The following is a 72,089-nucleotide window of genomic DNA, read 5'->3' on the forward strand; positions in this document are numbered from 1 at the left end:
CTTAAGGTGCGCACTCCTGAGGTGGTCGCCTACCACGACAGCGATACACAGCTGTACTTAGCCCCAAACCTGCACATGTGTACCCTGACTAAAGACATTCACTACCTCTGCCCTAGCAAGCCCTTCCTCAGAGACAACACAGAGGGAATCTGCGGACTGCAACCGATGATCAGAAACACCCGCTGCCCTACCGATGCCACGCCTCGTACCCAAGTCACCGAGACGCAGGCAGAGATCGTAGGTGACAGGTGGCTCGCCAACACTCCGCTATGGCTGATCTACGACCAGCATGACACCGCCACCCGTATCAACTTGCTTGACCAGAGCATGTGGATCCAAGTACCGCGAGGGGCCATCCTCCACCTGGACGATTTGGCTTTGTACCATCTTCCAAGTGAAGAGTATCAGTCAGAGCTAGAAATCCCAGCCTTTTTCAAGGACCACAACTTCACCCTAGCTCCAGAACTAGAACGGTGGATTGAAAAAGGGGGGCCTCAGCTCATTGACATTGCTCCCCTCGACACAGCCCTCCAAGCATTGTCCCGATTGCCTATTCTGAATACCTCACCTGTTGTCCAAACCTGGACCGCAGCTGACACTGCGCTATGTATCTCCATGATCATCGGCAATACCCTAACCCTGGGCATAGCCTTTCTCCTGTACAGGAAGTTCAACAAGATGAGAACCTCTACAGCCAAACTCACGACAGCTGTGTCTGGAGGTCTCCGACGGAAACACCTGCTAGCCAACCGCCCCGATTCACCTGGCATCCGACCATTGTCATCCGACAAAAGGGGGGAAACTGTAGCAACAATGCTCTGATTCAATCAGACATCTGGCCGGATGAAGCAAGGATGGAAATACACACACACACACACACGCACACACACGCACGCACACGCACGCACACACACACACGCACACGCACACACACGCACGCACACGCACACACACGCACGCACACGCACACACACGCACGCACACGCGCGCACACACACGCACACACACGCGCGTTATTTGAACCATGTGGACCAAAAACTGTCTCAATAAAGTTCAAATATATATATTTTGTTGATTTAGTGTCTGTATACGATGTATTAGAATAACTAGGATGTTTACTGTATGTAAATCAAACCCTTTATGCTAGTAACTGTGATAATCCTGTATATCTGTACGCTCACGTCGCAGAATGACAGTTCTTGGGATCTCTGTTATCGCAGAGACCAGACTGTACCGAATCTCGTTCACAAATTACAACAAGATGCAATATTACAGAAGTACCAGCTTTCTAAGAAATAGAGGCTTAAAATTACCACCCTATTGATTAACCGAGAGGAGGGGTATCCAAAACAATGGAACACTCGCGCCTTCTGTCTCCACGGATGTGATTGGATACCTCTAACTCTCTGGGCGTCGGCTATTCCATCTATAAGAACAGGAGCTGATCATTAACTCTTTGCACTCCGCCACGACGAGGAAGACCACCCCGGCCTCCGCCACCCTGAGAGAAGGATCCCTTTTGCATCCCTGCTACGGAGATAGAAACCGGCAGACTTCTGGAGCGACTTTCCTAAACTTCAAAGAAATTCTCCCGGGACCCGGGACCCGCAACTCCTTAGCGAACTTCCCCGACGATTCGAACTCAGACACTTACACGAGAAAGCCATAATGCAAGTATTCTATTTCACAATCAAACTGCTTGTAAAAGGTTGTCTGAATTAATCCTGATTCACGGAATTGTGAATTTCTTGAGGGCTCTGGTGAAATTGCGGTGAAGCTGTCTCTCTCTCTCTCTCTCTCTCTCCCTCGTAAATTCTCTCTTTCCATCATTCTTTTCCCTTTGATTTTATTCGTTAAGTTTGATTTTTCCTTGTTTGTACCATATCGTTTGTTTTCTCCTACATATATATGCATATTTACCCCCGTGTGGCTCGTAGCTTTGTATTCTGTAATTGTTTTATTAAAACCCAATAATTGCATTAAATTGAATCCGTATTGTTTTGCTCACAAATATCGAAGTCAATGAGACCTGTGAGTAAGATTTTAGCTACCCATTTAAGCTTGATTTTCCTGTATTACTACTTCAGTAATACAAATTGTACAAAGATAAGAAATATTATTTGTCCTGATCAAACAGATCAATGTTTCTTAAGGTTTGTAAGATTGATAATTGATGAAGAAATCAATTTGGATAAAGGTTACTTTTAAATGATTAAAGGTTCCGTTATACGTAATATTGTCTGTACAACAAGCAAATCAAATTCATAGACTCATGAATATTTATACCATTTGAATTAATTATTCCCCGAAACTCATTGTTGTTACAGAGGTATGTATTGAACCGTGGACTAACTGTATTGTTGCATCCCTACTTCGTACACTGAGAAAAGTCTCAATTTGCATGACTTCATTACTGTACAGACAGAGTACATGCATGGCACATTTTAATTAAATGCTTCATGACTGTTCTTGAGTTTTTCAAAGAGCCAGTTATTCGTTCTCATTAAAAAATTGTTCTGAGGACAATTTGGTCTGTTTTCATTTATATCTTAGTATTTCTGACATTTTGCTTCATTTTGTAGATCAGAATTTTGAACTAATACAATATGGCATGGTATTGCGATACTATTTGGTATAGTTCGTGATACTTCAGCTGGTATAGTATCGGAACATTTGTTTATGGTATCGTGACAACCCTACATTTCACACAGCAGGAATTTAAACAGGTCCAGATATTTAGCATGCCAAATAGCTCACGGGCGTCAGCGACTCATCTGCGATTCTCTCGAATCGCGTGTTTGACCATTCACACTGCGTGATTGTCACTCACGTGCACAAGCACGAAGTGTTCACGGGTTATTCTTTGCAAAACGACAATCGCCAACTACTGGCCTGACATGACATAATACAGACTTTTTTGTAATTTTCGCAGATCTGTGTGAACAGGGATCATTTTGACAATGTTGTCATCTGATTTTAGTACATCATTGTCATGTAAACATACAGGACATGACAGTTGCTACATGAGCAACTGAAGAAAGAAAAAAAGAGAAGTCCTGATAGTACATATACACATACACATATATATATATATATATATATATATATATATATATATATATATATATATATAAAAGATTGTTTTAAATTGTTAGTTAGAATAAATGTAAAACACAGTAAGACTTAAAAAAATTAAGTTTATTTTTTTTGTACTTTTTGCTTTCATAAAAATGTATTTTTCTATGAAGAAATATGCACACACAGGACCACTGCACGGGGTTTTTAATTTCACCAACATGGTACTTCTTTGCAGCGAACAGTTGCTAAAGGGATTTGGTCTCTATTTGCCATACAACTGAACCGGCAATATGCAGAATACGGATACTATCTGTTGTTGTCCCCTGGGTACTGGCTGTCATTGAGTGCAAGAATATTGTTCCCTGTCTGTCTATCCAAATGCAGGATGCCTGTTGGTACAAGTCGGCAGTTAAGGCATGTGCACCATGCAGGCTCTCCTCGGTTTTGTACATGCGCTCCTGTTGTCGCTCACCGGTAATCCTTAATGACCAGAAAAACTCCTGGCAGACGTGTGACTACCAATTTCAGGACTTCGTCCCGCTCCTCCGCTGACAGCTGTGGCAATTCTCTGTAGAAATTGAGCAAGAACATATTTAGAATGGCTAGATTCACATTTCGATCCCACTGTCTTGACACCTTGCTCTCACACTCCACCTGCACCTCTGCCTGGACCCCTTCCTGTATCATTACTGTCACTGCTCTCATCTCATTAAAAAAAGCAATGACATATTATGAAACTGATATTTTTATTTTTGCAACTTTCATATTTGAAATATGCTGTTTCACAGTAACAATGTTAATTTGTAATGATTCCGCCAGATACATTTCCATTGACTAATGAAATTAAATGCTCATAAAATGTTCAGAATAATGCCAAAAGACCCATTTTGTACTGTCGAGTTACATGACTTAAAAAATATATTATATTCCATTATTATAAAACCACTGATTTATCAAAATGAGAGCTGTGATGGAATCACATAAATACTGAAGTGTGACGATGGCGAAGCTAGGGCCCACCCACTTTGAATTGTGGCCCACCCAAAACATAGTTGGTAATTTTCCTAAAAGATATGTGAAATAATTTAATAAACAATAATAATTATGATAAACGTCTTATCACACTAACATTTTATTCATTCAGTTTAAAGAATGTTTAAATACAGTTTTCAATAGTCAATCGTAGTGGGTTTCATAGTTTCCCCGTCTCCCTTTAGGTGCATTTCACACGCTTGTCAAAATGAAAATTTTAATTTGTCAGTTTCTGTTAGTCCCACCCAGGATGTAATGGTAAGATTTGAGCGTTTGTGGAATGTGGAGTTGAATTTGAAAATTGTGAAGCAAATCACTCGATACTTTAAAAGCCTAATTTAGATTTGGATATGTACTGTTGCAAGAAACCAACCAATGAAACCACACAATTCCCACAACACAATAACAGAGACAATTGATTATGAGATCATCCCAGTGTTTAACCAGAAGCCCTGTCTTCTCAGAATAATACTGTATTGCAGAAGAACATGCAGAGGTAAGCACTAAGATGTATAGTGTATAGTTAGTTAATTGAGTCATAGCCAATACTCTCCTAAATAGCCTGTATGTAGCACTTCATCTTTAATAATATGAGATTTTGGCCAAATGTCGGGGGAAAAAAACTGTTGCATAGCTACAGTAAACTTTATAACCTGTAATGAAAACGAAATGCACATACTGCCTCGGATGCGGGAGGCTGTTAATGACGGACAGCGCATGCATCTCTTATATTAATTCTCCAAAATTCGCTGTTCAAAAACCTAAAAACTATAAAGCCATATATACATTAAAGGGGTCATGAATTGAGAAATCAACTTTTCATTCAGCCTTTGATATATAAAAGTTCATCGTGATATAAGAATATCCTGTAAGTTTCGGAGCTGAAAACTTCCTTGATAGTCAAAGAAAACTTTTATTGACACCTGCCCAGCAAACGCTCGATCTCAGAATATGCCAACCCATGACGTCATAGTGTGGTGAAACACCACCTCAACATAAGAATAGTACGCCTGATTCTGTAGTGCCGCTAACTGACTTGAGGAGCTAAACGGATCGCGCTACAGAGCAATAAACATGCCGAAGATAGCAAGATATTGCGCTGTGCCTGGTTGTGGAAGAACACAGTCGCTGCATAAGCTTCCCTCGGATTCTAAAATTAGGAATGTGTGGTTGAACTTTATTTTTAATGAATATCCAGCTCACGTGGGTTAAACATTGCGCGTTTGTTCCTTCATTTCACAGCGGAATCGTTTGTAAACAAGAGACTGGATTTGCAGACAGGATGAGATTATGTGTATGAATGAAGCAACACACTAATGTGAGTAAAAAAAAATTGTTTATGTGTGACAGTATTGCATTGTTACAGATCGTTTGATATCTATTGATTACATGTATATGTCTAACTGAACATAACTTGTTGTCACGCTGTCACACATCCTATAAGACTGGGCCAGGGCCAGGGGAGCTGGAGCTCATTATAATATGCAAATCTTATCCAATCATAGCAGTCGGCGTTTACTTCCAAGTCTTCAGTGCGGCACACCTATAAAAACCGAGCGTTCCAAAAGAGAGGCTCAAAACCAGGGAAGAAAAAAAGCCTATTACTTATTCATTATGATGTTTTTGAATGTAAAAACCACACAAACATCATAAGCTGACCTCAGACATAAAATAATTACAAAAGCTAGTTCATGACCCCTTTAATTAATTAATTCATTCATTCATTCATGTAGGCTATTTCTTATTTGCTCTTTTGTAACTTTGAACTTGAAACTGTGATGCGTTTATATCTGATAATTTGGCATGCCGTTTTCATACTCGATACGATTTACCCACCCTATTTTAAGAAGGCCCACAGTACACTTAACTAAATCCACATCATTTCTTATACCGCTTTGGGGCAGCCTTTGAGGCTAAGCATATCCCATCATTCATCATGTTCAGGAACATGTGTGCGGTGTGCCCCAATTTCGCCTTATGTCTAGAAGAACCTTGCAGTGCAAGTTAAAGGTGCTGTATGTCGGAATATTGTTTGCTGCTCCCCCTCCTCCACAGACTAGACGCTCATGCCGGTTGCCAGTTTGAGGACACGCAACAGGAACGAGCGCAACTGAAAATGGAAGGCAAAGAGACTCACACACTAAGTTTCCAAGTCACGATTCCAAAGCCCTGCAAAGAGTGGTGCGCTTATCCGAGCGCATCTCAGGCTCAGCTCTCCCGTCTCTGCAGGACATCTACACCAAACGCTGCAGAGGTAGAGCTACTAAAATCATCAGAGACATTAATCACCCAGCAAACTCTCACTTCACCCTGCTGCCATCTTGTAAGCGCTTCCGTAGCCTGATGGCAAAGACTGAAAGACTCAGGAGGAGTTTCTTCCCCCAGGCCATCAGACTCCTGAACTCAGTCACGTGACTTCACTTCACCCCCGCACACACATAAACATCCAGTTTAAACATTAACATCCACATACTGCCATTGCACTGCACTTTACTTTCCTATTGTTACTGCGTAACAACCTGTAATAAACCTTGCACATTATACTTCTTTATATATACATATATATATATTTATGTTAACCACTTATTTCTAAGTCTACAGTTTATCTCACTTATCATATCCACTTATTTTTTTTATATTTTTATATTTTAATTTTTATATTTTTATTTTTATCTTATTTCCTATTTTTATCTTTTACTTGATTTATTTATAATTCTACTTATGTTAATACTTTTTATTCTAATTTTATTCTATTTCTATTTTAATTTCTTGTAACTGTTATTTGCACTGTCCATGGAGCGGACCTGTTTACATTTCACTGCCAGTTGTATATTGTGTATATAACTGTGTATGTGACAAATAAAACTCTTGAATCTTGAATCTAAGTTGATGGGTTTATTTATACGCAGGTTTTTAATATGCTCTCGTTCTTAGAGGTTTTAAGATGGATGTGGAGGATTTTTAGAATCTGCGATCTCTGACCCAGTTTGTTTGCTGGCTTCCATGGAGAAATGCGATTGGTAAACTGGCAACGTGCGTTATCGCACAGAACAAAACAAAAACAGACATTCCGGAACAAACATTTCAAAGTAAAATAACTGGCTGTAGAATTGTTTTTCTGAGAAACGAGTATGTGAACTCAGCGTGTTTCCTAAATATCTGCAAACATATGATATTTTTATGCTTTAATACAGTCAAAAACGTACATTAAGCACCTTTAAATTAATAAGTTGTTACATATAATTTGTCAAACTAAATGTGTTACACATAACTGGTGCAGAGACTGCAGAGATTATATGTAGCTTGTAAAATAAAGCACCACAATCACGCAGGACTTCTCGAAAAGTGACTTCACGTCACTGTTTTGCCTGAAGCTTGCTTGCGTCACTATGGAGTGTGTGCATGAGCAATACGTTGCTGGCTGCAGTTCACTAAATGGCCACCTGTCGCTGATAACAAGGTTTTTTATTCTACATATAGTCCCTTTCTTCCTACAATTTATATGCTGATGACACAGCTTAACTTTTCATTTTAACCAGATGATCCCACGGTAACTGCACAGATCTCTTGACTGCTTGGCAGACATGAAAGAACATCACTTTCAACTATAAAATCTAGCGAAACAGAGCTTCCAGTCACTATAGCACAGTTTCACCATCCAGCTTTATCAACAATAATCCCATTGAGATCTGACAGATATCTTGGGGTAATCTTTGATGAACAGCTGTAATTTCAAGAAATCTTGTATTGTAGTGTGATAATGTAAGCATCTGTAAACATGACATGACTGCTGCATAATCTTACAGATGGGCCTAACAAACTAATCTATTTATTTTACATGTTATTTTGTAGCCTACATCTGTTCTCTGATAGCGGACAACATTTGCATAGTCATGATTGATTCATATATTGTTTTAAAAAACAAACATCTAATATTGTATAAGCAACACTGGACAATTGGATAGATTAATGTTAATTCTCACTATACATGAACATGACTGAAATTAAATATATCTCTTTTCTCAGGTATCTCTGTGGTTTGTGAAACATTTCTGTGTACGTTTCTGTGATAGTGATGGGCCGCCCATTTATTGCGTTGGTCATAATTTATCTTTGACTGCGTTATAATGACTTCCTAATTCGGAATATGATCAAAGTGGATTTTAACACCCTAAAATTAACAAAATGACTAAGAAAAGTATTTCATTTTGCTGAACGAAATTCTGTCATCAAATCAAGTCAGTAAAATTATCTGATATATTACTGTTGCTTATGGGTAAAGTTACACACAACACAACTTGTATAAAGAGAGCTTACTTTATGTACAATCAAGTATTTTTTTATTTTTTTTACCTGTGTTTTTACTTTTTATCGGTGTGAGGTTTGTAATCTTTTTGCGGCTGAAGATCCGGCGCTTCGCTGGGCTTGGTCCCTCCTGGAAAGAACGAGAAAGGCAAAGAGTCAGCGAACACACCCACTCATCACAAACAGTTAAACCAAGCAATGAGAAGATGGACTTACCAAAGCGGACTCCCTCGACTGCAGGCCTTCTTTCGTCTGTGGTGGGGTTGCAGAGGGTGATGGGCTGGCGGAGGTTGACGGGCTGGCTGCCCGCTTACAGGGCTTGTTGCCCCCCTTTGGCCCGGAGACGGTGGGGTGCCAAGTCTCCACTTTTTTTAATGCTTTGGTTTCCTCACCCTCCACAGCTGACTCAAACAGGCGGCGGTGTTCTGCTGCCTGCTTTGCATTTAAGTTCAACACATAAAATCGGTCAGCGGTGGTGGTATCTTGGCACATGAATTGTGCCAATTTATACCAGTCTCCGGGGCTGTGGGTGTTCTTCGCCTGTATGGAGAGAAGAAAGCATAAGGCAAAGAGGCAAACACACACTTCAGAAACTCACACAGCAGAAACTCACACAGCAGAAACATGCACAGGAATTCTTACATGGGTGGCAATGGAGGTCCTGACATCAGTGAACGTGGGCGTCCCAAGCAAGCCCATGCCAGCCCATGCCTCTTGGAAATATTGGTTCAAATTTTTGCTGGAGCTGGGCTTGGATGTAAAAAAAAAGTAGTAGGCATCCTTCCCACCCATCAAGGTGGACCTCATGGATAAAAAATCCTGCAGCCACTCATACTCCTCAGCATCCAAGGCCAGCTGGGCTGCCCCGAATGCCTGGTTGGTCATGTGAGATGATATCTGCAGAAAAAGTGACAAACAGCATAAGCATTTGGGGAGAGTTCTATGTGAGAACTGTGTAGAAAGAGGGAGAGGAATAAAATCACTCACGTTGATAACATAGCTGACCTCCGTGGTGGTCTGCTGGGCTTCCTCCACCTCCTTTATGGTCAAGTTCTGGAACACCCCGCCGCGATGACCATAGATGCAGGCCAGGTATGCGGTGAGGTGTCCGTAAAATGACCACTGGTCTTTCTTGTCCCCCGAATTCCTGAGGCGAGCTACACAAAGAAAGGGCGAAACATTAGGGGGCGCTTTGGAAAGACACAGTTTGAAAGGTGAGGTGGAGTGAAAACTTACCCAGAATCTCTGGAATCCTCTGCTTGGCGGAGGAGCGGCAATCTGTTAACACTGCCTTCGGAATGAGGCTGCCTTCCTTGGCTGGGTTGAAGGCCACCTTTTGCACCACTACCTTCCTCTGAAGTAATTTTACCATCGTCCTGGCCTGCCTCCTGATGCCCACCAGAACCACTTTTGAGAGGTGACAAGTGGTGGGTGGGGTCTCGGCCAGGTAATCAAGGAACTGGATGATGTTTTTCAGGTAGTGGTGGATGGTTGGCTTGCTGATTTTAGCCTGTGTCAGCGAGTTCAGCCAGGACCGCATCCGGATGGTTTGGTTGAGGAAGGTCAGACTGGCCAGGTCTGACCTCCCTGCCGCCATGTACGCAATGAAATGGCGGATACGGAAAACCTTCAAGGCAATGTTGTTTTTGAGCTTTGGAGTGGGGTTGGCGCCCTCCTGTTGGCCCCTGTACTCCTCCAGGAGAACATCTGAGAAACGAAAACAAACAATTGGGTCAATCAGGGTGAGGGCACAGAGTAATAAGTGACAGAGCGTGGTACTTACTTAAAGCCGCCACGTGGTCCGGGAAAGGGTGTTCCTCCAGCTGCTGCGAGGACTGCTGGGGGGTGGGGGGCTGGTCCAGGGGGCCCTGGCTGGCCAGTTCCGCTGCAGGCCTGACATGGAGCTCGCCTTCCTCCTCTTCCAGTTCCTTCACTGGGGAGGGAAGAGCCATTTGAAGTTTGCTTGTGACCTGGGCAACCTGAGTGGAGGGGGTGGACCGTGATCTCCTCCGCAACAGTCGGTAGCGGCGGGTCACATGTCTGAGGGCACGGCTCAGCATGTCCACCTGCCTGTTGAGGTCCACCACCTGATCCTGGAGCTGTTTGCGGGCCTGCTGGCAGCAGGGGTTATCATCAGAGGTCCCACCCTCCTCCTCCTCCAGAGGTGGAGGGGCATCTATCAGATCTTGAGCCTCCTCCAGATCCAGGGTCGAGGCCATAGGCACGGCCGGGTTGCTTGCACGCAGCTCTGCAAGGTTATCAATAATCTTCTTTCTCTTCAATGCCTGCATGGTCTCTCGCTGGGCTGCCCTCGTTAACTCGGTATGGTCCTTTAGGTGGCGGTCCATACGGGAGGAGGACTTGCCGCAGGCAGGCACGGGGCAGGTGCTCTTGCGGACGTCGACCCTCCCCGAGGAAATGGCAAGCAGCAGCTTGCGCTCCTGGCTGTTGATGACCCTGTGGGTCAACCTCAAATGCTGGCTGAGCTGATGGTAGCCACGAAGGCACAGCGGGCAGTCTTCAAGACCCATGCCAACAAAATAGAGGAATGTTACAATTTTTTTTTAAATGACAAAGACAAAATGTGTGTCAGGGGGTCATTTATGCCCTTTACAGGACCAATTTGCATTCTATTTGACCCAGAAGTATAATAGATCAAAAAGTGGACCACCTTTTGTCCAGTCTTTTCAAATTTTGAGTCTCTACCCTAAATCTCTCCCTCAGGCCTCTTTGACTGTTATACTTTCAGAACCTTTTGAGTGATTTTTTTTCAGGAAGGGCCTAGAGTTCCACGCTCTGGAGTGGTGCGTTGGGGGCCCCTAGAGAGTCAGAATCTGAAATATCAAGGTCCCACAAACTTCCGTCTCCGTATGGGGGCCATTCCATGAGCCATTTAATGGCATAGCAGTTTCGGGGACACACTTTTTTCTACATTTTGACCCATGAACGAGGTAGCAGGGCCACCAAACTTTCCTGCCTGCTCCAGGGTTCCCTGACGAGACACCAATTGTGCCCTCAATGAGCTGAAACAAAGCTCCTGTATTACCCCTTTTCCACCAAGGCAGTGCTGGTGCTAGTTCGGAGCCAGAGCCTAGTTTCAAATCAGTTCTTAAGTAGCACCAAAACATTGCTGGGCTAGAAGTAAGAACCGATTACGTCAGGCGCTGGGGGTGGGGTTACTATGACCACCATTTTTTAAATAGCAGCTAATGGAGCTAACACCTGCTGCTGGTTTGTAATCTCCGTCTATACAAATTACGGCGAGCTGCACGAATGTATTGGATTCGCTGTGTTTTGATGCCGATGTAGGATCGTAAAGCCATGTGCATCAATAGTAACACAACATTTTTCATTGTTGATGGAAGGCTTGTTCGAGATGCATCGGCGCTGTGCAGACCGATCGCTGTGTGACAACGAGTCCAGCGAGAGAATATGACTCCTTGTGCTTTTGATTCACTCATGCAGTGTTTTGATATCATCGGTTTGCGCAGCGCCGATGCATCTCGAACAAGCCTGGTGTGTTTGCGTTTCCCGCTGCCTCGCTAGCGTTGCTGAGAAAGATGAGACTTATACAGTGACGTAAGACTTGGCTCTATTGCGGCTCTTAGCATGTGGAAAAACAAATGGTTCTTAGAAGGCTCCTCAGTCGAACCAACTATGAACTGGGACTAGCACTGGCTCTGAACTAGCACCCGGTTCATTCGGGTGGAAAAGGGGTATAATCGATCTGACCTTTTGACCCCATTTTTCTAGACATCCAACTTTCCCTTTAAATAATGTGTCCGTGTACGGTCCCATTTTGGATTCTAGGGGGCTTTTGACCTAGGGGCCTCGAATGCTTGTTCGTGGGGCCCTCAGAAACAACATATTAAAGAGACAAATTCCTCAGTGTTTGGGAAGGGCTTTAAAAACAATCTGAAAAAATATTCAGTGAAAAATACAAACATGTGCTTGTCCCTTTTTTGACACCTGAACAAGGTCATAGGGCCTAGTATCTGATCACTATCATTCATTCTATTCTATTCTAAATGCTATGAAACCATTCAAGCATGATAATATGCAACAAAAAAAATCTATATTTCTGTATTTTATTTATTCTGTTTAATGTTGATTATCACGTTGTTTTACATATGCATTTGCTTACATATGATAGTTTGTTTCTGCTAGTGCTGGGCGGTATGACCAAAAATGTATATCACTGTATTTTTCTAAATTATATCGGTTTCACGGTATATGACGGTATTTTTTCCCCTATGCATGACCGGGTGTTAATCACACTTTCTACTGATTAAGAGAGGAAATACTGCAGGAGATTCACTAGAATGCCCTGTTTTACTGTCATGATGAGTGACTATTGTAGAAAAATTCCACACTAGAGTTAATAGGCCTGGTTTACAAAGCCTCACAAAATGATGCTGTGGAGAGACAGCAACCAATAAAACACAGACCTGCAACACACTCAGAGTCATACTTACAGACACCTGAATATTAAAAGTTGAGTTGAGGGCACCTTAAGCATTTTAAAAATCTAACCCTATATAACAACAAACTGCCAAAACGAAGAGAAACGCGGATATTTGCAATACATTTAAGAGCACTCTATGAACGAATGACACGTCAGTTTAACACAGAAAGAATAAAGCAGTTACTTTTTTGCCCATTCTTCTTTGAATTGTCAGTTTATTTATTAATTTACATCATTGTCTTTTGTGTAGCAAAATAATCCATCGTGTCAGCGCGTTCGTGATCAGACATACGGTTGTATCAGTGTAATCAGTGCATACTGCATACATTTCATTTTAATAAGACGTGATGAAATATGTGCGCATACACGCTTCTGGTTCATGTCTAGAGCACTAGAGTTTATGAAATATGTCCATAAAAATGTAAACGCGCTCGCTCCGGTCTATATCAGTGCTATATGATCCATGTGGTGAGCGTTGTTAATCCCATAGCGGCGCTCCGCGCAGAAACCGCTCTCTCTCGCGCGCCGCATGTAGTTCGAATTCTCCAGAATCTCCACTATAATCAAGGGCTGAATCCGAAATAGCCCCCCATAACCTCAAATATAGCATTATTTGGAGGGGACGGACAGCACTTTTTAGTGGTGTCCGAAACCCTAGTGGACGTTATTGAGTGCACTCATTCTATCCCGTTGCACCGCAATAACGAGTGTACAGCCGATGTACACACATTGCCTGTCCGATTTCACGCACATTTTCATTCACTCCTTCAAATAAAGTGATAACATAGGGAATAATGAATGAGAGTATAGGATTCAGCCATAGGCTATGCTGTTAATGCGATCTCAACTGTGCTCTGACTGCTCCTTACTACAGTGCATCAAAGAAATGGGTCCCCTCTCAAACAATGACGCGCTGCGCCACATTCCGAACGTTGTTTAAGCGACATATACCGGTATAGCGGTATCATCAAAATTCATATCATAAAATAAATAAATACCGGTATTCGGTATGAACCGGTATACCGCCCAGCACTAGTTGCTGCTACTTTTTTTCCTGTGTTTTGATCAGAAGATTTGGTACTCTTTCAAAAAATGTGTAATCAGCTTTGAAAATGAAACCAACCTGTTTGTGTCCCAGTATCATCTTGTTTCACTCTGGATTTTTCTTCAGTCCTCATGTTTTCAGTCCTTTCTTTAATAAACGCCTTCTTCGTTTGTGTCTCAATATTTTCTTGCATCACACTGATTGTTTCTTCAATCCTCACGTCTTCACTCTCTTTATTAAACACCATCTTTGTTTGTTCCTCAGTTTCTTCTTGTTTCACACTGAATGTTTCTTCAATCCTCACGTCTTCACTCTCTTTAAGAAACGCCATCTTTGTTTGTTCCTCAGTATCTTCTTGTTTCACACTGAATATTTGTTCAATCCTCACGCCTTCACTCTCTTTAAGAAACGCCATCTTTGTTTGTTCCTCAGTATCTTCTTGTCTCACACTGAATGTTTCTTCAATCTTCACATCTTCACTCTCTTTAATAAACACCATCTTTGTTTGTTCCTCAATTTCTTCTTGTTTCACACTGAATGTTTCTTCAATCCTCGTGTCTTGACTCTCCTCTTTAATAAACACCATCTTTGTTTGTTCATTAGTATCTTCTTGTTTCACACTGAATGTTTCTTCAATCCTTGTGTCTTCACTCTCCTCTTTAATAAACACCATCTTTGTTTGTTCCTCAGTATCTTCTTGATTCACACTGAATGTTTCTTCAATCTTCATGTCTTCATTCTCCTCTTTAATACATGCCATCTTTATAATAGTGTCACGTTGATCTGAGTTGCTTCACCAAGAGTTTTTCTGTGTGGGTTGAAAAGTTTGACATGTTTAAGATGAGAATAACTAACAGGAAGAAAAATAAACCCAGACTAAGTCTCTGTGTGCGTCTCAATCAGCTCTAGTTCAGTATCAGCACACTGGTAAGAGAGTCAACTGTCAGAGTGAGAATTAATGGACTTAAATGACCTTATTAGCCAAAAACACGCGAAACTAGCACTACAAAAAGAACAAACTATACAGAGATTTCAAATGTAGTTATTTGTAGATCACACTGTTTGAGCAGCACATGCACTGAATCGAGTGCTTCGAATTACCAAATAATTTTTTTAGAAACAACTGGTTTAATAATTAACACAATCGCCATCACTACTCGCCAGTGACCGAAATCAGGTTCACTAAACTGATTCACGTTATAGGGAGCGAAATGAGACACACCTTTTCTGTTACTCATGTGTGAATGCGCTTTAAATCACACATAATAAAGTTATTAATGTTAGATAAAGTATTACATAGTGATGGTAATTTTAAAACAGTGCTTCATGAAGCTTCGAAGCTCTACAAATCTTCTGTTTCGAATCAATTGGTTCAGCGCGTGTATGAAACTACCAATGTCACGTGATTTCAGTAAACGAGGCTTCGTTACATCACTGTATCGAAATGTCAATGGTTCACCGCTAGGGGCAATGATCCATGGAACAAACAAAACAAGCCCTGACAACTGATAAAAGAACATAGGCCTATAGACAATTAGGCCTACTATTTATTTTTATTATATGATTAGTTAATTGTATTTGAAAGATTTTACTTTCAATAAAACATTTGCAATAGATTTATAAATGGTCTTTTTATGCATGTTTGGCATGCAGGGTTGCCATATTGGGCGGTTTCGCAATCTATTTTGCGGGCAAAAATCTCTCTCTCTCTCTCTCTCTCTCTCTCTCTCTCGGCTGATGTGCCCTGACGTAGCTCATGTCGGTTCGTGGAATATAGGCTATAGCTTTATGGTATTAGGCCTAATTGTTCAAAATCACAGGTGTTCAAGTTTGCTATTATATTTAGCATATGAAAATATTTTTTTGTGTAGAGATGGCCCGCCATGCATTAACGTTCTGCTTCTGCAAAGAGCGCACTGAAATACGTTCAACGCGATTTTCATGTAGGCCTAATGTTATTCTTGAATATGCATGTTGCATGTGGCTATTTGAAATAATTGAAATGTTAAAGTGGGTTATTTTGTATGTCCATATATCCACTCAATGTCTTTTATTGACAATAAACAGACTCATTGATCGCCTAAGTTGATCGCATTATTTTCCGTAACATAAGCTTATAGTTTAATAGTATAATAGTCAGATTGAGGACTCTTTTGCATCCATTGCGTTTTCCTTTTTTAAACCAGAAATTAAATATGGAAACGCAGTTTCTTCTTTTTTTATTTTAACATACATTTTATCTTAATTAGCAGATACAAGGTAATTTTTCTAATACCTTATTATTATTTTATTAAAAATAATATAAATGATCTATAACTTTTTTTTTATGTGTAAATATGCTCAATTTAATTTCTGGGGTTTTTGCGTCAATACACAGATTCTACAAGTGCCCATAGCAGTGCCTTTTCTTCTGGAATCAATAGAATGACTACGGAAAGAGGCATAGAAGGTCCGTGTACTTTTTTCTTCATTCATTATTCTATTTCGGAATGAAAGATGAAATTTAAAAAAGGGTGCAGCTTGGTTTTTTTTTTTTTTCAAGAAAAAAAAAGCAGAAATGGCTGTATTTTGTTTTCCAAATGTATTGTTGTCATCAAATAATAGTATTAGAAAATTGGATGACATTTCCGATCGTTTTTTAATTTGTAATCATTATTTGTAAATGTATTGCATTTCATTTGACTGATCCTATCTTTACCTGGAAATAATTTTACAAAAGAACATTTGTAAATTGACATTTTTTTTTTTTTTATATGAATTTGTTCGTTTTTAGTTTATGCAAAACGTAATTAAAAAAATCCAAAAATAAGTTATTTGATTTTGTGTGCATGGAATTTGTGTATAGCCTACGTTTTGATTTAAATTTTGTTATTCAACATAATATTTAAAAATACAACAACCATTCCATTTTTGTTTTTGTTTCCATGGTTAAAAATTAAAAAGGATGGATGCAAAAGTACACGGACCGTCACGTTCATTTCATTGAATGTTGTTTCTGAAATCGGATAGGCTAGTCGATAAATGGGTCATTTTAAAGCTTGTTAATGATTTCAATGTATTTAAACGAGAAACAAGCCAAAAAAAGTTTTGGGCTGGAAAACCCTGCTGGCATCTGGCAACCCTGTTGGCATGGGTTTTTTGGTGTATTTACACTGTTCTGACCAGCATGGGTCGCCGTGGAGAGGGGTGTCCGATTGTTTCGAAGCTTCGACACAACACGGTACATTTTCTTCAACTGTTTCAATGTTTCATGAAGCCTCGGTCGGCCCATCACTAGTATTACAATGTTAAATTCAATAATAATTAAGCCAAGGCTTGAAATTGCGACCAGTGTGGTCGCATGTGCACCCAACATTTAATTTGTGCAATCTCAAAATATTTGGGAGCATTTGTGTCCAAAAAACTGTTGAGGTGCGACCATGTGAGCGGATACAGTGACCGGTCCACTGTTCTATAAATAACAAGTTAATAAATAATAGTGGTGTCAACAATAATCGATTTGGCGATGCATCGCAATGCGGGGCATGCACGATTCAGCATCGATGCGGCAAAGTGCCATAATCGATTATGTCACCATTTATTTTCTGGCCTTGAGTTGGACAATAAAGTTGTGAAGTTTCAATTACTTCCAGGGTCATAACAACAACAACAATCAAGATGGCTGAGGCGGAGGGAGATGACTGCAATAGACGGGTAATTAAAAACGCCCCCAAAGCTTGGAAGGCGGACATCTGGGCACATTTCGGATTCCGACTTCACACCGCACGCGTTGGCAGTGCGTTGGCAGGGCAGAAGCGGTGCGTACGGAGAGCGGGAGCCGCGCACCTCCGTTGTGGATTCACACTGGCAGCGTTTATCTCGCGCAGCTGAACCGCGGCTCGTATATTGCAAATACAGACGAATATTGTCCATTATGTCACATTTTCCGGTCTTCTCCTCCGAACCCCATCTGTGTCGTGCTTTGATTTATGATGGGCAGCATAGGCTGCAAATGCGACCGTGTTCCCCTTTGTCTCATACACACATGCATATAACTTGTTGTATATAAGTAGTTCACATGATAAATGTAACATTAAAGTGAATATATGCTTTAGTTTTAATCATTTAAACAGGCTTTTGAAGTTTGGGCAAAAACTTCTGGCAGTGTTGTGTTTATTTTATTTTTTTACTGCTGGAAAAAGTTGGCTGTTATTATTGCTTTATTTAATTTCAAATGGTTCTAAAGCAGAGAAAAGAGAAACATTTTTCATTCAAAGCACTGAAAGCAGTGATTTATGTTTTCTTTTTCAGGTTTGAAAATGCCCTATCCAATACCTTGTACCATTCAATTTTATTTTATTTAAATGACATTTATGTCAAAGATACAGGAGAGTGATAATACACACATAGCAGCCAATAAAATCTGTTGTTCAATATCTGACTGCTTGTATTGCCTCATGACTGATTTGTACGGTGGCCCAGTAGTGCACAACACAACGAAATTTAAAAAGCATACATAAGTTCACAACACAACGAAATAAATCCACAACACAACGAAAAATCCACAACACAACGAAAAGTCCACAACACAACGAAAAGTCCACAACACAACGAAAAGTCCACAACACAACGAAAAATCCACAACACAACGGAAATGCTCCCGACCACTCGGAGCGCTGTAAAGTTGCCACTGTTCTATAGAGTCGGCAATCTTACAAATAAATCAATACCACAATTAGTTGTAACAGTATGTAGGCTAACCATTGTTTATCTATATGAAATATTAATTTAAAATCACCTACATGCATTATAGCTGCATATTTATGCTCGAGAATGCTTTGACCCGATACCACGGCGCTAAGGGAACGTCTACCAATTCTACCAATTGGTTGAAACGTATAATTTGTATGAATTAAAATTACTTTAACATTTAAAAACAGACATGTTAAAATTCCACAGCTTGATTGTATTGGTAAAATTGACTTAATAATGCACAACACAACATTGGAATTTGAAAATTAAAAAAAAAAGTACATTTAATTCATACAAATTATGTTTCAACTTCGTGGAATTGGCAGACGCTCCCTTAGCGCCGAGGCAGCGGGTCAAAGCGTTCTCGAGTATAAATATGCAGCTATTATGCACGTAAGTGATTTTTAATTGATATTTCATGTCGATATACAACTGCACACTTAAAACTGATCGTAGAGTTTAAATATTTGTAAGATTGGCGAATCTATATAGAACAAGGCAAGGAAAACTAACTTTACCGCACTCCGAGAGTCCCCTAGTGGTCGGGAGCATTTCCGTTGTGTTGTGTATTTTTCTTTGTGTTGTGGCTTGATTTCGTTGTGTTGTGGATTTTTCTTTGTGTTGTGGATTTTTCTTTGTGTTGTGTCTTGATTTCGTTGTGTTGTGGTTTCATTCCGTTGTGTTGTGGATTTATTTCGTTGTGTTGTGAACTTATATATGCTTTTTAAATTTCGTTGTGTTGTGCACTACTGGGCCACCGTAGATTTGCCTTGTGTGCAGTAGAATTTTGATGCATCGCAATGCATCGTAGAATCGAATTGAATCGAATCATTACCTGGTGAATCGTAATCGAATTGAATTGTGAGGGCAGTGCCAATGCACACCCCTAATAAATAACTCCATCTTTATGCTCTTAACTTTAAAAGCAGACTTTAGGTCAAATCACTTCCTTTTCACTGCGCTCCGTTGTCACGTGACAGGGAGCTAACTAAAGCGCAACATGTAAAGAGCTGAAGAGAGGAGGATTTTTGAAGGGGCAAGAGTGTAAGAATTTTACTTGACCGACCGGACAAGTAGCCTGATTAAAACGTCAATAACAAAAAATAACTAGGGAATCAGCAAAACGCGAGAATGATTCTCTGATTTTATTTCATTTAGTGTAAATGGCGATTGATGGTGGAATCAACTGTGTTTCATTACTGAATAATTAAACATTTTGAACGAATCGTTTGAGTCAAAGATTTAATAACCCATTCATAAATAACCTAAACATAAACATTCTTGAATGAATCATCCGTTTGAACGAAACGTTTGAATGAACGACTCATGTTTAAAAGTATCATTATTTGCAAAATGTTTTATTCTTTATGTGTATATTCAAAATATATTCAAAACAATATGATAACATTATTCAATTGAAAATCAGTGAAAATTTCTGTGAAAATTATTTAATTTGATTTGCAACAGTGTCTTATTATTCTAATTACATTTATTCATCAAATTTAAGAATTTAAAATGAAAGATGAAGCATATCTTTAATAAGATTAGGGGAAAATGCCCCTTTTAAAAGGGGAATAAATGCCCTCACTTGTGAGAATGTTGCTTTAGAATAAATTACATACACATATACACACATATATATATATATACATATATAAAATATAACACAAAAATCCTATGTTTCCAGACAAGCAGCTTTTTATTCTGACAACTGAATGACCGATTTAGCCTCCTTGCACACGCACACAAACTTAAACATTATATATAATATATAAACATTTTAGTTGTGGTGCTCCTAGATTTTTGCTGGTTATGGTTAGTGCTACCAAGTAAAAAGGTAAATTTCGAGCCATTTTACATCCTGTGTAAAAACTATTAATCATTAATCGTTTAAAAAATAATAATAATAATAAGAAAACATAATGTACATTAAGAGCACAACTAACCATACATGTCAGGGATACATACAGAACAAATTAAGAGAAAGGCATTTTACATAAAAACTATACCTCTTAAACAGCTGTAGAGTTTCCCAGTCTTCAGCCGAATCATAACAGACACATTTTCTCTTAGTTAATGGCGGATTGCAAACAACTTCAAGCATAGACCATAAAAAACAACATACACGTGAGCGCGGCGCAGCCTTATGACGTCACGCCCAGACCAAAAATAAAAGTCCATTTCACACACTGCCGTCTAAAATCTTTCTTAACTTTTGTGATTTTAGACAGCAGTGTGTGAACAGAACTTTTATTTTGGTATGTTGCTGTAACGTCGTAAGGCTGCGCCGTGCCTCCTGAGTCTGTTGTGATTCGGCTGAAGAAAGGTTTGTGTTTATGCATTTAAAGTGTTTCAATCAATGCAACCCGTTCAGGCAATTCTATAGTTTTTACACACGATGTAAAATGGCTTATTATTATTTAATTTAACATTGTAATACTTTATCTAACATTAATAACTTCATTTTGTGGGAGTATATCATATCCACACATGAGTAACAGAAAGGGTGCGTCTAATTTAGCTCACTGTAACGCGAATCAGTTTATAGTAAACATGATCTCGGTCACTGGCGGGTAGTACATAAGTTGTTTCTGAAAACGCTCGATTCAAAACAATCACAAATCATCTTTGTAATCTACAAATCATTCAAATGTCTAAATATTAAGGGGCTGTAGGCTATAATGTTTTTTATTATTATTAATTCGAGAGTTTAAGTGTTTGGCTAATTTGGTCATTTAAGTCCATTAACTCTCACTCTGACTCTTACCAGTGACTGATACTGAACTAGAGCTGATTGAGACACGCAGAGATTTCTGGTTTTATTTTTCTTTCTGTTAATTATTCTCCTTTTAAACATGACAGATAGTCCAAAAACACTTGGTGAAGCAACTGAGATCCACGTGACACACTATTATAAAGATGGCGTTTATTAAAGAGGAGAGTGAAGACATGAAGATTGAAGAAACATTCAGAGTTAAACAAGAAGATACTGAGGAACAAACAGGTTAGTGTCATTCTCAAAGATGAACTCAAGTCATTTGTCATCACTGTATATGTATACATTTTTTATCGTATTGGCGTTTCGTCCACACAAATCCGGCGTTTTTGGAGACTGAAACCGCTATTTTTTTAAACCGGGTCCTAAAGTGGATAAATCTGAAAACGATACCCTTGCGGTTTCGTGTATACAGCCAATCCGTATATATTTTGTGAAACGGTGATGTCATTACACCACGTCCTGCCCGCGGGGAAGACTAGAAGGGATACAACTACAGGCACTGGGCATGCGCACATCAATACTGCGTTGTTTAATTACTGTATTTGCATTATTGTAAGGGTATGTTTAGGGTTGGGGTAGGTGTATGCGTTAATAAAACACATCTGGTAAGTAGCAAATTTATTTATTGTTATTTTATTGTGAGATTTTACCTCACCTCCGACTGTTGCCGTACCCCTTCTAGCCACAACTCTTCTTCTCCGTTTTTAGTGTATTTCTGTGGCAGAATTACAGTGCCACATACTGGCCTGGCATGTATACTACATCGTTTTGAGCCGTTTTCATGCTCTCGTGTGTACGCAGATATTTCTTGAAACGAGGAAAAAAAAATGATCGGATAGGGAATGCACCGGCTTCGTGTGGACGTGGCCTAAGACTACAGGAGCTAGTTCTGCATGTTTTCAAACTAAATAATTTCACATTTCTACGACATAAATGACACAGTTTAAATACACATTCATCTTCCCAGCGCTGAAGTGCCCCTTTAAAATAGTCCATGTGACTCCAGTGGTTCAACCTAATTTTATGAAGCGACGAGAATACTTTTTGTGCCGTCAGCTTTAAACAGGCATACACCTGCAGTGTCTGGATCTCTGGGACTGACCAAGTGACCAAAATACAAAGACCATGGTGGCGTGTTGTGGGTGTTTCCAAATCCACAAATAACTAATTTAATTTAATTAATGACAGAATTTTAATTTTTGGGTGAACTAACCCTTTTAATTATGGCCATCTCTACAGAAATTAATTATATTTTTGGAAGAGGTTAAGAAAGACATGTTGAGATTGCATGACCAGATAAACACTAACATTGCTTCTAGTGCACCTGAGAAGCTGCTCCTTCAAAGTTATTAAAGGTCCCATGGCATGAAATTTTCATTTTATGAGGTTTTTCAACATTAATATGAGTTCCCCTAGCCTGAATATTGTCCCCAAGTGGATAGAAATGTTGATCGGTGTAAACTGAGTTCTGTCTGTCTTTCTCTGCCCTTGAGAAAATGACAGGCCAGACTAGCCAATCCTGAAGTCTCCTGTTATGAAGTCATAACAGGAGCGGTTACCTCCCTTTCCTCCGCCCAGAGAATTTGGCACACCCATGCAAGCGCCATATTTGTTTGTCCTCGAGAGATCATGGCTTTTAAACGAGCAAGGCATGCCAGTTTCTCAGTGTTTGGATGTACAAATGAAAACAGAAGTCTTTTTTCAGTTCCTTCTGATCTGTGATCAGTGATTTCTGATGTGTAGCTAATTATTTATTATTCGTGCACACGCTGCGGCTTCTCTCTCTCCCGACAGAACGGTGTTTTCTATCTTGTGAGTTAGTGTTTTTGTACGTCCTCGTCGCGTCTATCGGTTCTAAAATGTGCATACAGTCGTTTCTGCTCAACATTACTCTTTGGGCATCTGGCCCACAGCGGAGGCACCAAACGCGGCGCGAGATTAAGCATGAGCATATCCGGGCTAGCCAGCCTAGCCCCACAATAAACTGGATTACATTCGATTACTGCTGTTGTATCTTTGTTTGCGCTGTGTACTCAATGCGCGTCACTGACGCTTTTCATATGATAGGAACGTATCTAAAAATAATGCTATAATCAACACTTACTCGTAACTCGTTCATCTCGACAGCTGTAATGGTTCATTGCGTGTGTTACAAAGTTGGTAATAAGGATGAAGACGGACTCGTGTGACTGGGACTCGTGTTTATTCAGAACTCTCAGATACAAACACAATAAACTTGCGCTTACAGCGCTCTCATAACTCAGTAGTTACTATAAATAACTTTGTTAGCAATCGCTCCGTCTCTGGTACATTAGTGATGTCCGGTTCGCGAACTAATCATTCTTTTGAACTGGTTCTTTTTAGTGAACCGAATCAGTTCACCAAATCGGACTGAATCGTTCTAAATGGTTTGCGTCTCCAGTCAGCGCTGATTTACTAAAGTTACTAACTTTCTGACATGAGTGACAGCCCCTCCGACTAGAAATAGACTAATAACCTGAAGTTATTTTTATTTCTAAATTATGACATTTTATGATGTCAAAATCATACTAACAATATAAGTACACCTCAGGAAACATTATAAAATAATAGAAAAATGCCATGCCATGGGACCTTTTAAGACAAGCCACACATTCAAGTCTGGAAAATATGGTTGCAGCCTAAACAAAATGATTATTTGTGTAACATTAGACAACTACTTTTGTATTAAATGTAATGAAAACATTATTTTCTCTCAGTTAATTATGCAAAAGTATTTAACAACAACATTTTTCACAAACCATAATATGTGAGTGATTAACTATAGATTTGCTGTCTATAAGTCATAGCTGTACACTTAAATTAAATTTTTTTTTTAGCATTAATGTGCCACAATAAAACATGAGCTCCCATTTATTTATTCTTGCCTACATAATTCATCAATTAGGACTTTACCTTATGATAAATCACATTTAAATATGGTTAGTTTATTTGACGGGCTGCAAAAACAAACAAACAGCTGTTTCACATTGTAAACTTAAATACACAAAAACACTATGTTCAGTCTCTGAAGTGTAGTCCACAGTCACACATAGGGCTGTCACAATAATTACTTTTTGTACGATTATATTGTCCTAAAATGAATTGCTATAAACCTTATTACTGTCATTTTGCGACCATTTTATGCCTTATAATGGGAATATGACAGTATAATAGCATACACACTTACACACTTTCAAAGAACGTTTAATTCTTAGGAATATTTAGACATTGGAATCGGAATGTCAAATATATCCTAAATAAATAAAACAAATATACCTTTGTTAACAAAAAAAAGTGGAGAGTTCAAGAAATAGAACAAAACAAAGACAAAACGGATACATTTTTAATTGTCTAGCAGATTCCGAGAAAGGAACACCAACATGCTTACCTTGTGGGGCTTAAAGGTCCCATGGCATGGCATTTTTCTATTATTTTATAATGTTTCCTGAGGTGTACTTATATTGTTAGTATGATTTTTACATCATAAAATGTCATAATTTAGAAATAAAAGGCATTTTTTCAATACTGATGTTTGCTCTGTGGCTGAATGCCCTGTTTCAAGAGGCGTGTCTGCTGTGAGACTTCAGTAAAACCGCCCACTGTTGTGATTGGCTGACATCTTTGCATTTGAAATGAGGGGAGGGGGCGTGGTTTAACGAGGTCTACGATGCACAAGCTGCTGCCAGAGAGACGGATGGACCGGAGTTCACTTCACATCAGTTCTGTCAGTCTCAGTTCAGTGAACTGTTGTAGTTACAGCATATACTTCAGGTTATTAGTCTATTTCTAGTCGGAGGGACTGTCACTCATGTCAGAAAGTTAGTAACTTTAGTAAATTATGGATCAGCGTTTAGAACGATTCAGTCCGATTTGGTGAACTGATTCGGTTCACTAAAAAGAACCGATTCAAAAGAATGATTCGTTCGCGAACCGGACATCACGGAGAGAGCGATGGCTAACAAAGTTATTTATAGTAACTACTGAGTTATGAGAGCGCTGTCAGTCAGCGGGCGCGAGTTTATTGTGTTTGTATCTGAGAGTTCTGAATAAACACGAGTCCCAGTCACGCCGAGTCCCTCTTCATCATTATTACCAACTTTGTAACACATGCAAAGTACCATTACAGCTGTCGAGATGAACGAGTTACGAGTAAGTGTTGATAATAGCATTTTTTTAGTTATGTTCCTATCATATGAAAAGCGTCAGTGACGCGCATTGAGTACACAGCGCAAACAAAGACACAACAGCAGTAATCGAATGTAATCCAGTTTATTGTGGGGATAGCTGGCTAGCCCGGATATGCTCACGCTTACCCCCCTTCTGCTTAATCTCGCACCGTGTTTGCTGCCTCCGCTGTGGGCCAGATGCAGTACTGGGGGTCGGGGATGTTGAAGGCCGACCGGCCAGTGCAGCCCGAGCTTCGGCGTGTGTGAGGTTTATCTCTAAAGATGTTATTCTGCTGATGTTGAGCAGAAACGACTGTATGCACATTTTAGAACCGATAGACGTGACGAGGACGTACAAAAACACTGACTCACAAGATAGAAAACACCGGGAGAGAGAGAAGCCGCTGCGTGTGCACGAATAATAAATAATTAGCTACACATCAGAAATCACTGATCACAGATCAGAAGGAACTGAAAAAAGACTTCTGTTTTCATTTGTACATCCAAACACTGAGAAACTGCCAGCATTCACTCGTTCACAAGCAATGATCTCTCCAGCGCTTGCATGGGCGTGCCAGATTCTCTGGGTGGAGGAAAGGGAGGTAACCGTTCCTGCTTGGACGTCAAACCAGGAGACTTCAGGATTGGCTAGTCTGGCCTGTCATTTTCTCAAAGGCAGAGAAAGACAGCCAGAACTCGGGGTTACATCAATCAACATTTCTATCCACTTGGGGACAATATTCAGGCTAGGGGAACTCATATTAATGTTGAAAAACCTCATAAAATGAACATTTCATGCCATGGGACCTTTAAGGCAGGATTTTCTAGGGTAACAACGTCTTCTGGCTGGGAGTTGCTCCAGCACCCTGTATATTATTTTTTGTTTGGCGCCCCATCGTCTGTCGACATCCTGTGAAAAAGATAACATTGTTTTAATATTCATTAGTTTGTCTATACTAACATTACTCAACAAATACTACTTTTTAAGTTTTTTTATTTAATCACAAATAATTGTACCTGGTAACATTTATAATGTAACCAATTATATAATGCATACAAACAGGCCCCAGAGTAAGTCATAAATAAAAATTAAATTAAGTTTATATTAACCCTTTAAATATTTTGTGTATAATAAGTTATCATCGCTCACCAGTACTAGATTGTGTTGGGGGATATTGGTTTCACTTTGTGCCTTCTTCGGGTCTCTCTTTTTTAACCAGCTCAGCTTGAAGTTGTTGACAAGATCGCTACAAAGTCCCATGGCACGCGCTGTGCTATCATTGTCACTGTCCAGTCCATGGGAAACAACCAAATGGAGGTTGTGGCCAAAGCAATTGAGCCATGGCCAGCCAAGATTGCGTATTGTGTATTCAACAATGTTAGCACCGTTGTCTGTAGTCTGGAGCTATTTTGCGCTCCTCCAATTCCCAGGGCTTCAGCAAGTACTCCAGCAGTGTGGTTTTGGGGTATGTATCTGGGCCCATATTTATCAAGCCTCTGAGAATTACTTACAAGAACACTGCTAAGAATTGACTTGGGAGTAAAAAAAGTTATGACCAAAGCTGCGCTTAAAAGTTAGTTATCAAGCATCTCAGTTGTAATTTAAGTGAAGTGTAAGACTAAAACTTAAGTGTCAGTTTTAGAGATGATCCACAACGTTTTGCTGTGCCACAAACAGGATTTTGGATGACGACATAGGCATGGATCAATCACTGAATAGATTTCCTTATTTAACTTCTTAACCCGCATCGGATCGTGGGCGGGGGGGTTGACGGAAGTGGGGGGGTGTGTACTTTTATTTACTTTTGTTTTATACAAAATATTCAATCAACTATCACAAACTATGCATCATTTGAAAGCTAAAACACTCAAGATTCATGTTCTGAACTTGTTTTTGCAATAAATACACCAGAGAGGAAAGGGTTAAATGCAATGCTAAAGGACCGTCCATGTAAACATTAGCAAAATATTAGCGATACTCATCTTTCATCTCCTGTCGTTCAGATCAGATCGGACGAATCCAATAAACACCCGCATACATCTCTGTGTAAGAGTCCACTCTTCAAAATGCATCCCACTTTTTAATCCAAAACAACGAAAAAATAGGGAAAAAACTAAAAATCCTCCGTTGTTTGCAAGAGAGTTTTGAGTTAGCGTAATCAATCATGTCCATTTTCAATGAAATATCGATTCTAATCCGTGTCTGGCAAACTCCCCCTGCTAGAATAGTTTCTCCCACGTGAAATGGTTCAACCCTCGTCTCTCTCCTTCAATCAGAGTCTCTTCTGGGATGCATCGTATAGAGGAAGCGCTTTACAGGCTTGGTGAGCTGTCAATCATTGCGCCCATGGTTTTCGTTGGATAAAGGCACTCGGTGCCCAGCCAATGCCTTTCCAACAAAGGTTTGATTGATGGACTTAGTAACCAATCAAAAGGCATTATCTTGCGCAGTTTACGTAAGTAGGCTTTGGTGAATACTGTTTGTGCGCTGGCTGCGCGTTCTCCATGGCGCAACTGCAGTGGAGCGCGCAGACTCTTACTGACACTTATTATCAGCTAAATTAGCTTTTTACACTTTGTAATCTCTGTAAATAGTTGCTTTAGTTTTTCAGTAACTGTTTATCCATTATAATTAGTAGTTTATTGCAGTTTATTGCAGATTTATTTGAATGAAAAACTACTCTTTACAATAGCAAATGTTCTGAAATAAATGGCCTTTTTGAAATGACGCCTAGACTTTTCTTGACATAAAAGCTCACAGAGCCACATTACTGAGAGAATCATCCTCATATTTGAATCATGACATGATTAGACATTCAGTTTTATATTTAAGTTATTTTCAGGCTCTTAACATTAAATTATAATATTTTTTTCCCTAAGTGAAAAAAAAAAAAAAAAAAACGTGAGTCACTTACATGTATATTACTCTGTTCCCATATTACTTTGAGTTATTATGACTCTTGGGTAGCAATATTTCAAGTGTCTAGTTTAAAATAAGACCAGGTTTATGAATATAGACCATAGGGTTTAAGACCTGCAGACATTTTCATTTGGGTATATCGTTTTCAAAGAATTCTCAAAAATGGGGCGCTTGTTAAGAGGTTAAGAATATTCTCTGATAAATTCACATTGAATGGTGAGATTTTACATTCAACTAAATTCAACAAACAAATTTGATAACTTGCTTTTATACTTAAGTTTGAAAGTAGGAGTACATTTCATGAATTCTCAGGACTTAAGACTTAAATGGCACTTTGGCACAGCTTGATAAATACGGGCCCTGGTTTCTAAACACTTTGACTGCAGAGTCCAGTTATTTCAGTTATTTAGTGTGTGTGGTCAAGCTCATGTATGGGGTCATATTTGAGCTTAACCACAAATTTGCAGTGGCAGAGTAAAAGGAGATGTCTTTTACCGTATCTTCCGGACTATAAGTCGCTGCAGAGCATAAGTCGCATCAGTGAAATGCGTCATGAAGAGGAAAAAAACATGTATAAGTCGCACTGGACTATAAATCGCATTTATTTAGAAATTTATTTCACAAAATCAAAGAAAAAGAACAGACATTTAATCTGGAAAGGCAAGTTATTCAGATACAGAACAACAGGCTGAATAGGTGTCCGGTATGTTAACGTAACACATTAATAGTTATTCAGCTACACAATAGCATAAAGAACATACCTGAGAAGCTGAATAGGTCAAATTAACATAACAACAAGCCAGCCAGCGAGTCCAACATGCAAGTTACCGGTAAGCAAGTTCACCAAGCTCCCGATCTCATTCCACATCACTGAATCCATTGAATTCTTCATCCTCGTGTCGCTTCTGAACAACTCCGCCAATTCCGGAGGAAGATGAAGCGCCGTTTCCTCTTCTGCGGGGCTGTCGTCAGACTCTGCATCAGTTCCAGTTATTCCGGCCTTTCTGGATCCCGACAGGATGGTTTCGGTTGTCACTGAAGTCCATGCAGTGTCGATCCATCCAAGGACTTGCTGGAAAGTTGCATGGTGCATCCTCCTGGTTGCCGTGAAGCTGTGCTCTCCATCCAACATCCACTCCTCCCACAGGCGACGCAAAACTGCCTTAAAGCTCCAGTTCACTGAGATGTCGAGTGGCTGGATTACTTTGGTTAATGCCTAGTTCAGACTGCACGATTTTCAAACTCGTCAAACTTTTCACACTGCATGACTATCTGGGCCAGCATTCAGTCACTGCTGTGTTCACACTGCCCTATGGATCGGCGACAGGGGGTTTCACACTGCATGAGTGTACAAGAGGAATAATCGCTGACAGCTCTGTCCCGTCCGCAAATTACGTTTCACAACGAAGCACACGTGAGAAGGAAACAACGTGAGATCACACGTGTGTCAGACTGGAGTTCTCACGTGAGACTGGAATTGTTATTAAAAATATAGTCTGCAGTGCAGAAACTTGTGGTCCACATTGTCTGTGCACTGATTTGCAGCAAAAGAGATACAAATAAAAAAGATTATGGTGGAAGAAATGGTTGGGGAGACACAGGGAGGAGAAAGGATTGTGTTCTGCAAAGAGAGTTTGAGGTAAATAAATAATATTGCAATGTGCTGCTGTTGCGGCTGATCAAGCACATGTTTGTGCTTTGTTTCTGTTTGATATAACTGTACATAATATCTTTTAAAATACTTATATTATGGTCTATAACTCCTTCCCGAGCCTCCCGCTGTCCTGTATCTTGCTCTCTCATTGGCTGTCAGTCATCGCCGATGTATTTTTCAGTCATAACACAGTTCACACAGCAGGAGTTTGAATCGCCGACAGGTCCAGATATTTAGCATGCCAAATATCTTGCAGGCATCGGCGACTCATCTGTGATTCTCCCTGATCGCGCCTTTGATCATTCACACTGCGTGATTGTCACTCACGTGCACGAGCACCAATTTACCTATGATTTCGGGCATTTGTCAGCGATTTCGCAAAACCTGTCTGCGAGTCAAAATCGGGGCTAAAATCGGGCAGTGTGAACTAGGCTTAAGGGATGATTTATTTTCTCTTTGAACTGTGGTGTTATGTGCGCTCGCATACCGTCCATCACAAGCAGGGCTTTGCGTGTTTTAAAGAAGCCATCAGGACGCTTAGTGTAGCACTTTGTAAGCCAAATGTTCATCATTTCTTGATTCATCCACCCTTTCTCATTCACGGCCACGACTAATGCGGGGAGAGATTCATCTTTGGGCATGGTTTTCCGTTTGAAAATGACCAACGGTGGCAATTTCTATCCATCTCCACAACATGCAAGCACCACTGTGAAGTGTGATTTCTCATGACCAGTTGTCACTATATTCACACTTTTAGGCCCTTTATCTGCGACCTCGTCCATGTTGATAATATGTGTTCAGTTACCTGCTTTTCAACGAACTCACGGAAACTGTCGACCTTGGCTTGGAAGTCTGCTGGCAGTTTCTGACACAACGTTGTCCGTGCTCTGATAGAGAGGCGGTTGCGTTGCATGAAGCGGTAACACCAAGAAGGCCCGCCTGCATAGTCATTTATATTCATCTCCTTGGCAACTACCAGGGCGTGGAGACGTTACTGCACCGTTGACAAGCCTCACCCGGCAGAGCGTTGTTCAAGCACCCATCTGTGGACTTGTTCCTCCAGCTCTGGCCATCTTGCTTTCAGTCCGCAATTGGCTTTCTTTGTTTCTCACAAGTTTCTCACTCACTCCAAACTTTCTTTCTGCTGCTCTATAACCGTTTTCGGCTGCATATTTTACTACCTGCAGTTTGCAATTCATGCATTCTGACTTATTTACACAGTTAAAGAGTTGGATTCTCATGTTTAAAATGGCCAAAATTTAAAAAAAGATTTGTTGCACGTATGACGAATATTTCTGTGCCAAATACAGTCCTTCGAACAAGTTTCAGAAAGTTTTTTCGACTATGGCCCTATATAAGTCATAAAGGGCAGAATTCCTTGTATGGCCACTTCTCTCGGGTGAGCGTGTGCTCACATCAACCAGAGCGAGCTTTATGTGACCGTCGGTAGCACTGTCATTTCATAATGCGTGATGTATTGTGTGTGTGCTTGTGACTCTTTAGCTCCGCCCACTGCATGCCTCACAAGCTTGGCTGTTTTTAAAAAAAGAATCAGTATAGCATATCATTCTTTTATAAATATATTCAAACTAAAGACTCTTCGGAGATCTTAAGGATGCAATACTACTATATAGGTTCTCAAAATTAACATGAGATTGGCAGAAACTGTGTGTGTTATGCCCCCTTTAAGAAAATCAACATACTGACTTTCTCAGGGAGCTGGCGTGATCTCTCCATACAGAGAGGGTGCCCAGCTGTCAAGAACAGTCTTTCACATGGAGTTGAGGAAGCCTGAACACACAGGTAGATGTAGGAGAGCTGGTAGAGAAAAGGTAAAGTGTCTTTCTTATCCCACCAGCAGAGGACAGGTTCTTCGGACGTGGGGATGGGAGCCAAGGCTCTGTAGACTGACACTTCACTCTTTATTTTCTCATAAAGGGTTGATGTAATGTGTTGTTGTTGAACGAGGAGTGTCTTAAAGGGATAGTTCACCCAAAAATGAAAATTAGCCCATAATTTACTCACCCCCAAGTCATCCTAGGTGTATATGACATTCTTCTTTCAGACGAATATAATCGGAGTTATATTAAAAAAGTCCAGGCTAATCCATTCCAAGCATTAGAATTTGATTCATAGTTGCTCTGTTTTTAAAGTCCATAAAAAGTGCATCTGTCCGTCAAATAACGTGCTCCACGCGGCTCCGGGGTGTTAATAAAGGCCTTCTGAAGCGAATTGACGCGTTTGTGTAAGAAAAATATTAATATTTATAACTTTATCAAGTAAACTTTCGACCGACCGCATTCCATGGAAAAGTGTTGAATGTTGAAAGTGAAACTCAAGATGCGTACGTGACGTCATGACGAGCCTACCTGGTCGCGTTAGTTTTTCGATCGGCAGGGGAACTTTCAACAATTTTTCCATGAATTGAACAGGGAAGGCGGTCGGTCAAAAGTTTACTTGATAAAGTTTTAAATATGGATATTTTTCTTTTACAAACGCATCGAAAGCTTTTGGGATGTGTTCTAATGTAAAGAAAGTGAAGAGTTGAAAATATTGAAGTTCTGAGATTTCAGGTAACGCCTCTTTCGGTTGGCATAGTAGTTAGCATACATGTTGTTGGTTTGGGTGCTTTATGTTGGTGTTAATGCTTTACATGTCTAAATGTTTTGATGTCTGTTGATCCTTGCTATTAAACTGAGGTTAATTTGTCTTTTTTTCACCTTAGACCTGATGCCGCTGAAAGAGGAGAATCAAAAACTGAATGAAGAGAAAGATCAGTTTGAGAATAACCATGATTTCATAACTGGAGAAAAATCTTTTAGTTGCTCTGAATTGACTGAAAATACTTCATCACAAAAGACGGGAAATGGAAGTCATTTCACCTGCCAGGAATGTGGAAGGAGTTTCAATCAACATGGACTCCTTAAGGTCCACATGAAAATTCACATTGTAGAGGACCCTTTCACCTGCCAACAGTGTGAAAAAACTTTCACTCAAAAATACAGCCTTAAAGCTCACATGAGAATTCACACTGGGGAGAAGCCTTTCAGCTGCCAAGAGTGTGGAAAGAGTTTCTTTCAAAAATACAGTCTTAGCGTCCACATGAGAATTCACACTGGAGAAAAGCCTTTCACCTGCCAACAGTGTGAAAAAAGTTTCACTAAAAATGAAAATCTTAAAAGACATATGAGAGTTCACACTGTAAAGGACCCTTTCAACTGCCAACAGTGTGGAAAAAGTTTCACTCAAAAAAACAGCCTTAAATCCCACATGAGAATTCACACTGGGGAGAAGCCTTTCACCTGCCAACATTGTGGAAAAAAATTCATTCAAAAAGAAAACCTTAAAGTCCACATGAGAATTCACACTGGAGAAAAGTATTTCACTTGCCAACAATGTGGAAAAAGTTTCACTGAAAAAGGGAACCTTAGAAGACATATGCGAGTTCACACAGTAAAGGACCCTTTCACCTGCCAACAGTGTGAAAAATGTTTCACTCAGAAATACAGCCTTAAAGCCCACATGAGAATTCACACTGGAGAGAAACCTTTCACCTGCCAACAGTGTGGAAAAAGTTTCTTTCAAAAATACAGCCTTAAGGTCCACATGAGAATTCACACTGGCGAGAAGCCTTTCAGCTGCCAACAGTGTGGAAAAAGTTTCACTGAAAAAGAAAACCTTAAAAGACATATGAGAGTTCACACTGTAAAGGACCGTTTCACCTGCCAACAGTGTGGAAAAAGTTTCACTCAAAAATACAGCCTTAAAGTCCACATGAGAATTCACAATGGAGAGAACCTTTTCACCTGCCAAGAGTGTGGGAAAATTTTCATTCAAAAAGAAAACCTTAAAGTCCACATGAGAGTTCACACTGGAGAAAAGCCTTTCATTTGTCCTCAATGTGGAAAGAGTTTCAGACAAAAAGCAACCCTTAATTCTCATATGTTGATTCACTCAAGAGAGTGAATCAGTGTGGAAGGAATTTCACAGATCGAAATCACCTAAAGTATCATGTAAAAATTCACACTGGAGAAAAGCGTTTTATGTGTTATCACTGAGGAAAGAGTTTCATGGTTAAAGGAAGCCTTAATACGCACATAAGAGTTCGCACTGGAGAGAAGACTTTAACATATCTTCAGTGTGAGAAGAGTTTCTCATATCGAGCAGACCTGAAATGTCATTTGCAAATTCATTTTGGGAAGAAACAAGAGCAATTTCAAAAATCACCTTCACAGATGATTTAATTGTGGTCGGTGTAATACAAAAACATTTTGCCATCACAGGCTACGTTAAGACTGTAGGTAAATGTGGGCCAAATGTTTTGCTCATGTGAACCTTTTTTTTTTTTTATGACTGTATGAACAGCACAAACCACATGGAATCTAATCTTTTCAATTCCAATTTGGGCCACTTCCATATCGATACAGTTAAGTCTTTGATCGCATCATGGAGGAAAGATGTGAAGTCTGTCAGTGGAGGGATAGTGAGGTGATAGACCTATTAAGTATTCAGGGTGACAACTCCATACAAGTTAAGCTTAAGGGGTCTTACCTCAACAGATCTGTGCTTGATGGTGTAGCGTTACAAATGGCCTAACGGACCCCAGGAGAACGTGGCTGCAGTGTCAGCGAGAGGTTCAGAGCCTTAAATCAAAATTTTAAGAAGCTAAAGATGCAAACCAATGAAGCGGTCGTGGTAAGATCACCTGCCCATTTTACAATGAGCTTGACCGCATTTTGGGTGATAATAGGCATTAGAGCTGCTTGATAGCTAAGGCAATGCAGGTGAAGAGGAGCCTTTGTTAATGTTAATTTAAACATTTACTAATACACCTGAGATTACATGACATTACATTGAATAGTTTAGAATAGTATTTGATTGCACTTTATTTTAAGGTGTCCGTGTTACAATGCAATTATACATTTAATTACTGAGTAATAATAACTACACATTCTTACTATAGGGTTAGAATGAGGGTTTGGTTTAGGGTTAGTTGCATGTAATTATACATTTATAGTTTTATAATTTACTATAGTAACTATATTTATCATGTGTAATGAGGGCACTGTAAAATAAAGTGTTAACTTGTATTAGTATTGACCAATGTTTAAGATTGCTAAATACTGTAACAAATGTATTGCTCATTGTTAGTATGTTTACATGCACCCTCATAATGCGATTATAATGGGATTTTGGCAATATTGCTTTACCTCATGTAAATGCAATAATTCAATCAAACTATTGTGATTTAAGCTCATAATCGTAGTAACCATATTAGCACTAAATAGTGTGGTGCCTGGGGAACGATTGGGGGTTAGCTCAAGAGCAACTCAGTCATTTCCTGCCGGTATTGAGACTTGAACCTGCGACCTTCGGGTTAAAAGCCCAACCCTCTAACCATTAGGTTACACCTGCCATGTTTTGTTAACACAACTTCATGAATGAACTCTGTGAAATTATGGACCAATTTGGAGTCTGTCACGGTTTCGTGCAGTTGTGCAGAAACTGTCCAGAAAAAACAGTGGAAACAACAATCCATGATGAAACGGGCGAGACACCCCAAAAAATGTCAGAATAGGAATGCCAAAAAGATGACCTTCATTTTTATAGAATACCATGGTCGAAGACACCATTTGAAGCTAAACATAGACGTTTATGGTTGCAAGCCATTAAACGGGCAGTCGAGTGACAAAATCATCTGGAATTCTCATCTCTGCAGTGCTCATTTCAAATCGGGTAAGGTTTTTTCCACTGTTTATCACACACACAAAGGCAAAATCAATGATGTTGTTAAGAATGATAAATTAGCAACGGCAGCAACCACAAAGCTGGCATTCTCAGTAGGCTATTTCATAATGGTAAACACCATTGACCAACGTTAGCTACATTAGCGTGTTAGCAAAAATAGCATGTCACTTAAACAAACCAAATTGCTCATAGACAGTTCAGCCATAACATCATTCAGTATTTATTTAATCAATTAATGAATGGGACATGCAGTAATATTATGTGTGTGATATGACATTTCCTGTACACTATGACTGAGCTCAAACTTAGATAAACCTTGGGACCACAAAATGTAATTGGCGTTGCAACGTAATGACTGAGGATGTCTTACAGGGGAGACATCCAATGATACAGAAAGTCACTTATTCACGGCAGAGTCAGTGTAAGGAAGCTCAAAAAAATGGACAGGTAACATTCTCGCTTGATTTGCTATCATTTTACCTTACAAAATGGTGATTGTATATCTTAAGTAATATTTCTTGGTCGTTATTTGTTTTGGTTATAGATGCAACAAGAAGAGAAAGAGGGCTGAATCTATCAGCAGTCCTCTCTGGCTAACACATCAAGCTCTCCCACTGCAGCTCAAGGGTCCTCTACTGTGGAGCCAACAACGGACTCTGAACCTCCAGACTGTCAAGAGGAGCTTTGTACTAGTAAGAGTTTCACACATGCTTGTTAGCCCAGGGACCCTCCCTTTGTGATAATGTATAGTGAATGTATATATATATATATATATATATATATACACATACATACACACATATACATACACACATATACATACACACGCGCGCACACACGCACTATATTCCCAAAAGTATTGGGACACCCCTCCAGATCATTTAATTCAGGTGTTCCAATCACTTCCATGGCCACAGGTGTATACAATTAAGCACCTAGGCTTGCAGACGCTTCTACAAACATTTGTGAAAGAATAGGCTTGTTTGAGATGAGCGAAATCTGCGCAGAACCGATCACCGGTGATCAGCGCGAGATGCATTCCTGTTAGAAAAGTGTCCGAGGGCGGTCCGCCTTGCTCTGATGTCATGCCGACGTATGTCAAAAAACTCTCGCGATCGAAAGGCGGATGTGTCGGATTCTTCAGTTGAGCGCAGCTGCTCTCCACTGGCTGCGCTGAGCAAAAGCATGATGGGAAACGACTTGCTGACGACACAGCTTAATGCTATTGGTTTAAACAACCGTGATGTATGGTTCTTTTTAAAAATGTTTGATTTTAAAACTCTGATATCATGTTTTTAGGTGTGAATATTCCCAAACTCTCTAAAAAAGGCGATCTCTCTGTGGATTGTGATTGTTGTCATATATATATATATATATATATATATATATATATATATATATATATATATATATATATATATATATATATATATATATATATATATATATATATATATATATAGGCCTAATTAAAGTAAAAATGATTGATAAACACGTCTTTCGAATGGAAATGAATAACAAAAACTTTGGGTGTCTTGTTCATAATATTTATTTTCATATAAAAGTAACAGAACTTAAATTACATCCAGTTTATCAGCAACAAAGCGCACGAGTGTGAATCCCGCGATATCCGACTTTGATCTCGCAGGTGTCGGATCCACTACGAGAAGAGAGAACTGTCCGGCTTGCCTGCACTTTTTTCACTCCTCCCCTCACTGCAGCCGCCTAGTCTCGGCTGAACTGCAGGCGAGGCGAGGCGCATCTCAAACAAGCCTATTAGCTTGCTCTCAGCAGCTCAGTGAACTCAAGCGTGGTCCCGTGACAGGTTGCCACCTGTGCAATAAATTCTTGAATTATTGGCACTAAAATGATATTACCTGGCTCTGACATTACTGTGGTTGGATGCTATCGTCCTCCCTCATCCTCTTCAAGTGAAATCGGTACTTTACTTGCAGACTTTTTCCATGAGTGGAATAAATCCGAATTATTTTTACTGGGTGATCTGAATTGGGATTGGCTATCATCTTTGTCGGATTCATTTAAAGAGATTTGTGACACTCTCTGCCTGGTACAACTGATTAATTCAGCAACTAGACTTAATTTTAACTAATGCTTCCCATAAGTTTACGGCAGTTGGTGTTTTCTGTAATGACATCAGTGATCACAGTGCAGTTGTTTGTGTGAGAAGAGTTCACCACGTTATATTTATAAAAGATTTTTTTTTTAAATGTTAACGAACAAGCTTTTATGCATGATCTCAATAATAGTGATCTGGGTGTTGTTTCGTACATACCAGATGTAAATTTAGCCTGGGATTACTTTAAAGACGTGTTTCTAACTATTTGTGATAAACATGCACCTTTTAAACGTTTTAGGATAACCCTTGGTTTAGGTATGTGGTCTCTTCCCTTATTAGACAGAGAAATGTTAACTGGGCTAAGGCAAAGAAAACATGATTTTTTAGATTGGAGTTTTTATAGAGCACTACGAAATAAATGTACAAAAGCAATAAAAAATGCAAAACGCAAATATTATCTTGCTATGGTAAATTAAAATTTTAATAATCCTACAAAGTTCTGTAAGTTAGTTAAATCTATTGCGTCGACTGTTAGTCTATCAAGTAAAGTTCCAGATTAAGTAGTTGTTAACCAAACTGTAGTTAAGGGTAGAGCTGATATTGCAGAGACTTTTAATAATTATATTTCTGCTGTTTCTAATTCTGATTCTATTAATTTTGATACTTCTGGAAATTCTGCTGAACTTGATGAACATTGTCCAGTGTTTAATTTTTCTCCCATCACGACTTCTCAGGTTTACAATGCTCTAGAGAAACTAGACATTAAAAAATCAGCGGGAGTAGATCAAATTGAGCACTATTTTAAAAAAATAGCTGCTCGTATTGTGGCAGGGCCAATTCTATCTTTGATCTAAGTTTACTTTGTAATATTATACCAAAAAATTGGAAATCAGCATCAGTCATTCCATTATTAAAAGGTGGAGACCCCTCAGATCTTAATAATTATCGTCCCATCTCCAGATTACCAGTTCTATCTAAAGTATTTGAATCATTGATAAACGATCAATCAAATTTTTTTTTTACTGATAACGAGATTCTTAATGATTACCAATCGGGTTTTAGAGGAGGTCATAGCACTATTACGGCAGCTGTGCTAGTCACAAACGATATGATAAACTCCTTGGATAGCAAAAAGTCCTGTGCAGCGTTATTTGTGGACCTCTCGAGAGCTTTTGACTCTGTTGACCATAATTTACTGTTACAGAAACTTAGGTCTATAGGTTTTGGTAAGGCTTCTCTAAAATGGTTTGAAAACTATTTTTTTGTTTGTTTAGAAAATTATAGTTAATCGTTTCATCAAGTAAAGAAAGGAGTTCCTCAGGGATCCATTTTAGCTCCTCTTTTGTTTTCCATTTTTATTAATGATTTAGGCTTTGGAGTGGCTTCTGCTAACATACATCTGTATGCTGATGACACAATAATTTATACTGCAGCATCATCTTTAAATCAAGCGTTACTAAATTTACAGAATGCATTAAACATTATACAACATTCATTGGCACAGATGAAACTAGTGTTAAACTCAGAAAAGACAAAATATATGATTTTTAGCCGTACTCATCCTAAGTTAACGGACGTGGTGATATCCACCTTAGATGGTACAACTATTGAAAGAGTTTGTTCCTACAAATATTTAGGTATATGGTTAGATGAAAAACTTGCTTTTAATGTACATATTGATAAATTGCTGAAGAAGCTTAAACCAAAATTGGGGTTCTTTTATCATGTAAAAAAACGTTGTTCCTACAAATATTTAGGTATATGGTTAGATGAAAAACTTGCTTTTAATGTACATATTGATAAATTGCTGAAGAAGCTTAAACCAAAATTGGGGTTCTTTTATCGTGTAAAAAAACTGCTTTCCTTATGAGGCTAGAAAGAAAATCGTGGAGAGTACCTTTATATTTGTAATTGATTATGGTGACCTTGTTTATATGCATGCGGCTTCATCTTTATTAAGGAAATTGGATTCGGTTTATCATGCAGCGTTACGCTTTGCAGATTTATGTGCAGATTTATGTACTCACTATATGAATCATTGGCGTGGACATCTTTACACCATAGGAGGAAACTGCATATGTACATGTTCATTACGAAGGCACTCCTAGGAAAATTGACCTCTTATATTTCAAAACTTCTAACGTTTTATACAAATAGTTACTGTACTAGATCCCTATCGTATATTCGATTAAAAGTTCCAAAGATATACTTTATATTTGGAAAACATGCCTTACAGAATCACAGTGCATACTGAGGCGCACAGTGCACCGAAGTCACCAACTTCCTGTAGAGTCAATAGCTACAGACCTCCAAACGTCGTGTGGCCTTCAGATTAGCTCAAGAACCGTGCGTAGAGAGCTTCATAGAATGGGTTTCCATGGTCGAGCAGCTGCATCCAAGCCTTACATCACCAAGTGCAATGCAAAGTGTCGGATGCAGTGGTGTAAAGCACGGAGACTGAGAGCCAGGCCTTCTCGTCCAACATCAATGCCTGACCTCATAAATTAGCTTCTAGAAGACTGGTCAAAAATTCCCATAAACACACGCCTAAACATTGTGGAAAGCCTTCCCAGAAGAGTTGAAGCTGTTAGAGCTGCAAAGGGTGGGCCAACTCCATATTAAACCTTACAGATTAAGAATGGGATGTCATTAAAATGCATATGCATGTGAAGACGGGTGTCCCAAAACCTTCAGCAATATAGTATATATATTCCTCCTGATCACAAAATCTTTTAAGTTGGGTGTGTAATCCGACCCTTTCAAAAACATGGGAGTCATACTCCGCTCATTAATTAGTCCTGTAGGTGCAGTTCACTGGTCTTAACATGTATCCTCCTCTGTATATTTAAATGATCAATAGCCAAGTTTCCATCCACTTTTTCCACTGTTTTGCTATCGACAAAGTGAATATGCGTTAAAAAAAGATTGTGCAATTTGCGGTCTCCGGCCTCTTTCCATACAATTGGCCTTTTGTCGCATAAGTTTTGTTGTATTGTACTGCCCTCAAGTCGTTTCCATACATCATTTCACTTAGATCATAAATTATATCGTATTGTTTGTATCCTAAATATTTGTAAAATGCAGAGAGTAATGAGAAGATTGAAATTTACTTACTATTTTCAGAATAATAGGCCTATTATACTAAATGATAATATATGAATCAGAAGATCACGGATAAGCTTGTCTGACAGGACTGCATGAACTGCCTTTATGACAAAGCCCATGGGTGTTGACACAGAGCAGCTCAATTGTCCTGTATGCAAAATTGTACTATCCATAAAAAAGATCGGTACAGTAAAATGTTCGGTCATATAGCAACAATCTTTAACGTAAGCCTTGAAAATGCAGTCAAGCCAGTCGCGGTTTGATGTGGCCGAGAACGCATGTCAGATCATTCAAACCAACAACAAAAAAGTTATTTGTTCTGGTTTCAGAGTTCAATAACAGAAAATCCATCCAAAACATCAAATCACTGATTTTTTTTTTGTCCCCTTCTTGTCATAGACAGTTGTGCCACTGTAACCTAAACGTTTTATTTGCGTAACCTATTTTTAACTTCTTTAAATAGTCTAGCTTAACTGATGCTGTCTTAACAATTCTAAAATTCGTTTAGAGCTTTTTGGATTCAACCGACTTTATTATTATAATTTTTTTTTTTTTTTTTAGATAATTATTTAACATTAATATTATTTTTTAGAAAATTATTTTATTAACAAGTGTCATGTTTGTGATTTTTCACAAAGTAGCCAGATCCTGCCCATGAAATCGTGATTTATTTTTTTTAGGGCATTCTTTTTATTTATTCAGATAAAGACCTAACGTTGTGCATTTTACCTTTTTGTCAGTATTACAAACTCCAAAAGCTTTCCTTCGTTTGACAGACGCCACATTTTTATTTTTGACGAGCTGCTGATTTTCAAGGCGCTATATTTTCTTCATCCATTTTGAAACAAAACTTTATTATATATTATATAATTTTTTGTTTGAGAGGCAACATGTCTTATTCTTACCAAAAGTAATAAAAGAATTGAATGTACAATTTAATATTATGAAATCGGCTATAATAGATTTAGTGCGCCTTTGAACAACAGAGAAATGGTGCTTTAACGGGAGCAATGCCATGCGTGGACGCTGCGCTATAGGGCAATTCTGTCATGTGACACCACATTTGTTTGCGTCAAAGCCCTTTTTCTCAAGCAAAAAGTGTTTCCAAACTAGTTTTCGCAACATTTGAAGTATCGACATACAATTCATGCGCTAAAGTTAAACAAAAAATTATCGATAATTGCATTTCCATCAGCTATATCGGTAAACATTTTGATGCGATAAACCTTTTTCTGCAAAAAAATCCTTGGATGGAAACCTGGCTAATGTTGCACTAGGACATGTCTGTCAAAATGCTGTAAACTATTCATAAATCTTGTAGCATAGTGAATCCTTTTTGGTTAAGGTATTAAGTTTTCTCATCATACATACTATACTCTATCTCTCTCAGATGAAGATGTCATGATCCCTCAAGCCATCTACAGTGAACTCAAAGTCCAGCATGGCCAGCTTCTGACAGAGTGTAACAACTTGCACACAAAATGCAGCACACTCGAAGAGGAGAATGAGCAACTGAAGGAGGCACTGGGCTAGCCTGGTCTTACCAGACTCTCGTACATTTCATTTGTACATAGAGTCTGGCCACTCTCCATTGACAAGCGTTTACTTCCTTGAAGGCGGGTACTCTGTTGAAGTTTAAAACTATTGGATCTGCCAAGAGTCAATCTGGATCTGCCTAACCAATCACTCACGTTTGGTCGTGACGTATGTCACGCGCCGTTCGCCTTTGATTCTCACATTAACTGTGCACACCACCTCAGTGTCAGTGATAAAACCTTGTGCATTCAGATTGTGATTTATTCACGGTAGAGAGGAGAGTTTTGTGATCGGAACGCGCTGCTCTCGTGGTGCATATCTCGTGCAATCATAATGATTGTTTGCTGTAAATAAACTGTCATATGCTTGGTATGATAAGAATAAATGCTGCCGTGAATAACAGCCCAATTCAAATGTTTACGTGCTTTTCTTCTTTTATTTTTTGAGCGGTGATGAAATATTTTGCTCTTGTAAACACTTGCCAGCATTTAAAGAAATACAAGTCTAGAAATGCATCCAAATTACAGCTCACGCAACCGCACGGTGCTCTGCAGGGGTCTAAAAAGGATATAAACAGTGAATTTTGAAGTGATATATTCTTGAAAACTCAGAGATGTGGATTCGGAGAGCAATTACATTACCACACGACCTTGGTGTTTGTCGAAATCAGTAAGTAATTCAGCCTAGGGGTTTTTCTTGTGGGTGGTGGGAGACGGACGGCGTCAGCCAACTCCTTCACCACTAACGGAGCGAGCTGAAAAAGACTTTTCCCGGACCACAACATCATGGCCACCAACAAAACTCAGCAGTCATTGTTCTTGCTCCGTGTAACGGGAGTTCGTTTGTTCAGGGAAGAAGGAGGCGGGAACCGACAAACGTTTAACAACTTTTAATCAAATAATAAACACAAAATGAAAGTAAAAGCGGCAGCCCCTCACGGACGACTGCCGCGCACCCATAACAAAACGCAACTTAAAATCCAGGCCAGGTCCTCTCTCGTCCTTCACCGGTGTCGCTCGTCGTCCTTATATGCCTCCGTGCTCCCTCATGAGAGGACTCGAGACCGGTGTGTCTCATTCGCAATCATGCTAACCGGTCTCGCTCGCTCGTCCACCTCGCCACACTCCAGCTTTAACTTCTGGACATTCGTCAGCAGTGCCACACACTCGCATCTTTCACTGCCGCTACTGAACTACAACTCAAACTAGCGCACAACATCAACGTCATCGCTCTCAGCCACTCCCTCTGTTCGCTGATTGGACCGGTAAAAAATTGTTTGGGCGAAAACCTAAGCATACACAGCAGTCCCAGACGTATTACTGAAGGTAAATGAAAATTGAGTGGAAGTATGTAGGAGGGCGGAGCCAGGCTAGCACTGGGCAGCAGGAGGTTTTCTTTCAGCTTCATCAGAAACAAAGCTCTACCGTTTATTTTCTTTACTGTTCTGACCACTATCAGCAATAAGGACATTGCCTTTAGGTTTAATGTAACAGATACTGTCATCACCAATATTTTAAGAAACTGGTTTCCTATAATGGCACAGACATTAAAATCAATTATCAAATGGCCAACCAGGAATGCGGAAATGTTTTAAAAGGAAATATAGGCAAATATATGTTTTGTTTTGCAAATATACGTGTATTTTGAGATTTTTTTTATTCATAGACCTAATAATCTTACTGCTTGAGCATAGACATGGTTGAATTATAAGCATCACAATACAGTTAAATAGATAGTTGGGGTAACACCAGCAGGAGCAATTTTATTTTTATCACCAGTTTGAGGTGGCCGCGTTTCTGACAAAGAAATAACAGGTTTCTTTGAACTGTTGGAGCCAAAGGATGAAATTTTGGCTGATTGAGGGTTTTTGATTCGGGAGGACCTTGCAGCATATGTAACCACCCTTTATATCCCACACTTTGCAGAAGGCAAGAAACCGCTCTATTAAGTTGACACATCAAATGTGAGAATACTCATAGAAAGAGTCATTGGTAGATGGAAGAAATTCAAATTTTTAACATCTGTAATGTAGACATCCTGGATGATATTGTGATAGTGTGCGGGGCATTAACAAATCTTTGTAAGTGTAGTGCCTAAAAGATAGACACTCTAACAAGGAAGTCAATCATTCACAATGTGAAAAAGAAGCAACCGAGATGGGTGCTACACTTGGTACATTTCCAGGATTTCATTGTGGGTTAACTATGGGATGGTATTCTCTTTATGCATGAATTATTTGAATAGCTTTTGACTGACTTTGAATATCGAAATGAAATCATCGAAATGAGTCCTGCATTGACATTTTACAGGCCATTTTAACTTCTAACATTGTCTATTTCATGTTTCATGAATATAATTTTTTTTTTTTTTTTACAAATGTTCCAGTCCTGGAAAACACATTGAAAATGAGAGAAAACATAAATTGTCCTGGAAAAATATTTTTAAATGTTATTGATCATTAAAAGAACAGTTTACAACTGGTCGAAACAATTAATGTTAGTGACAGAAACCGCTCTGTTCAGGGATGCTTATTTTTGACAAGTGAGCGTTTTTTCAGTTACACTGTATGCCGCTGTCGTGTTGGTGGTTTCAGGTGCTTTGAATTGTTGCAGCAAATGTTGACTGGTAAGCAGGTAATATTAATTACCTTGTTAATATTAATTATTGTAAAGTAATTATTTTGATACGGCATGTGCAAGGGGTAATGCCCCGGCAAACTACAGCATGCATGACGGCATTGGCCTGAGAAAGAGTATCAATATGTGAAGTCTTTATTTTGGAAATGTTGAAATTTCATCACCATGACAAATTGTCTTTCAAAGTAATCCTTCCACACAGTCCCCAAACCTGTTTTATGAGCGATATAGGAAGTAAAATTAGATGCTGATGCACAGGGAATCATACATTCAGCGATTAAATGTATGCTCATAGCACAGACTTGTGTTGTGAACATGAGGCAGAGGCCAGTGATATATAATAGTAGGCTACTTATATAAATTTAATGTTGCAAATGTGATAGATTTTTTGCAACAGTTCACCAAACAAGAAGTTAATATAAGTGACTTCCTTTCTAGACAAACTATTGTCTGGTGTCTGTTTCACCAACCACATTAGTTCCAAAAAAGCCGGAGCAGAAAGTTTTTTAGCATCATACAGTACAGTGGCATTTCTTTGCCGAATGAATCTGCATTTTTGAACGAATCGTTTGAGAAAGCGAGTCAATGACCCATTCATGAAGACCATGCCTGCATCTCAATGTGCATACTATCTATCTTAAATAGTATGTGACATTAGTAGTATTCAATTCTATTTAGGGCGGATCTGTCAGTGGATCTCCAGCTTCCTGACAGGTCGACAACAGCTCGTGAGACTGGGGAAACTCACATCCAGGACTCTCACTACCAGCAGTGGCGCCCCCCCAGGGGTGTGTTCTCTCCCCACTGCTCTTCTCCCTGTACACCAATGACTGCCCTTCTAAAGACCCCTCTGTGAAGCTCCTGAAATTTGCAGACGACACCACTGTCACCGGCCTCATCCAAAACGGTGATGAGTCTGCTTACAAACTGGAGGTTGAACAGCTGGCTGTCTGGTGCAGTTATAACAACCTTGAGCTCAACACGCTCAAAACGGTGGAGATGATAGTGGACTTCAGGAGGAACAGCCCAGCTCTCCCCCCACTCACCATCATGAACAGCACTGTGGAAGCAGTGGAGTCATTCAGGTTCCTTGGCACTACCATCTCTCAGGACCTGAAGTGGGACAATCATATTGATTCCATTGTGAAAAAGGCCCAGCAGAGACTGTACTTCCTTCGTCAGCTGAGGAAGTTCAACCTCCCACAGGAACTGCTGATTCAGTTCTACTCTGCTGTCATTGAGTCTGTGTTATGCACTTCCATCACTGTCTGGTTTGGTTCAGCTACCAAATCTGACATCAAGAGACTACAACGCACAATCCGGACTGCGGAGAGGATTATTGGTGCTCCCCTGCCAATCCTCCAGGACCTGTACTCTTCCAGAGTGAGGAGGAGAGCAGGGAAAATCATCACAGACTCCGCTCACCCACCAATACTCTGACTGTTTAGTGCAATCTTCTAAACTCAGGAGATTATTTATATTTATATATTCATACTACTCAAATACTATAAATATGTTCACAAATCTGTAAAATGTTTATTCTGACTAAACGTAACTGTGACCTTATATTTTTTTTATACTATTTTTCATATTTTTATTCTTAGAAATTGTATTACTATGTTCTTGTTGTGTTTGTATTGTATATGTGCACTGGAAGCTTCAGCACCAAGAAAAATTCCTTGTGTGTGCAAGCATACTTGGCAATAAAGCTCTTTCTGATTCTGATAGGGTGGACAGTATTGGGATGCAGTATTGGGATGCAGGGCATCATTTTCTTAAATGAAAAAGCATCTTAAATAAATGTTTTGAAAGAATGACTCTAAGGACTCACTTTTTATTAATTATTTGCTGCCACCTGCTGGTGGTTATACTTTAATTTTTAAAGCATCTTTCCTTTTATCTTACTATTCTAAATAGTATTTATTTTAAGACATTAAACTTCTTGCATTATTTATACAATTGTGATATACTGTTTGTTGATATTTTATTAATACAATAGTATTATATAGTTATTAAGTTATTAGTACATAACTTAAAATAAATATAGGATGTGTGCTTTCCACAAAAGAAAAGACAATGAAGTACAATGACCATTTACAAAATTAGAACAAGGAGGGATGTCAAAAGTAAAGCTACTAGAACATATAAAGGCTCTTCCTACCCTTCATTGCATCTGTAACGCTTCTGAACTTAAATTACAGAAATAAGCAAGACAAATGTCAAGGAGGCAGTGCAAGTTAAAGAAGGAATGGAAAGAAGATCCCCAGTTCAGGGACTGGCTAGGAGAAGTATCAGGAGATGTGCAAAGGCCATATTGAAAGTTTTGCAGGAAATCCTTTGATGTCTGTAACATGGGTCTCTCAGCACTCAAGAGTCATGAACGAGGACAAGGCCATGTAAATTTCAAATTAGCTTTATTAGCATGACTGTGTATCACAAAGCCATAACATGTATATAAATAATAAATAAATAAAAACTTTTATACTGAATATATGAACAGATCATGTTGCATGTAGCATAGTAAATAAAGCGATCAAATAAGTAAATGAAGCAGGTCTCTAGAGAGTTACGGTTGATTGTAAAGGCCCAGGACTGACAGTAATCCTCCAGCAGATCCAGGCTGTCCTGAAGCCCCTCTTTAGTGGGCAACAGGAGAACCAGGTCGTCTGCCTAGAGAAGATGTGTGTCGTGAAGAGTGAGACCTTGAATGGGTGCATATTCTAATATGTTGGCCAATTGGTTGATGTAGATGTTGAAGAGGGTGGGGCTTAAACTGCAGACAGGGCTCACTCCACTCCCCTGGGGGAAGACTTTGGTTCTTTGGTTTCCAATTTTAACAGCACATTGGCTGTGTACATCGATTTGATCAAATTAAAGAATTTTCCCCCTATTCCACTGTCAATCATTTTTAGGTATAATCCTTCATGCCAGATTGAATCGAATGCTTTCTCAGCATCAAGGAAAAAAGCAAAAAATTGTCCTTTGTTTTGAACAATTAGGGGTTGTAAAGTAAAAATATGATCAGATGTGCGACATTTTGGAAGAAAGCCAATTTGACATTTCCTCAAGGCATTGTGCTTTATAAGGAAGTCTATAAGTCTGGTGTTTAAGATGCCCGCAGAGAACCTTCCCCAGGTAACTGGTAGTTGTTGGGGTCTAATTTGTCGCTGTTTTTGTGGATGGGGCTGATGAGACACTGGTTTCAGATCTCAGGGAAGAAGCCTACACACAGATGTAGTGGACAGCACATTCCAGGGCACGGTTTATGGCCGGGCCACTCTCTGTCCATAACAGTGGACAAAGGTTTGCTACATTTTGATTGGATCTTGGTACAAACAAACAAACTGAGACAAACAAACTGTCCAACGCCTTCCGATAAGATGCTATGACAACATCCAGACGCCTCTTAGAGGCCAAAAAGACCAGCTCTTGTACCAAGCCCAGGAAGGACAAGACATCTCATTGGCCCACACGCAGTTTCTGCCTTTCACCGACATCCCTAATGTCCTGGTCTATGACTGCCATAAAAATTCCACAGGACCTCAGCAGTAGTGGGTGAAACAAAGACCACAATGATCAATCCCAATCCATTTGTAACCATGTTTGGAAACCTTAAGACTGATGTAAACTACACACATCCATTTCATACTTATTCAGAGAAATAAGTATTCTCAGCGACAGCTATTTGTAATCCAACATCTTACACAGAATCAGCTGTTAATGAACAAATGAATGAACAGTTAAATCTTTTCCCATCATGTTTGGTTTCTATTTGTTTAGAATATTGCCAAGGGTATTCTGATGGTGGTTTGGAAAGAGAGAAATGCATTGGTAAACTTTAAAGACACTTTAAAGACTTCTAACTGTGTACAGTATGCAAATGAGTTCTACAGGAGAAAGGAGGGTGAGTCTCACTGTGGACCCCCTCTGATGCCAGCAGCCAATAGCAACACTGGAATGGAGAAGCGCCAAATTGAAATCTCCTCCTATTCGGAAAAGGATAACGGTACCCTTTCAACAGACACATAATGTTCTGAGTCTCCCCAGCAAGGATGAGATTGTAACAGTTCACCACGTTCTGAGTCTCCCTTCAAGAGAGACATAACAGATACACCGTAATGTTCTGAGTTTCTCTTTGAGAGAGACAAACAGTTCACCAAGTTCTGAGTTTCTCCTGCGGGGATGAGACTGTGACAGAGCAACCAAGTTCTGAGCCTCTGGTTCATCCAGAGAAACAACAAAAGATCAGAGGATCTGAATCTACAGCTTGTGAGGCAGGGACCACAATCTGAGCCTCCAGCCTGTGAGGAAAGAGACATTAACAACCACTACGTTCAGAGTTTTAGTCCAGCAAGACGACTACAGCACGTCCCGAGTCTCCATGCCAGAGAGACCAAAGCGGATTGACCAAGTCCTGGGTGTCTGACCCACAGAGTCAGAAGACACAGAGACATTTGCAACAAGGTTAAGCTCAGGAGAGCAAACCTTCACTTCAAGGTTCCTCCGTCTGCGTGTTCCAGATTAAGGACCTTCTGCACCTACTTCAGGGCCTCATCTGCGTGTTCCAGATTTTAGGACCCTTTGGTGCTCCAGGAGATTAGCATCCCACAGATCTTCGTGTTCAAGACTGTTGAAACGGATTCCAGCTCCTTTCCCACTGCATTGTCACCCAGCACAACCAGTGGAAGAAGTCACCTCCATTGGACTGCTTTCTCAACCAAGTGGAACGTAAATATCACTTAACCAAACCTCTTTCCAGAGACCTTGGCATTGTTGTATATTATCAGTATATGATTTTCTAATTTACATTAGAGTTAATTGAACTGATGCTAGTTAATAACAAATAATCTTTCGTTTATTTGTTTGAAGCATAATACGTTTCTTCACCTTAGTTTCAGAGAAACAACAGTTTATCTTTCCATAAGATAACGCAACTCTTTCATAGCCACACTCAAGATACACACTCAATGTATCTTATGCACTTTATTCCTTTATCATTCCTTGTATTCACTTAGTAGTTGTGTTAGTTATTCTTGTTTATCTTTGTTAATAAAATCTATTTTATTACAATTGTGTCTGACTTGTGCTGATAATACAGAAAAGGCTCTACAAGTTAGAAATCTCACCAATCTTTCAGATAAATCAGCTGACCAACTCTCCCCACTTTACATTCAATCTAAAATGATTGAATCGCCTCCTGTTTGGAGTGTTCTCATAGAGCCAAGGTAAAAGACCTTGACTAGTGTCCCAAACTAAGAGAGGGGGAAGGTGGTCATCTGATGTACTCATAACCACACCTTAAAGGCCTGTACACACCGGGACGAATATCGCGCGCGCGCTTATCGCCAGTGTTTTTCGTGCCGTTTTTCGGCGCATCTTGAGTGTTCACACCCAAGCGATTTTCACTGGCGCTGCGCCGAGTGAACGTGCACATTCAGTCGATGCGCTCCCGGTACACAAGATGGTGCTGCGGCACTTTAAGCCTCTGACACTCGCTTGTCACACAGAAGGAGAAGAGAGACAGTATTTACGTGCTTGCCAAAACCATAGACATATTATGTATATGGACAAAACCATTCACACACTTTTTGCTAACTGGCAAGCAGCATTAGCAGTTCATCTTCTTCTTTGTCTACTTACTACTTCTTCGTCGTATCAATGTGTGCTCGGCAAGAGCGTTTTGTGCTTGAGCGCCACCAAGTCGTGTTTTACTGTCACTTCAGCAGCTCCAGGCACGTGAACAAAAGCGCTGATCTCATTGGTCGGCCAGTTTTTTACGCGCCGCGTCAAAATAAAAAAACGAACCCGAGGCGTTTTTTAAAAAATGACGCTTTTACGCCTGGCGTTTTGCGCGTCGGTGTGAACACTCACATTGGCGCCCATTGTTTAGTCCCGAGGCGTTAAACGTCGGCAATAAACGCGCGCGAAAATCGTCCCGGTGTGAACAGGCCTTTAGTGACGTGCGATCCAGAAATCACAACGTCAGCGGTGACGTGAGTACCAATCACTACCTTACTTAACGTCCTTGGATGGATGAAGGTAAAATCACTACATAATTGGCGTCCCTTGTTTGGGCCCAAAAGTGAAATTATTACACAGAACATCATGGAACCGTTTTAGCAGGGCCAGTTTGAAGCTTTGGTCTGTGTGTTTCAGCATCTCGTTCAGGATGCTGTCAACACCACAGGCTTTCTTGGGCTCAAGGGCCCGTAATTTGTCTCCCAATTCTTTCATTGGAAATCTAAGGGGTTTTGATTTGCTTTATTAATCTTTCAAAATTGTCAGGTTTATTAATTATTTCATTTTGATTTGAATTTTGAATTTCAATTGGGCTGTATAATTATTGGAAGTGGTTTTTCCACTTTTCCCCATCTTGGATTACCAGAAATTTGTGATTTGGTTTGTATAATAATTTCCATTTATCCCAAAATTTGTGTGAATTTATAGATTTGTGGCTTATTGTTTTAGTGCCTCGCAGTAATAAAGGCGGAGGTCTGGATTATCTGGTTGTCAGTGTTTTAGAATTACCAGTATCTAAATGTTCTTTCTTTTGTTTAACAATTGTCAAATTACGTTTTTGTGCTGTTTTGTAAAATATGTTGTTTAGGTGTTGTACTTCCTGATTGATGCAGAACTGATTTTTAGGGTATACCTGTGTTTGGAATGACTGGAAGAAAGGTTGTATTTCTGGAGATTCAACAGCATTCGTGTAATTGGTGGCACTGTTTTCTGTCCCTTTGAATTATATTATTTTGCTCATTTGATATGGTGTCCTGATTGGTTTGGGTGATGTTTCTGATTGCTTTTTATTTGGCTGTCGTCTGAGAGAGGTTTTAGGGATTTGACTGTGAATCACTCAAAGAGGAAAGGTCAAGATCTGTGGTGGTATAATAAACAGTGCTGTTACCAAAAGCTGAGCATATCGGCCGAGCGAGTACCCTCGCAGTCTTCCGTTGACGATGTACAGAGCCAGTCCTCGGCAGAGCTGCAGCAGATGCCATCCGTGAGCGTTCACTGTTTGATTATGGTTCTGTCTGGCGGGGTAAGAAGGGTACTGGTCATTATTGCCAGTGATGAATCTGGTACCGTGTGATTCTAAGAAATCTAATTCTTCTCCGGTTCTGAAGTGTAATTTGCCCATAAGCAGCACATTTCCCTGGGCATGGAAAGGCCTGATTTCCCATTCTATGGTTTGAAATGTATCCTTTTGGAAATAAGGAGACTCAAGGGTGGGTATATATATTGCACAAAGAAAAACAGGCTGGGATGCTGAAATTATTCCTTTTTGTATCTTCAGCCACAGGTGTCAATGAGCTAATTCTATGGTCAATTCAGATTTGATCCAGATTATCGAGATAATCTGAAAATGACATAAAAATCTTGAAGTTCTTACATAAAATACATTCATATATATGTTTATATATACTAGGGATGCCACAATTCTCAATATAATATTTAACCGTTCGGTACGGCATTCACGGTTCAGTACGTGCGGTTTTTCGGTTTTGCATTGAATTAATTATTTTTCTACAAATTCTATAATTTGCCTCCATCCCAATACTGAACAACGCGACATACATTCACATCACACGTTAGTGGTACAGTTATACTCACGGAACACTATAGATATTCACAATCACAAAAGTTCATTTTTTGCATGCGTTTTAAAGCCTTGCCGGCTCTTTCGCGTGTGCGGTTTTAACAAGCGCTTTTCTGAGCTCGCACACTAAAAGCCTGTTAAACACGTGATTACTGGACTAAGTAGTCATCTTACTGCGCTAATACTGTCAAATACACACAAGGTTAACATAAACACAGTCGGTTATGTCTAAAGTGAAAGTAAAATCGCAATCGTGTCTGTATATTAGATGCACGCAGGTCTTAATTTGACAACAGGGCAGTAGTGAACACGCGGTCCTTAAAGGGACAGTTCACATCTAAAATGATGTCATTATTTACTCACTCTAATATTGTTCCAAACCTGTATTCATTTCTCGATTACAGAATTTTCATTTTTGAGTGAAATATCCATTTAATGTTAATACAACAACAAAAGAAAATCACTCACTGCTCTTGACTGAAAAACTAATACAGTATAGCTTTAATAAGAATCAATGTATATTTTATGGTGAAGTCTATATAGTGTTTTATTTTTACATTTATTCATTCAATTTCATACTTAAATGCTGCTGTACAGCTCTGAGCTGCCAGTGTAAATCTTTATATATATTTATTTTATATTTTACAATACACAAGGAATGTGTACAAGGTTTTTTTTTTAAAGTAAAGTTTTAAGTTTAAGTAAGGTTTTTCAATTATTTTAAGTTAAATAAAGAAAGAGTATTGCAATAAAAAATAGTCTTTTTTCTCCTTAACCTCTTGCTGTTCCTGTCGCCTAAGAATAGAATAACAAAAAACTGATGTGACAAGCCATCAGACCCGAACCGAACCGAAAACCGTGATTAAAAACCGAGGTATGTATTGAACCGTGGACTAACTGCATTGTTGCATCCCTAATATATACACATATTAATAGAATTACTAATGTGGATGTGTTCACGCAGTACATCTTAGTTTGTGGCATTTTTAAATATTATGTGCTATTAAAAAGGAAGTTGGTCCTTCACCAAGTAAGATCTACAGTTTGTCAGTTTGATGTAGTGACTGAATAATCTGCTGTATTTGACTGTACAGTGAGTATTTTAAGGATGTGTATTTGTCAGTGGAGGAGGTAGTGTGCCTCCATCGCAAATGCTCCTGATCTACATACACGTCTTATGTCATCCTCTTTCTTTGATTTTGAATTAATGTTGAATGATGTTCAACAACTTGTTGTGTGGACTAATCAAATAAATGTGTAAAATGTGTTTTTTTTTTAAGTGAATACGTTTTTTCAGTACAAACAATGTGGCCATTGAAATGTCAAATTCATATTTCAAGAATAATTTTTTTTATTAAATTACAGAGTTTCTTGAAAAATGTATTTCTTGTTTTACTTCTCTAATGGCGTACATATTGTCCGTAACGGGGTGGTAGAAGAAAGGCTCCCTTGCCTGAACAAAAAGGATAATATTAATAAGGACTTTGTGCCTTATGTATAAAATAAAAGAAAAATTGCCTACTTATAATAATAATAATAATAATAACAACAACAACAACTAGCCTAAGTTAATTTTACAGACTCTAACTCATTTGTCATAGGTGGCAGCCCCGTTATATAGAGCAATAAAATTACAATAGCCCTATTTATTCATTCATTAATTAATTCATCCATTCATTAAATACATTTATTCATTCTTATTTTATATTATTTATTAACCTTTATTTATCCAGGTAAACTGTTTGAGAACCACTTCTCATTTACAAACATGACCTGGCCAAGAGGCTACAGAAATAAACTAGAAACATACTGTACAACTATACATCATCATACACATGACACATAGAACAAGCAATTAAATTCAAATAAGTAGACAGCGAAGAAGAAGAGGAAAAAAGAGAGAGAATAAAGTGCTTAAGTAAGTGTGTAAAAATATGGTTCAGGATTATCAGGAGGAACAACAGTCAGTAACTTAATTAAATTACTTGATCTTGTGTGATAGGTGTTATGAGCGGCATGAAGGAGAGATGACAGATAGTAAGATGTCTTGCCCAAGATTGTCTTGTATATAAAGAGAAACCAATGATGGAGCCGCCGGGTATGAAGGGAGGGCCAGCCCACCAGTTTATACAGGTCACAGTGATGAGTGTGAAAGGGTGCATTAGTGGCAAAACAGATGGCTGAATGATAGAGTGTGTCAAGTTTTTTAGGGCTGTGTTTGGTGCCATTCTGTAGATAATGTCGCCATAGTCAAGAGATGCTCACAAGTCTCTGAGCTAGAGTCCAAGTCAAGTCTCAAGTCTCTGGGCTCGAGTCCAGGTCAAGTCTCAAGTCTCTGGGCTAGAGTCCAAGTCAAGTCTCAAGTCTCTTTATTATAATAAGTCTCTGGTTATAATAAGTGTTGCATCACGTATGGCGACCCATCCAGGCTGTGTAGAACACTGCAAAGCTATATATAAGGAATTCAAAGCATGTAATATGTTATTTTGACACCTTTCTCTATTAACATACCGTATCAGCTTTGATTTTGTTATATAACTGTAAACAGGCTATTGCAACATGACAAAAACACCAAGAATGCTTTACTTTTAAGATAATATCTGTATTTTGTCTTGTAGCATGAACGCACAGTACAGTACAGACCAAAAATGTAGGTTCTGAGGAAAAAGGACTCCCTTGTCTGTCGCTGAATTATAATGAAAGGCTCCTATTGTGTTAGCTCTGTGGGGCCATAAGACCAAATATAGAAAATGAGCAAAGTTGTAAAACAAATTTGGTGCAAAACATCACATTGTAGCTAAATGCAAAACACTTTTGCAACGAACCAAACAATCTGAAATATACTATCCACCAAATTAACACACTACACTTCCTTATGATAGAGAATCCTCAATTATTTGTTATTTACTTAGTGGCTGGACAGCACAACTTTTAAACTCTCAACATTTTTAGAGTGAGTGAAGCAACTGACTAACTTATGGCATGTAACAGGTATGGGCCACAACACATTTTTAGCTTCTAGGTGTCCTTCAGTGGCCTAAGAACTAGAACTAAGTCTTAAGCAACATAATGGTTACATTTCAAAAATATCAAGAGTGACAGTGTCTTTGCACTAAGTCTGGCTCGGTGAGGGCGCATTATAAGGCCTCCATGACTAAATACTCTTTCCACTGGTGCACTTGTGGCAGGAACTGCAAGCAGTTTCATAGACACAAGATAAAGCCTTGGGAAGATCTTTGCATGCTTTTGCCAGAAATCCATACAGTCAACTTCTTCAGAGCAAACCTGGATGTAGCGAATGACCTCATCTTTGCAGGATGTGTGATGGTCTGCTTTTTTCTTGGTACTCTTCTTGCAGTAGCCAGAAAAAAGCTATGGAATTTTAGTGGGTACTGGTGGCTCCTCCTCATCTTCTCCACTGCTGCCTTCAGGTATGGTGACTTTCTGAGCCTCAACCAAGAGAAGGTCTGAAAATATTCCACAAAAATGATGGTTAGTTACAATATTATGACGTTAATACACTTAATGCAAAGTGGTGATGATTAAGTTATGAATCAAAAAGTAAGGCAAGATTTGGATATGTTAGATGCATAATGTGATGATAATCTTTTAAATCTGTTCATGAGTATTGGCTTACCTATCATCATCTCCTTCACCTCACTCTTGACTTCATCTGGTACGAGGACATCTTGTTCTAGCCAAAAGAGGCAGAATGATGGGTCCAGTAGTGCAGACAACATGTAGACCATATCTACAAATGGAAGCTCTACGGGGGCTTGTGCCGTTTCTTCCATTCTGACATTTGCAAACATCCCCTGGAAACGGCGTTGGAGTGACTTCTGGAGTGCTTTCACTAAGCCAACCAGATGACGAGATGCATTCAGCATATGGATGAGGTGGCTGTTAAGTGAGAGTATACAAGGGAGAGCCGCACTGACAGTCACCACCTTCTCTCCTTGTGTAAGGTCTGTTGCTTGCAGAAATGGGGCTAAAATGTCCACAAGCTCTTTGAGCTGACTCCATTCTCTGGCTGATAAGCACATACCTTTATGTCCTTGGGCTTCCAGGAGAGAGTTTAGGCTTTGGGGATCCAGGTCAGTGACTGTCTCCACAAGGCGAAGAGTTGTGTTCCATCGTGTGGACACAGCTGAGGGGATGCTTCGGTTTGCTCCATACTCTGCCTCAAATGCTTCCTTCAGTCTACAAGTAGAATGGAGTAAACTGCAAAATGTTGTCACTTTTGCCATTGCACTGTTCAGAGTTTTTGTCTCCTTTAGTCCATCTCTTACAACAACCTGCAATGAATGTGCAAAGCACTGCAGCCGCTGCTGCCGAAAGTTGTTCTGGATGGATTCCACATCAACCCTACTTACTTCCTCCCACATGCAGCTGTTTCCCAGCTCATCATCATCATCATCATCATCATCATCATCATCATCATCATCATCATCATCTTCATTGTCAGTTTTAGCAGAAGGGAAACAAACTGTGAAGGCTTTTTTTCATATTTGAGGCATTATCACAGATGATGTAATCCAATTTATGTTTTATATTAAAGTTGACACACATATCTCCTCAAATTTCTCACTTATTCTCTCGCAATGTGTGTGACCCAGTGAATTGTTCACAACTTAGGAGAACTGTCTGCAGTCTTTCTCCTCCATTTCCATGAAGTGGGCTGTTACCCCTAAGAAGCCACGCATGCTCCTGTCAGTCCAGATGTCCACTGTCACAGACACATTGTCAGTCTTTTGTAGTTTACATTTTATCTTGGACTCTTTTTCTGCTACTAGCTCACTCCGACGTCTAGTTACGGTGCTTCGAATTACTGGGCAGTATCTCTCCTCTACCACTGAAATAAAATTCCTGAAGCTAGGCTTGTCAATCAAAGACAGAGGTAGGTTGCATGAAATCACGAGGTCTTGTAACATGGATTCAGTAATGGCCTTCTGTCTGTGATGCCCCTGGCTGTATAGCTGCACACCTCTTGTCTGGCTTAAGAATGAATCAATGCTACTCTGTCCCTGTGCACTGGCCCCTTTCTTTGCTTTGTTGAACTCATTAAACATGTAGATGTCGATCAATGAATATGAAAAAACAACAAGTAAGATGCTTATCTAATAGCTAACAATTTTATGTGCAACAAAGCACATCTGAAACCTCAAGGTTCTGAACTGAAAAATGGTACTCAGGGTATCATGAAAACATTGCAAAATTTATAAGCAATAACAAACTTTTTTTCCACTTAAAGAGCACACACACACTCAAGCAAACACACAGAAACACTCTCTCACAGTCACACTCAAGTGCACACACACTACCCACACGTGGTTTACGGGGACTCTCCATAGGCGTAATGGTTTTACTAATGTACAAATGGTATAATCTATCCACCTACACTAACCCTACCCCTAAACCTACTAATCACAGAAAACTTTTGGCCTTTTTTGAATTTCAAAAAACACCATTTAGTATGTTTTTTAAGCAGTTTGGATTATGAACCATGATTACGTTTTATTTTAATACCCATGTCATTATACACATTTGTGTCCTCATAAACCATATACAAGAACACACATACACAAACACTTTTAAAAATGTTTTTTTTCCCACTTTTTGAAAACGGGTCTGTAGGACAACAAGGGTTAACATTAAACAAATGCTCATTTATATTTCATAACGAAAACAGTCAGAGTTAACCTCCCGTAATGTTAGGTAGTAGCTAATGCAAGAAACAAGCTAACGGTAGATGGTCAATGCGCTAAACATGTTTACTGACCTGTCAGGGTGCGTTTTCAGATGCCTGATAAAATTAGATGTGGTTGAGCCAGAATCTTTTATCTTGAGACCGCATATTTTGCATTGATCGCTTCTTTTGTTTGGGCCGTCGTGTTGGAAGTTTTTAAACCCAAAACTTAAGATGAATGGCACAGCAGCGGCAGGTGCAGTCAACATGATTGTTCGTTGTCCTCTCATGTGTCCTCTCATCTGCGCAGCAGATACGTAGTACGTCACGTGTTACGTGGCAGGTTATAGGTACCGGAGGGAGGGGAATAACAGCGAGCTCATCAGACGTTTCCTAAAAATAAACATTGTTCACGAGTCCCGCAGCTCGAGTCCGAGTCGAGTCTGTAGTCTTTCAAAGGACGAGTCTCAAGTCGAGTCTGAAGTCACTGTGTGTACGACTTAAGTTGCACTCGAGTCCGAGTCTCAAACTCGAGTCACCATCTCTGCCATAGTCCAATACTGTCATCTTAATGAGGGTGCATTTGGTTGCATGTGTATGAAAAGACATTGAATGAAAAGACTGATTGAATGGTGTATGAAATTAAAGACAAAAAGCCTGAAATTAAAGACAAAAACTGGGAATGGCTAGTGAGTTTACTTGTTGCTTGGCCACACTTTTACACTCAAAATGGTAATGTTCCTGTGTGACGCTTTTTTGGTGGCTCCCCTCTTGCCACACGCTCTTGATCCTCAAGTGCTGCCTTGTGCAATCTCCATGCACGCTGTAGGTTCTGAGGGGGTGGTGGAGCTGACGGCTGATGACCAACCCTGAGAGCTTGATGGTGGATCTGATGGCTGTTGACCCTAGTGTTGTAGTACTCGAGACCGGTCTTGGTCTCGAGACTGGTCTTAAGACCATTTTTTGATGGTCTTCGTCTTGTCTCGGTCTCGACTGCATTTCTCCTCGGTCTTGTCTTGGTCTTAGAGGACTCAGGATTTTATCTCAAGATCAGTCAAGACCACAACTGCAAGGATATCACTAAATTGCCGGTGCATTGTCTGATTTAACATCATTAATGTGATTTGATGTAAAACTTAACTTAATGCAATCAATAACTTCTTTGTTATGTGATTTATTTTGTTACTGTGCTGCCGGGTTCAAAATCAATGCAGCATTGTCTCAAAAATGTGCAAAATTAATATAAATGCCCACAAAATTCTGAGATTTAAGGCGTTTCTCAATGTCAAGGAAGGATCCTCGGAAGCCAGAATTCCGAGGATGCTACGTCATCGACGTCCGTCGAAGGGCTGTTCCAATGTCGAGGATCCTCGGAATTTCAACCAAGGTCTGAGTCCTTCGTTCGAAAAATATGCCATACACAGGAAAGGATGCATACGAGTAGACTTCGCGCACTCTTAGCGTTCTCAAATCACCCACAATCCTATGCGCGCAGCTTTGCTATCTTGTTCAAAAAATACAAATTATCGGACGTTGGCAGAGTCGGAGCGTTAACGGGGCAATATGCTTTCAAGTGTAAGTATTTACGTTACCAAACATTTGTTATAACCGTAGTAAATATAAGTAAAGTTTAACTTGTAAATGCCAGTACAAATTACAACCGTATACAAATGACGTTATTGATGGCTAACGGACCTTTTCACTGACGTAATGAGGCTGACGCGGACTTGCTAGCCTGTTCCATTTACTTGTTCTCCGAATGCTTAAGAGGAGCCTCGCCTCGCCTCTGAAGGAAGTGACTTGGAAGGATCAGTCCTGCAGAGGAAGGATCCTTGACATTGAGAAACACCTTTAGTTTTTTTATATAACATAGAATATAATTAAGCAATATCGCAATAGCAAGAGAGCTGTTTTCATGAATATATAAGCGTGATTGCAAATTATATTGATTTATACAAACGTTCTATAAACAAGAAGTTAATATTAAATGACATTTTAAACTGTGTCTTTGCTAATTCTGCCACGTTTCGTTATTAAATTAAACAGGCTGGGGAAGCTCCACTCCTTGTAGCAAGGTGTCCCGTCAGTTTTTTTCTGTCTGTCGAGAAGCCTGGGAATTAAAAACAAACATGTTCAGTTTTATAAGAGCACAACTGCTTTTAAAAGCTTTACCCACAGTACATTCACAAAGCATATTTTATAAAAACAAATCAGTTGAGATTTGTTATGTAAACTAAACTACTCCAACTTTGCAAGCTGAAATCCAGCTCAACATGAAGACACTGTGTGGTTGTTTATACACTGTGTTCCAAATTATTATGCAAATGATATCTTTCTCTGATTTTCATAATTAGTCAATGCAAATGACAGTCAATATGATTTTCAAGTCATCAACCATTAGGGTATAATTCGAATTGTATTGAACATACCTCCTAATGATAACAGTATTTATTTCAAAAATAAAAATCATAACATAGAATATAATTAAGCAATATCGCAATAGCAAGAGAGCTGTTTTCATGAATATATAAGCGTGATTGCAAATTATATTGATTTATACAAACGTTCTATAAACAAGAAGTTAATATTAAATGACATTTTAAACTGTGTCTTTGCTAATTCTGCCACGTTTCGTTATTAAATTAATCGGTTGCTTTGAGCAATACGGTTGAATAAAGGATTCTGTGACGGTTAAATAATGTGACGGTTAAATAATTAATAATTAATCTGAACAATATTTATGCAGGTGTAATCGTACCAATTCAGATGCAACTTCTGTGCCATGAATTTTATTGGTGAGTGTGATGGTGGATCGGATGGCTGTTGGCCCAGTGGAAAAGATGACCAACCCTGAGAGTGTGATGGTGGAGCTGATGGCTGTTGACCCGGTGGAAAAGACAACCAACCCTGAGAGTGTGGTGGTGGAGCTGATGGCTGTTGACCCGGTGGAAAAGACGACCAACCCTGAGAGTGTGATGGTAGAGCTGATGACTGTTGGCCCTGTGGAAAAGGCCAATCAGAAAACCCAGGACAGGCATGCCACCCAGGAAAGTGCTGGGCCCCAGTCCAGAAACAATTCTGTGCTGCAGGAGTATAGTCTGTCTAAGACACTGGGCTTGGAAACACAGTTCCATCTGTGTGTGTAATAGAAGACACTGCAGTTACAGTTTGAGCAATTTGAGCGATTAAATAATGTTAATGTTTTAATGTTAAATTAATCTGAACAATATTTATGCAGGTGTAATCTTACCAATTCAGATGCAACTTCTGTGCCATGAATTTTATTGGTAGGTGTGATGGTGGAGCTGATGGCTGTTGACCCGGTGGAAAAGACGACCAACCCTGAGAGTGTGGTGGTGGAGCTGATGGCTGTTGACCCGGTGGAAAAGATGACCAACCCTGAGAGTGTGGTGGTGGAGCTGATGGCTGTTGACCCGGTGGAAAAGACGACCAACCCTGAGAGTGTGGTGGTGGAGCTGATGGCTGTTGACCCGGTGGAAAAGACGACCAACCCTGAGAGTGTGGTGGTGGAGCTGATGGCTGTTGACCCGGTGGAAAAGACGACCAACCCTGAGAGTGTGGTGGTGGAGCTGATGGCTGTTGACCCGGTGGAAAAGACGACCAACCCTGAGAGTGTGGTGGTGGAGCTGATGGCTGTTGACCCGGTGGAAAAGACGACCAACCCTGAGAGTGTGATGGTAGAGCTGATGACTGTTGGCCCGGTGGAAAAGGCCAATCAGAAAACCCAGGACAGGCATCCCACCCAGGAAAGTGCTGGGCCCCAGTCCAGAAACAATTCTGTGCTGCAGGAGTATAGTCTGTCTAAGAAACTGGGCTTGGAAACACAGTTCCATCTGTGTGTGTAATAGAAGACACTGCAGTTACAGTTTGAGCATATTTACGTTGGCGAATAACTTCCTCACCCTCTTGACTTTCAGGCTCCTGGAACTCAATGTCCATGTTCATCAGGTGTAGATGGGAGCTCTCTAGGCTTTGGCAGTGTCTCCTTTGCCAAACCAACAGGCTGGGGAAGCTCCACTCCTTGTAGCAAGGTGTCCCGTCAGTTTTTTTCTGTCTGTCGAGAAGCCTGGGAATTAAAAACAAACATGTTCAGTTTTATAAGAGCACAACTGCTTTTAAAAGCTTTACCCACAGTACATTCACAAAGCATATTTTATAAAAACAAATCAGTTGAGATTTGTTATGTAAACTAAACTACTCCAACTTAGCAAGCTGAAATCCAGCTCAACATGAAGACACTGTGGTTGTTTATACACCGTGTTCCAAATTATTATGCAAATGATATCTTTCTCTGATTTTCATAATTAGTCAATGCAAATGACAGTCAATATGATTTTCAAGTCATCAACCATAAGGGTATAATTCGAATTGTATTGAACATACCTCCTAATGATAACAGTATTTATTTCAAAAATAAAAATCTGAAAATGCACTTCCAAATTATTATGCACAGCAGAGTTAAAACATTTTATAGGTTGTAAAGAACTGAAAATGGCCGTTTGCTGAATTTGCAGCATTAGGTGGTCAGGTTTACTGAAATCAAAAGCTATTTCAATCAAAAATATCCTTACAGGGCAAGTTACATCTTAACATAGGACCCCTTCTTTGATATCACCTTCACAATTCTTGCATCCATTGAACTTGTGAGTTTTTGGAGAGTTTCTGCTTGAATTTGTTTGCAGGATGTCAGAATAGCCTCCCAGAGCTGCTGTTTTGATGTGAACAGCCTCCCACTCTCATAGATCTTTTGCTTGAGGATGCTTCAAAGGTTCTCAATAGGGTTGAGGTCAGGGGAGGATGGTGGCCACACCATGAGTTTCTCTTCTTATGCCCATAGCAGCCAATGACACAGAGGTATTCTTTGCAGCATGAGATGGTGCATTGTCATGCATGAAGATGATTTTGCTACGGAAGGCACGGTTCTTCTTTTTGTGCCATGGAAGAAAGTGGTCAGTCAGAAACTGTACATACTTGGTGAAGGTCATTTTCACACCTTCAGGAACCCTAAAGGGGCCTACCAGCTCTCTCCCCATGATTCCGGCCCAAAACATGACTCCGCCACCTCCTTGTTGACGTCGCAGCCTTGTTGGGACATGGTGGTAGGGTGACCACCTGCTAATAAGCCCAAGGGGGGACAAGGGGTATGTTTCTGAGGGACAATGTGGGACACTGCCTGGCGCGGCGATGCCCCCACCCCACGGCCAGACTCACTGATAGTGGTTTACCCATTTCTAACACATAGCACCTTACATGTTATATTAATAATGCCCTATTCCCCTAAACATGTGTAATTGCTGATGTATGCTCATGAATAGGCCAACCAATGTGTATTTTTTTCTAAATAAAGATTCATCATATTTTGAACATTCAATGAATTAACAGATGCACTTCCACTTACGATTTACTTTAGCTATTTAATTTAATTTATTTTTCATTACAATTTATTCACTTTAAATAAATTATAATATAAATATAAAGTTATAGGATTAACAGGAATTGTAGTTGCTCAACACCACAGGAACAGTTTAAAAAAAAAGAAGTCTTAACTTCATGGAACGAGAAGGGGGAGGAAGGATGGTGAACTTGCATGTTAGTAAAGGCAGGCACAGGGGGAAAAAAACTGTTCAGTGTTCTGGGGACACCTTTAGGACTTTGGGGACACCTTTAGGACTCCTAAAACCTTTTTACCAGCATCTGAATCAAATAAGGAAGAAAGATAAGAGACAGAATTAAAGCAACATTCATTTTTATGATAAGCTTCCAAATGGTTTTCCAGTATAGACAGAGGAGTGCAAAAAAATTTGGATGTCTCTTTCTGTTGGACACGTTTCTTGTGAGTCTCCGTGAGTCTGTGTCGTTTGACATCGTATTCCCCTCCATGTACGATTGAGAAGGACGTTTTGCAAAGGTCACAAAAAGCCCTCTCGGTATCCCCCTCAACACCTTTCAGCCACAAATATTAATTTTCCCAGTCTTTCTTGTACTCACACTTTCTCTTTTTAATTGATGATGACGGTGCCTCAGACTTTCTCCATTTTTCGAATTGGAAAACGCTCATCTAAAAGTTCCTTCCCTGTGTGTCTGGTATGCACGTGCGTGCGCTGTCATGACAACAACGAAAAAGTTGACAACCTAGTCAGCAGTTCAACTGAGGGGTGGGTGTGGCAACTGTAGTGTGCTGAACTGTCAAGTAATGTTCGTTTGGCTGCCAGGGGCTCAAGGATATAGAGCGACCAGCTTTTTTTTTTTTGAGCAAGCATTGATTATGCGTGACACTGTCTCAATTTGCGGGACGCATGAATTGGGCTTCAAACGCTGTGCGCGCACGCGCTACGCGGGACAGGTGGTCACCCTACATGGTGGCCACCTACCAACCATCCACTACTCCATCCATCTGGACCATCCAGGGTTGCATGACACTCATCAGTAAACAAGACCGTTTGAAAATTAGTCTTCATGTATGTCTGGGCCCACTGCAACCGTTTTTGCTTGTGAGCATTGGTTAGGGGTGGCCGAATAGTAGGTTTATGAACAACTGCAAGCCTCTGGAGGATCTTACACCTTGAGGTTCGCGGGACTCCAGAGGCACCAGCAGCTTCAAATACCTGTTTGCTGCTTTGTAATGGTATTTTAGCAGCTGCTCTCTTAATACGATGAATTTGTCTGGCAGAAACCTTCCTCAATCTGCCTTTATCTGCACGAACCCGTCTGTGCTCTGAATCAGCCACAAATCTCTTCACAGTATGATGATCATGCTTAAGTTTTCGTAAAATATCTAATGTTTTCATACCTTGTCCAAAGCATTGCACTATTTGACGCTTTTCGGCAGCAGAGAGATCCTTTTTCTTTACCATATTGCTTGAAACCTGTGGCCTGCTTAATAATGTGGAACGTCCTTATTAAGTACTTTTCCTTTAATTGGGCTCATGTGGCAAATTAATTATCACAGTGTCTGAAATTCATTTCAGTGATCCAAAGAGCCCTGAGACACAATACCATCCATGAGTTTAATTGAAAAACCAAAAATGTAATGTTTATGACACTTACATCCAATTTGCATAATAATTTGGAACGCGGTGTTGTAACTCACAACAATTTGGTCCATTCCAGTAGCTCTCTGCAGTCTTCAAGCAGCTGCTTGATGTGGCTACGTCATCACTATGGCCTGAGAATAGGAAAGGTTTTGCCCTTGTTGTCCTTAGGCCTGTTTCTGGCTTCCCTGAATTCCTTCAGAAGCTTGAGTGAGACGCATTCTGAAACCCTGTTGGCATCAGGTCTCTGGGCAGCCTGACCATTAGTCATGAACAGTCTGTGAATAAAAAGATACATGATTGTATTATGTATGATTAATATTTGGTGGTTTATTATAGCTTTGTAAACATATAGACGGATTATGTTTTTGAATTTAATGGCAGTGAGGGATATACTTAATGATCTATCCAAGATCTCACAAATTTTTAGATTTTCCACCATTTATGCATTTTTTGCCTTTTAAAAAGGAAATTTAATTACACAGGCACCATGGAACAAGGCTCAAATATAACACAGTGCACAGTGTTGGGTTTTACCCATTTACTAAGTAATTTGTTGCTTTAATTACTTTTCCCTTGAAAAAGTAAAGTAAGGGATTACTCTTATTTCTCCTGTAATTTAAATTACAGTTACTTCTGATGTAATTAAACTAAATACTGTGTATAGATTTTAGAACAATTATATATAATACAATAGTGGAATTAACATCAAAATTTAAAGTCTAAAATGCATGTTTTTATGCATCATTCTCACATTTGAAGTGAAGTAATTAAATACTGTGCACTACAATTAAATTCACCTCTCAGCTGCTTGCTGACCAGGGGCTGAGCCAATACGCTTCCAAGAAGCTCTCCAAAGACCTGGGAAGGTATTTTTCTTGCACTTAAGGGAAAACTTGGAGGGGGACTAATCAATGCCATGCAAATACGAATATAACCGCAAGATCTCTGCGGTTTCATTGGTTGATAAAGCAGTGATAGTGCGGTTGAGACTGATGAGGTACTCTGCCAGGTTATCCACCACCTCCCATCCAGGAACACCCCTTGAATTACAAATCTTGTGTCCTGAAAATGGGAACAAATAACAAAATCCTGCATTACAAAGTAAATTATTAAAGGGGTCATGAACTGGCTTTTTTTTTTTAAATGTATACTGTTCTCTGAGGTCATCTTATGACGTTCGTGTGGTTTTTACATTCAGGGGCGGCACAAGCTCAACTGCCGCTCTAGGCAAAACACTGTCACACCGCCCCCACACACTCACAATTAAAGATGATCTTTGAGATGCATGTGAAAGACTGGAGATTTTGTTAATTGATAAAATTGCTCTAAAATCAGCATGTTTTTATCGTGCAAGATTTATTTGAATGTTTTAATATTTTAATGCAATGTTAAAAACAAATCAGCACCACTAGTGCAAATGCAAATTCTGTTTTATATTATATAATAAGTAGCCTATAACCTATGTACATTCTGAAGAATTCCCAGTTGGCCGCTGATAAATTGGGCTGCCAGCACTTCGTAGCGGTTATAAATATTAATAATATCAATAGCCCTATATGGCGTCCCAGCAAACATTGGTCCGACGGCAACGTTGTGTCCCTGGCCAAGAATAGCCGCTGTAGGACAGCATAAGTCTGGAAAAATTTGACATTACATTTCCTAAAAATGCATTCAGATATGTTAAACGTACGTCCAGTCAACTTTCATTTTGGAACTATTTTTCAACCGTGACAGGACGTGTCGGAGGGACGTCTTTTCAACGGTCATTAAATGTCCAAATGTTAGCTGGAATACATAAATATTACGCACACAATAAGGTGAGCCATATAACTTCTCCCCCACTTTCTCTCACATACACATGCATAAGCCTACCTTTCAGAAGCTGGGCTTTAAAGTTGGGCTTTAAAATCATTAGCCACCATCACCAGCAGTAAAAGTAGTCATCTTTTGTATTCATGTACGGAGATATATATATATATATATATATATATATATATATATATATATATATATATATATATATATATATATATATATATATATATATATATATGTTTTTTTCATTATAATTTTTTAATGATATTTTTGGATGTACATCAGGGAGTTTTTCATGTAGACCGATGGCGCTCTAGTGTGGGGGTTGGAGTGTTAGGCTAATTTAACGAACTAATTTATTTGATAAGAAGTGTCAGTCATAGAGTCTGCGCGCTCCATTGCGTGTGTGCATAAAAACTGGCAGAGTAATAGCAAGAGTAATATTCACCAATAATGCTTACAAACACTGTGCAAGATGATGCCTTTTGATTGGTTACTACGTCCATCAATCAAATCTTTGCTGGCAAGGCATTGGCTTGACATTGACTGACTTTATCCAAGAAAACGATGGGCTCTTTGACTGAAACCTGGCAGAGCCAGTAATGCGCTTCCTGCATATATTGAGTCACCAAAGCGCCTGTGATTGAAGGAGAGAAGGGAGGATTCATATTATGCGGAAGAGACTAGGCTTGCAGGGGATATCGCCAGAATACTGATTAGAATCGATATTTCATTGAAAATGGACATGATTGATTACTCTAACTCAAAACGCTCATGCAAACAAAGGAGGATTTTTTGTTTTTTCCCTATTTTTTCGTTGTTTTGTATTAAAAAGTGGGATGCATTTTGAAGAGTGGACCCTTACACTGACATGTATGCTGCTGTTTTTTGGCTTCGTCCGATCTGATCTGAAGGACAGGAGATGAAAGATGAGTAATGCGTTTATTATGCTAATGTTTACATGGCCGGTTCTTTGGCATTTCATTTAACCCTTTCCACTCTGGTGTATTTATTGCAAAAACAAGTTCAGAACATGAATCTTGAGTGTTTTGGCTTTCAAATGATGCATTAAGCAACTATAGACCAATCTCAAATCTTCCTTTCATAGGCAAGATCATTGAAAAAGTTGTTTTCAGTCAGCTGAACAAATTCTTGAGCTCGAACGGATACTTTGATAATTTTCAATCTGGTTTCTGACCACATTGCAGCACAGAGACAGCACTAATAAAGATAATAAATGATATTTGCCTCAATACAGATACAGGCAAAACAAATTCTGGTACTACTCGACCTCAGTGCTGCATTCGACACTGTTGACCACAACATACTTCTTGACAGGCTAGAAAATTGGGTTGGGCTTTCTGGAATGGTCCTCAAATCGTTCAGGTCATACTTAGAAGGGAGAGGTTATTATGTGAGTATAGGTGAACATAAGTCTGAGTGGACATCCATGACATGCGTAGTCCCACAAGGGTCAATTAGCCCTATCACCTAATGACTACAGCCCCATTGACTCGCTATGTAAATGCATTGATGAAGTTAACAGTTGGATGTGCCAAAACTTTCTTCAGTTAAACAAAGACAAAACTGAAATCATTACATTTGGAAACAAAGATGAAATTCTCAAGGTGAACACATATCTTGAGGTTAAAGGTCTAATAACAAAAAATCAAGTCAGGAATCTGGGTGTGATTTTGGAGTCAGACCTGAGTTTCAGTAGTCATGTCAAAGCAATAACTAAATCAGCTTACTATCATCTCAAAAATATATCAAGAATTAGATGCTTTGTTTCCAGGCAAGACTTAGAGAAACTCGTTCATGCTTTTATCACCAGCAAGGGTGGACTATTGTAATGGTCTTCTCACTGGCCTTCCCAAAAAGACAATTAGACAGCTGCAGCTCATACAGAACGCTGTTGCCAGGATTCTGAGCAGAACCAGAAAATACCAAGGGTTCACTCAAAGCAACGAGAGTCTGCTTTTAGCTATTATGCCAGCCGTAGCTGGAACCAGCTTCCTGAACAGATCAGATGTGCTCCAACAGTAGCCACTTTCAAATCCAGACTCAAAACACATCTGTTTAGCTGTGCATTTACTGAATGAGCACTGTGCCACTGTACGTCCGACTGATTGCACATTATCATATGCATTTACTGAATGAGCTCTGTGCTTTGTCCGAACTGCTTGCACTTTAATTATGTGTTTCAATTTAACCCTGTTTTTATTTTTAGTTTTAATTATACTTTTTATTTTTTTATTATTTTTTATTTTGTTAAGGCTGTCTGGGTGGAAGAGGTTGAGAGACGGGGAAGCGATAAATCGAAATCCCTCCAGCGCGAGGACGATCCGTTTAGATCTGCTCTGACAGATAGATCTGTATAGCCTTGGTAGTAAGAGCAAGGACCGTGTAGATCCGCTCTGACGGTCAAACAAAGTAGAGATAGCCCTGGTGTTCCTGTCCAGGAAGATTTGTCTGTAAGTGTAATTGTTTAAATGCACAGTTACCTGACAAATATTTTTAAAGTAAACCTGACTCTCCATTTTCTTCCACCCCAGATAGGGGATATCATCTTTATTTTGTATTTCTTTTAATTCCTATTATAACTGTTATACTATATATATATTTTATTTTATTCACTTACGAATATTTTAACTTCATTTCTGTGTAAAGGACTTTGAATTGCCACTGTGTATGAAATGTGCTGTACAAATAAACTTGCCTTGCCTTGCATAGTTTGTGATCGTTGATTAAATATTTTGTACAAAACAAAAGTAAATAAAAGTACAGACACGCCCACTTCTTTCAGCTCTGAAACTTACAGGATATTCTTATATCACGATTAACTTTTATATTTCAAAGGCTAAATGAAAAGTTGATTTCTCAATTCATGACCCCTTTAAAAGTTCTCTGATGAACCATTCTTCACAAATTACAAGCAAGTTGATGTGCAAGTTGAAACGTCTTAAATGTCAGGACTGTAAGACCCACCACTTGACACACTGGTTTCCTAGATTGTTTCCTAGATTGATAACATTTTTAAGTAGAATAAATTTAAAGTTAGAAAAAAACTTACTGTTCAAAATATATGCTAAACAGAAGTTTCTATTATAAATAATTATTTAATCAATTTAAAGTTTAATCATGAATTAACTCATTCATTGCTCCTACAAACTAACATTCTTTGCAATTTTAATTACAAATGATTAATAAAATTTACATTACCTGAGATGAGATCAAGGAATCATCATGACTGCTGGAACTTCCAAGGGTGTGTGTGTCTAAATTGATGTCTGCTACTTCACATATTGTGACATCCAGACACTCATCCTCTGAACTTCAACCTGCATCTCTGGCAAAGTGATTTCACATTGCTCCAGTGGAGAAAGCAGGTCTCCTCTGTCAGACTGTGCCAAAAAGTTAAAATACTCAAAGCTATAATCTCATCTGCCATTAAACATTTTGTAATAAGAGGAATATATCAGGCTAAAGCAGTACAGTGCATGTGATGACATCTTATAACTAGGAATGAGCAATAATCAGTCATGAAAACAATCTGGGGGTCCCCCTTAGTCTGATTGGTTAGCGTTCACTAACCAAAAACAACACTACTTAATTATACGCATGATATTATCTTATTTCAATTTGCCTTGAAAATACTTGCACTTATTCCAAAAGTGCACTGGTGGCAATGGAAGCTTTCCAGGGAAGAGGACCCTCTGCCCCACTTCAGTACATCCAGAACCTTGTCACCCTTCTGTAACCCGGAGCCCAGTTTTTTGTAAAGCTAAATCTTGGTGGATCTTGGATGCAAGGTAAGTGTTTCTGCTGTGCCTTCCACATGCGTGTCATGCTCTGTTCACTGATGAGGTGCAAACCAGTGGTGTTGGTCAATTCCCACATGGAGTCCAGCAGTCCTTGTATCAATACACAGGTTTCTTCAACTCTGGGTGTCCTCCTCCTGCAGTGCTTAGCCAGTTCAGTAGAGGTGATACATGACAGGATTTGGGACTTTTGAAATATGGCTGCCATGTTTTTGAAAGCATGGTCTTTTTTTACCTCTTTAAGATGAGAGATGTCCTCCTTGTCCCACTCAAATATACAGCTGGACAACTTGGAGCAGAAAGTGCCATACAGTGGATGGTGCTCCGTTTTAAGACCAGCATTGAACCGCCGCATGAAGTGGAAGTCGTCGAGTCGCACTGTGACCTTCCATGGTCAAAACCAGGTAAGAACTGGAGTCACGCTTACACCGATGAGAAACAAGGAGTGATTTTATAAATTTTCTCCGATTTCAGTTTGCATAATAAAACAAATAAGCTGATGCTGTTTTACATAAGCTTTTGTTTACTTGATTGCGAACATTGATTGGTTCTCATACCAATTATTAAGGGTGACCAAACGTCCTGTTTTCCCAGGACACGTCCTGTTTTCAAGTCCTGTCCTGGCCCTAATATAACATTTTTATATTCATACAGAGGGGGCATACTTTAAATGTATTGAAATTAATAAGGAATCTTTGAGTGAACTTCGAGATTAATTTGAGTATTTCATTGCCGGGCATAGTGTCCTGGTTTTCGGTAATCAAAATATGGTCACCCTAATGTAAATTTACTTTCCAAAAAACGTGCCTGAAAT

General features: G+C 39.5%; 2 protein-coding genes across 5 annotated transcripts; one reads left to right on the forward strand and one right to left on the reverse strand.

Moving 5' to 3' along the window:
• Positions 1 to 3,178: 3,178 nt before the first annotated feature.
• LOC307126183 (uncharacterized protein) lies at positions 3,179 to 20,793 on the reverse strand. 3 transcript variants are annotated; one of them, XR_013816467.1, is made up of 10 exons: positions 20,666 to 20,793; positions 14,004 to 14,733; positions 10,199 to 10,933; positions 9,652 to 10,122; positions 9,403 to 9,572; positions 9,058 to 9,312; positions 8,632 to 8,955; positions 8,464 to 8,545; positions 6,248 to 6,373; positions 3,181 to 3,646 (listed from the first exon to the last, which is right to left on the reverse strand). XR_013816467.1 is itself a non-coding variant. In XM_079816598.1 (9 exons), exons 2-9 carry the CDS (start codon positions 14,683 to 14,685, stop codon positions 3,603 to 3,605), a joined length of 2,763 nt encoding a protein of 920 aa, XP_079672724.1. In that variant the 5' UTR covers positions 14,686 to 14,733; positions 20,666 to 20,793; the 3' UTR covers positions 3,179 to 3,602. The 3 variants fall into 3 exon arrangements, 2 of the variants coding, with proteins under 2 accessions (XP_079672724.1, XP_079672725.1); XM_079816598.1 differs by lacking the exon at positions 6,248 to 6,373 and having other exon boundaries at positions 3,179 to 3,646; XM_079816599.1 differs by lacking the exon at positions 3,181 to 3,646 and having other exon boundaries at positions 6,222 to 6,373.
• A 107-nt stretch (positions 20,794 to 20,900) lies between these two features.
• Positions 20,901 to 43,079, forward strand: LOC307126454 (uncharacterized protein). 2 transcript variants are annotated; one of them, XM_079816966.1, is made up of 6 exons: positions 20,901 to 20,982; positions 21,519 to 21,660; positions 32,922 to 35,932; positions 36,317 to 36,391; positions 36,489 to 36,636; positions 42,517 to 43,073. In XM_079816966.1, exons 2-3 carry the CDS (start codon positions 21,576 to 21,578, stop codon positions 34,160 to 34,162), a joined length of 1,326 nt encoding a protein of 441 aa, XP_079673092.1. In that variant the 5' UTR covers positions 20,901 to 20,982; positions 21,519 to 21,575; the 3' UTR covers positions 34,163 to 35,932; positions 36,317 to 36,391; positions 36,489 to 36,636; positions 42,517 to 43,073. The 2 variants fall into 2 exon arrangements, with proteins under 2 accessions (XP_079673092.1, XP_079673091.1); XM_079816965.1 differs by having other exon boundaries at positions 32,922 to 36,391; positions 42,517 to 43,079.
• The last annotated feature ends 29,010 nt before the right edge of the window (positions 43,080 to 72,089 follow it).

This window comes from Gobio gobio, assembly GCF_949357685.1.
Source record: "Gobio gobio genome assembly, chromosome: 5".
Classification (NCBI taxonomy): domain Eukaryota; kingdom Metazoa; phylum Chordata; class Actinopteri; order Cypriniformes; family Gobionidae; genus Gobio; species Gobio gobio.

Excerpts from the sequence above, each read along its gene's own strand:
- LOC307126454 (XM_079816965.1), top strand. The coding sequence starts at position 21,576 with ATGGCGTTTATTAAAGAGGAGAGTGAAGACATGAAGATTGAAGAAACA. Across the intron at positions 21,661-32,921 it reads AGATACTGAGGAACAAACAG|ACCTGATGCCGCTGAAAGAG; the intron begins GTTAGTGTCATT and ends TTTTCACCTTAG.
- LOC307126183 (XM_079816598.1), bottom strand. The coding sequence starts at position 14,685 with ATGGCATGTATTAAAGAGGAGAATGAAGACATGAAGATTGAAGAAACA. Across the intron at positions 8,546-8,631 it reads AGTCGAGGGAGTCCGCTTTG|GAGGGACCAAGCCCAGCGAA; the intron begins GTAAGTCCATCT and ends CGTTCTTTCCAG. Across the intron at positions 3,647-8,463 it reads GATAAAAAGTAAAAACACAG|AGAATTGCCACAGCTGTCAG; the intron begins GTAAAAAAAATA and ends CAATTTCTACAG.